The 72,089-nt window shown below is 38.1% G+C and overlaps 1 protein-coding gene across 1 annotated transcript; it reads right to left on the bottom strand.

Annotated features, from left to right (window-relative positions):
* Positions 1-23,186: 23,186 nt before the first annotated feature.
* On the bottom strand, positions 23,187-71,345 carry LOC122048253 (peptidyl-prolyl cis-trans isomerase PASTICCINO1-like). Its single transcript, XM_042609847.1, has 17 exons — positions 71,213-71,345; positions 44,697-44,757; positions 44,516-44,595; positions 44,336-44,396; positions 42,913-42,994; positions 42,469-42,627; positions 42,062-42,119; positions 40,894-41,042; positions 30,407-30,504; positions 30,264-30,333; positions 29,983-30,042; positions 29,286-29,342; positions 25,992-26,060; positions 25,807-25,884; positions 23,992-24,093; positions 23,837-23,908; positions 23,187-23,753 (listed from the first exon to the last, which is right to left on the bottom strand). The coding sequence occupies exons 1-17, from the start codon at positions 71,343-71,345 to the stop codon at positions 23,466-23,468; spliced, it is 1,677 nt and encodes a 558-aa protein (XP_042465781.1). The 3' UTR covers positions 23,187-23,465.
* Positions 71,346-72,089: the final 744 nt, after the last annotated feature.

Here is a 72,089-nt window from a genome sequence, read left to right as displayed (position 1 = left end):
ACGCCCGCCCCTCCACTACTACCTTAGGAAGGACGGGGTTACTTAAAACATACATACATGCATAAATATGAAATCATGGCAGCGGAAGCGGTTTATATTTTTCTTATCATATCATCATACTCATATAAACATGTTAACATGACATGGCATGGAGAACTACATGATCATACTATCATAGTAGCACTTTTAACTAAACATGTGAACAGGGTAGTCATGCAACCTATTAAACATGCTAACTTACTAATCCTTTCAACATATCGTGTGAACATACTAGCATTCATGCATGTAACTTGACTTAGAAAGTAGCATGTGAACAAGTGGAAACATAAATATCCAAACCGGTTAAACATGTTCTAATTATTATATTGTAGCAACCATCAAAGCCTAAGGTAGAAAACATAGAATAGTTCACATGCATATTCTAAAACATATATATAATTTTTTTGACACACAAGACAGGTCTTCATCCACCATGCCACTTCCATACACATCTTTGCCCTTCCTGCTGCTCCCTTTAGTTTAGCCATTCTTTTCCCTTCTCTGTAGTACAAGGAAAAATAAAACTATAAGCACATAGGCTTAGTAAGATCCTTTCCTACTCACAAAAACCATGAATCATGAATTAAACATATAGTAGTGACATATTCTTTTATTCAATCTATAACTTGAACATTTACATGCTAGCATAAAGTAGTGACATACTCACTTAATCCAATCATAACATAATATGTGAGCATAAGCATAAGGTAATAGCATATTCATCTAGGCATCATAACATATCTCAAAAGTGCATAAATCATAGCATATGGAAGCATAAGCATATATAGCATGAAACATCTCAAGAGAGCATCTACCTAAAGCATAAGAAATCATATAGCATGAGATATGTAGATGCAAGATGTTCTTTTGAAAACATGTATCATGTAGCATGAAATGAATATATGCAAGATGTCCTTTTGAAAACATATATCATATAAGTACTTAAACATAATCTCAACATGAGGGCCCGACTTTGTACCACATACATACATGAGTGCGCGCATCCTAAGTAGATCCAAGGTAACTAATCTTGAACCTACTAAGAACTAGGCCCGTTTCATTGACCATCGACCTAGGGGCAACTTAGGAGCCCATCCCTTTTACTAGGCCCGTTTCATAGACCATCGACCTAGGGGCAACTTAGGAGTCCATCCCTGGTACAAGCCATACAAAAGTAAAATAACATACATGTTTCTTGTCATAGCATAACATATCATGTTTCTTGTCATATCATAACATATCATGAAGAGTGCTCTTGATCCCAACTTAAGGAAAGCATCTCTTAGGCTTTTCATCTTACATAGGCCTTGTATAAACATAACATGATGTCATAAGGTGCACATAGCATATAGCATAGCATGTAGAGTCATAACATGATGACATGAAGTGCACATGACATACAACATATCATAGGAATCATAACATGATGGCATGAAGTGCACATAACATATAGCATATCATAGGAATCATAACATGATGACATGAAGTGCACATAACATATAACATATTATAGAAATCATAATCATGTATAGTTGGAATTTTTGAACTCTCTACAAGTCTCAATCATGATTTGGCCGAAACATATAGGCATGGTCATGGTTTTTTCAAGCAACATAAAACATGGAACTCAATATCCTAACATCCCATAATTCTTAGTATAACATGTGAGGACTTTAGGAAATCCTAGGTAGCTTCTTAACCTAATCTTTTTCTTCTTAGCCGAAACCCTAGGAGCATGGTTCCAAATTTCTAAGTAACATAAAGTATGAAAACTTTAACCTAACATCATGTAGTGGGTTACAACCCATAAGGAATCATAAACAAGCATAATTTAGGTATTAAACATTCTCTAAGCCTATTTAACTTTTCATGGCCGAAACCCTAAGGAGCCATATTTCAAGATCTAAGCAACATAAAGTATGAAAATCTTAACCTAATATCATGTAGTGGGTTACAAACCATAAGGAATCATAAGCAAGCATAATTTAGGTATTAAACATTCTCTAAGCCCATTTAATTTTTCATGGCCGAAACCCTAAGGAGCCATATTTCAAGATCTAAGCAACATAAAGTATGAAAATCTTAACCTAACATCATGTAGTGGGTTACAAACCATAAAGAATCATAAGCAAGCATAGTTTAGATTTTTAACTTTCTCCAAGCCTAATTATCTTTCCATGGCCGAAACCCTAAGGAACAACCTTTCAAGATCTAAGCAACATGAAGCATGAAAAACCTTAACCTAACATCACGTAGTGGGTTACAAACCATAAGGAATCATAAACAATTATAACTTAGATTTTTAACTTCCTCTAAGCCCTTTTATCTTGTCATGGCCGAAACCCTAAGAGCAAAATTTCATGATCTAAGCAACATGAAGCATGAAAACCTTAACCTAACATCATGTAGTGGGTTACAAACCATAAGGAATCATAAACAAATATAACTTAGATTTTTAACTTCCTCTAAGCCTTTTTATCTTGTCATGGCCGAAACCCTAAGGAGCAAAATTTCATGATCTAAGCAACATGAAGCATGAAAACCTTAACCTAACATCATGTAGTGGGTTACAAACCATAAGGAATCATAAACAAATATAACTTAGATTTTTAACTTCCTCTAATCCTTTTTATCTTGTCATGGCCGAAACCCTAACCATAGGGAGCATGAAAATAACTATTTGTACTGCAGGTGAGGGGATACTTACATCCTCTCGCTTGGTCCTAAGGAAAATTGCCCTTGCTTTTGTGAAGTTTGCCCAGGAAGGAGGCCTTAGCTTGACTTCGGCAATGAGGAAGGAGAGCACTTTGGTTTTCGGTGGAGAGAAGGATGGAGGAAGAGGAGAGAAAAAAAAATGGAGTTCTCTTTCCCTTTCTCTTACTTATGCTAAATGAAGGAAGAAAGCAAACTCAACTTGTCATTGAAAGAAGAAGAAGAAAACTCAAGCTTTTCTTTCTAAGTGGAGGAAGCCTTTTCCTTACCTTTAACTACCATGTCCCCTTCCCTTCTAACAACACACCCCTGCTGGGGCTACTGGTTATCACATACATGCATCTAACAAGAGGTCCAAGGTTCAAGCCTTGGTCATGCCTCTTTTTGATTCTATTTTCTCTTTTTTTTTTTTTTTGGGAAAATTCATATAAGGTCCATTCTAATCATGATAAAAATTCATATGAAATTATTAGAGATCCTATGGGTGTTACACAATCCACTAAAAACCTCTTCCAGAACAACCAGAAGAGAGAATCGGATACAATAATAAACTAAGAACAAGTGTAACAATCTACACTTTCCTTTATGTAGTAATTAAACATTTAATTAAAAGTTTAATTACCCAACACTTGAAGATTATCGGATCGAGCTCATTGTCGGACGACTTCTCAGTAGTAGTCGGACATAGCAGCATCTCAGCACAGTAGTAGGACGAAGTCGAAGCAACTAGAATGCCAAAGTATTTTGTAGAAGTGATGTCTCTCAATGGCTGGCCGAACTCTCCTTTTATTGATCATTGAGAGCGTCTCCAAGGCCAATGAGGGCGCCTCCAATATCAAATATGATCTCGAAGACTTCGGTCTTGATAAACTTTGCTTACTGCGGTTTCTATCTGCGCGAGGGCGCCTCCAAGCGCTCTGAGGCATCTCCAATGCACCTCCAAGATGACTCCAAGGCCTCTTGGGTGCTTCTGTACTGCAAAACCTTATTTTCCACTCTTATCTCCTTGAGAGTGCCTTTGGCTCATCCAAGGTACCTCCAAGCTCCGATCCAAGGCACCTCAGAGCACCTTTGAGGCGCCTTGGACATTATTCATCCAAAGCTGATTTTTGCTTCTTTAGTCCTATAAAATATGTTAGTCTAAGAACAAAGTGTAACCTATAAAAATAAAGTTAACACAATAATAAAATATAATCATATTAGATTCTGTTTTCCCGATACCAGGATCTAGTCATGCTCTCAGTTTAGGTATCCAAAATAGGCCTAAATTGTATTAGCGCCTAAAGTCCCTAATTGGAACTCGTCCTCACTAGGATACTCTCCTCCAGTTATTTACCTTTCTTATCATGCAAAATCGCTTGACTTGCCTTTGACCCACCAGGTATTCCTACTAGTTGTCAGGTTCGTAGGCCCAATTGGACTTCAGCCGCTGTCAGGTCCCACAGATTCAGCCAGACTTCTTGCCATATATCGTCGGACTTCTACATCAACTATCAGGTCTTCCAGACCTAGTTAGATTTTAGACTGGTGTTAGGTCTTCTAGACCTGTCAAGTCCTAAATACTTGGTAGAAATGTTAGATCACACCACACCTAACTTTAATTTATTTGTCATTCATCAAAATTTTGATTTGATCATTCGTGTCAACTGTACCAATAGAAACTTCTAAATTTTTTTTTTAAATAAATAACATAAAATATTAAAACTCAATTTAATCAAATTAAACATTAATTAAATAAATTACATAACTTACATTTTTTTTAATATTGGACATTTCACTTATATATGATATTAATCCTGATTGGACGGTTTGATTCCACAAATCAATCATCAGATAAATTCAAAAAAAGCATAGATGAATTCTAATTGGCGACCTAACATCACGAGTGTGGTTTGAATACCACGGGTGTTTAATATGTCCTACGTAGGATGATCCTGTCCGAACCAGAAGTCAACAGACGCTGGGCACGTGGCGCTCTCCGACTCGCTGATGTAGATCTCCAACTGGTGGCGCGATGCTCCGGCTAACCTGCACAGAAGTCGGGCCGGGAAGGGGGTTCCCGGCGGCGACTCTCCGACGCTCAAGTCAGGTAAATTACGTTGAACAAGGTGGCTCCCAAAGTCTCAGAATACCTCGAAAATCTTACCTCCGGTGAAGTCTGAGGCTCTTTATATAGAGCTGTGAAGGGTTTGGGCACGCGTACCGAGGTGCATACGTGTCCTCTGTCCTTTCCTAGGTATGCGGCTGTCAGAAAGCTTACCTGACCCATATCGCTACAGTCAAAGCATGCCCTCGATGGGACAGCAGAATCCCCTGTCACAAGATTTGGAGCATGACACACACACGTGAAACCTACCGGTTGTCAGAGAAAGAAGTCCCCTGTCCTTTTCCCTTGCTCCAAACTTGTCGTCCGGGCGGACAGCTCCCTCAACATCCGGCCGGACATCCGCAGTGGTTTACTTGTGCTTTGTGGAGACTAATAAACAGGGGTGCTTTATGACTTTGGTCGGTCAAGAGGTCAGCTCGGTCCATGACCTTTTCAACTGAGCGTCGGAACCCCGATTTGACAGGGTGCCTTCCAACCATAAGTGCGAGCCGGCCGGACCCATCCGGGTATTCGATTCCATCGACCGGCCGGCAGTCCGATCGGACCGGCCGTCTACGGCCGTCCGTCCGGTCGGACCACACTCTCCCCCGATGGGTGGCTGCTCCGGTGACTTCCACTTGGCGTTGACTTTGCAGGGGGAGCCCGCTCTTACTACCGGATCACTTGCCTCCTCTTCAAGTCTAGTCGAAGGAGGTGAATAGTCCGACTGACTGGACTGTGAGTCTAGCCGAACGGCTCCTCCATGCTAATACTCTCCGCCCGGTCAGCCGTAGAGATATCCTTGAATGAATCAATGATGGCCTTCACCGGATCTCCTCGCGTTCTGCGCCAATCTTCGACATCAAGGTTGATCATACCTTCATTAAATGCTCCGAATGATTGACTGCCACGTGGAGCAATGCCATCAGAGTACGGAGGCGGTGGCATGATATTTTGATGTGATTGAAGCAATTCGAAATAAACGGCTAGATGCATGCTTGGATTCCCGTGACCTGGATCCGACGGTGGAGGCCGCCCGGCCCTCACTCTATAAATTCTTCGTTTCCTTCTCACCTTCACTCGCCTCCGTTACCTCTACTGTTGCCCTCTGCAATTTGGAGCTCCGACGAGCTTGTTTCTGCCTTCCGACGCTCTCCGGCGCCTTTCCTCGATCCCTCTCCCCTCAGTAAGGTTTTAGATCTTTCCTCCTTCCTTTCCGGTATCTAATTCGCATTTCTTCCCCTAGCTCCAGTCTTTGAAACTCCTTTTCTTCGTCTTTGAAACTTCTTTTTTGATTCCTTCTGTCCGGATCATGGCCAGTTCTTCTCATCCCGAAGAACAACCCCTAGGCCCATGGTATACTACCACGAGGTCCCGTTTCGAACAACGGGATTTTTGATATTTTGGCTGACAATTTTGAAATCCCCGAGGATTTCGAAGTTCGCCTAGCTGGTCCCGCCGCTCGGCCACACAGACCGCCGCGCGGCGGTTTCTGTGTCTTTCGCGACCAATTTACCGCCGGTCTGCGGTTCCCCGTGCATCCTTTTATAGTAGACGTCTGTAATTATTTTGGCGTGCCGCTCGGAAGTTTAGTACCAAATACCTTCCGTCTCCTCTGCGGTGTTGTCGTTTTGTTTAAGATTCACAACATTCCCCTCCGACCGGAGGTCTTCTTTTATTTCTATTACCCTAAGCAAGCCGAGCCGGGCACCTTTATGTTCCAAGCTCGACCCGGTCTGGTCTTCTTCAATAAACTACCCACTTCCAATAAACATTGGAAGGACTATTATTTCTACCTCCGCATGCCCAGTCAGCCAAACTTTCCGACCCAGTGGCAGGTCAGTCTACCTCCTACTCCCGAGTTGAAGAAATTCAAGACCCGACCGGATTATCTTCACGCCGCAAATGTACTAGCCGGTCTGCGGCTTGACATCAACAAACTTCTTCACGAGGGAGTGATGTACATTTTTGGGCTGAGTCCTATACGGACCCCACTTCCGACCGGCTTCGGTAAGAATTTTGCTTGGGCATTTGCTTTAATTGCTAACTGATTTCTTCTTCTTTTCATGCAGCTGACATCGTCATGGACTCGGTGATGGCCGGCGTTCTGAAGAGAAAGGCAGCGGCGCTGGAGGCCGCGGCGGCCAAGGAAATGGAGGCGCGGGGTATTCAGCCGGTCGGTTCTCACGAAGGAGAGAGCGGCACCCAGGCTGAATCGGCCGCTCAGGCCTCTCAACAGCAGGTGGCCAGCGGAGCTACCCCCTCCAGGGAACCAACGGCCCCCGAGGAAGGGTCCGTTCGGGAGGAGGAACAACCACTGCAAAAGAGGCGCCGGGTGGAGACTCCGCTGCGCTCGGCTACCTCCGCGGTCCAACCCTCCGACCGGGCCGCCGTGACTGCTAAAGGCAAGGCGCCTGTGCCCGAGACCATTTCGTCCGACCGGACGCCTTCTGACTGGGACGAGCTGACTGCTCCGGTTGAGGCCACTCCGGTCGACACTCTCCCCCCTGCTCGCCGTTCAGTCCAACGCTCGACCATCCATTCGCGGTTTTCTGCGCCAGCTTCTGATCCCGGTCGGGCGATCCCTGGTCATGGCCGCACAATACGGGTTACTCTCCATCTTCCAACTGAAGAGTTGCTACCAGAAGCCGACCGGCCAACCGCGCCCGAGCACACCATTACTTTGAAAGGGCCCCTCGCCGAGATGTGGGCCGACGCTCGGGCGCGCGTAGCAATGATCCCCCTCCGGAACTTAGCCAACAGCCACATGCAAGCGGCTATGGGGGTAAGTTTGTTGTTTTTTTTTGTTTTTTGAAGTTTTGCCTGAATATCTCCGCTCGGCTTTTAACAACTGCGCCTTCTTGCTTCAGAGATGGGTGGAAGAGATAGCAGTTTCCAGCCGTCTGGCTATGGCGGACGAGGAGATAAGGCAACTGCAGGCGGCAAGCGGTCCGAGCGGCTCCCAAGGCCCTTCCTACTCCGAGCTGCAAAAAGAGCTGAAGAAAGCTCAAACTCTGCTGGCTGCTGAGCAGAAGAAAACAGCTGACCAGGCCCACGCCCTAGCCGAGTCCGAGCGACAAGTCAAGTCGCTTGACACAAAGATAACTCTGGCCACCACTCGGAAGAACACAGCCATCTCCGATCTGGAGAAGAAAAACGTGGAGGCCCGGGGCCTGGAGTTGAAGATAAAGGAGCTGACGGAGCAGCTCGACCGGGAGAAGGCAGGCCGCTCGGCCGATGCGGAGAAGATTGAACATCTGAATGAGGCCCTCACAAGCTCCCAGGCGACCTTCAAAGAATACCAGGATGTCGAGCCGAGCCGAGTTGCCGCTCTCCGACAAAGCCATATCCGATCGCCCGAGTTCTCGGAGAAAATTTGCGAGCGGATGTACTCAGCTTTCGACTTGGCCATTACGGCCACTATGACCTATCTGAAGTCGAAGGGCCTTCTCCCGGAGTCCACCAATATTCCAGCCGGCGATCAGGTGTAGCTCCTGAGCAACATTCCGAGGGACCTCTACGACTACATCGAGTAATTCTTGTAATTTCGCCGCTCGGCTGAACATGAATCTTTTTGTACTTAGGCCACTCGGCCTAAGGTTTTAATTTCAATGAAATGCTTTCCTTTCGTGTACTCTATCTTTTTGCACTGTCCCCTTGCTAATACTTGTGCTGCCCGCTCGTCTACTATCACACCTTTGGCATTCGAGGTGCATTCTTGTAAGTGTTTTCCCCAGCCCTTCCGTTCGGCCGAATATCATTCTGTGTTGCTAGCAAGAATCGCTCGTTATAAGCCGATCAGAACCTTTATACCTCGAGTCTGAGCGGAACTTAGCGTCGGTCTAACAATATCGGCAGAGAATACGGATAATTGCAGTGTCGACGATATTTCGCTCGGATTATTTATAGACGCCGACGCGTCTCTCGATGTTTAACGTCGGAGCTCGACGGCACGGATATTTATAGCCGGACGGCGCGACTCTCGATCTTTAACGACGGAGCTCGTCGATTCGTCCGCTTGGATCATTTATAGACGCCGGCTCGTCTCTCGATATTTAACGTCGGAGCTCGACGGCGCGAATATTTATAGCCGGACGACGCGGCTCTCGATCTTTAACGACGGAGCTCGTCTATTCGTCCGCTCGGATTATTTATAGACGCCGGCTCGTCTCTCGATTTTTAACGACGAAGCTCGTCGGCACGAATATTTATAGCCGGACGGCGCGGCTCTCGATCTTTAACGACGGAGCTCGTCGGTTCGTCCGCTCGGATCATTTATAGACGCCGGCTCGTCTTTCGATATTTAACGTCGGAGCTCGACGGCGCGGATATTTATAGCCGGACGGCGCGGCTATCGATCTTTAACGATGGAGCTCGTCGGCGCGGATATTTATAGCCGGTCGGCGCGGCTCTACGGTTTAACATCTGGGCTAAACGGTCTTCCGCTCGGAGGGTTTATAGACGCCGGCTCGTCTCTCGATCTTTAACGACGGAGCTCGTCGGCGCGGATATTTATAGCCTGTCGGCGCGACTCTACGGTTTAACGTCTGAGCTAGACGGCCTTCAAGGCTAACTCCTTACCAGGTCGAGCGACCTTGGCCTTCATAGCTTATCTCGTGCTTGAACAGTTTTTATGCCCGGCCGAGCAGCACGGGCATTTGCTTACGAATCTAAATGCATACTACTCCTGGCCGATTGGCTCGGGGTCTTCGCTATTCGGGCGCTTGGCTTGGATAATCAATATGCCCCTGCCGAACGGTAATCCGTTCAGCAGAGAATTCTCAATGTGTTTTCATCTTTTTGCTTCCTGCATCGCAAGTACATAGGCGACCAAAAAGTATATAAATTTATATTTAGTGCACCTTTCACCCAACTTAGAGAACGTACTCCTGGCCGAACGGCTCAGGGTCTACTTCGTCGGGCATTTTGGCTCGGATAATTTACCTCCGTCCGGACGGTACGGGGCCTTCGATCCTCGAGCGCTTGGCTCGACCCATTTACCTCCGGCCGAACGGCGCGGGGCCTTCGTTTCTTGTTGACAATGCCTTATATTTGTTCTCTTGATTCTCCATTTCTGCATTTCCAGTATTCAGTCGAAAAAAGTACACAGGATGATTTACAGTGGTACACCTTTCATCCCGCCCGGTAAGGCTGGAGGTGGTTCGCGCTCCACGGCCTATCTAACTGCCGACCGTCCTCATCCTCCAAATAATACGCACCCGAGCGGAGCTTTTCGATGATTTTGAAGGGACCTGCCCACGGAGCTTCAAGCTTGCCGACGTCGCCGACCGGTTTGACTTTCTTCCAGACAAGGTCGCCGACCTGGAATGATCGGGGAATGACGCGGCGGTTGTAGTTTTGCTTCATTCGTTGACGGTATGCCATCAGCCGAACGGATGCCTTGGCTCGCTCTTCGTTAATCAAATCCAGCTCCATGTTCCTCCGCTCGGCGTTGCCTTCATCGTACAATTGGACCCGGACGGACTCGACGCCGACCTCAACCGGAATGACTGCTTCGCCGCCGTACACCAGATGAAAAGGTGTGACGCCCGTTCCTTCCTTAGGAGTCGTTCGGATGGCCCATAAAACGCCTGGCACTTCATCCGGCCAACTTCCTCCCACGTGGTCGAGCCGAGCGCGCAGAATACGGAGAATTTCCCGGTTGGCTACTTCGGCTTGACCGTTGCTTTGGGGGTAAGCCACGGACGTGAAGTGTTGCTCGATGCCATAGCTTTTGCACCAATCTTCTAGCACCTTCCCTGTGAATTGCCGCCCATTGTCGGAAACCAATCGGCGAGGGATACCGAACCTACAGATGATGTGTTGCCAGATGAATTTTTTGACCATCTGCTCGGTGATCCTGGCTAGTGGCTCGGCCTCCACCCACTTGGAAAAATAATCGACCGCCACCAGCAAAAATTTCCTCTGCCCGGTCGCCATCGGAAATGGACCCACAATATCCATTCCCCATTGATTGAATGGACATGAAACGGTTGATGCCTTCATCTCCTCTGCCGGTCGGTGGGAGAAGTTGTGATACTTCTGGCACGAAAGGCACGTAGATACTGTCCGAGCGGCGTCTATTTGTAAGGTCGGCCAAAAGTATCCAGCTAGCAGGATCTTCTTAGCTAGTGATCGTCCGCCCGGATGTCCTCCGCACGATCCTTGATGTACCTCTTGGAGGATGTAATCCGAGTCTTCCAAGCTAACGCATTTCAACAGCGGGTGAGAGAAAGCCTTCTTGTAGAGCTGGTCGCCGATAAGTGTGAACTGACCGGCCCTCCTCCTGAGCAGCTGGGCTTCATCCCGATCGGCAGGTGTGGTGCCCGAGCGCAAAAACTCCATGATGGGTGTCCTCCAGTCGTCCGGAAACATGAGGCCTTCCATCCGGTCAACATGTGCCACCAAAGATACTTATTCAATTGGCTTCGGGATAATGACCGGCGTTATAGAACTTGCTAGTTTGGCCAACTCATCGGCTGCCTGGTTCTCCGTTCGGGGAATCTTCTAAATAAGAACCTCGCGGAAATTAGCTTTGAGTTTTTCAAAGGCCTCAGCGTAGAGTTTAAGCCGAGCGTTGTTGATTTCAAAGGTGCCAGATAGTTGCTGAGCGGCCAACTGTGAATCTGAATAAAGTGTCACCCGACCGGCTCCCACATGCCGTGCTGCCTGTAATCCGGCTATGAGGGCCTCATACTCTGCTTCATTGTTGGTAGCTTTGTAATCCAGCCGGACGGATAAGTGCATCTTTTCTTCTTGAGGCGAGAGCAGCAATATTCCAATCCCACTTCCGAGCCGAGTGGAAGACCCATCCACATATATTCTCCACAGAGCTTCCGACTCTGGCCTCTGCACTTCGGTCACAAAATCAGCCAAGGATTGCGCTTTGATCGTCGAGCGGGGCTGGTATTGGATGTCAAATTCACTTAGTTCTGTCGTCCATTTGATGAGCCGTCCGGACGCTTCTGGATTCAACAGCACTCTTCCTAGTGGACTGTTCGTCCGGACAATGATGGTGTGAGCCAAGAAATATGGTCGAAGGCGCCAAGCGGCTAGAACCAAAGCAAAGGCCAACTTCTCGAGCCCGGTGTAACGAGATTCAGCATCTTTTAAAATGTGGCTCAGAAAATACACCGGCTGCTCTTCGCCGCTCGCCCTCACAAGTGCTGAGCCTACAGCATGCTCAGTTGACGACAAATAAATATAAAGTGACTCACCCCCGATCGGCTTGGCAAGTACAGGCAGAGAATTAAGATATGTTTTCAATTCTCCGAACGCTCGGTCACATTCTTCATCCCACTGGAATTTAGTGGCCTTGTGCAGGATTTTGAAGAAAGGGAGGCTCCGGTCGGCAGTTTTGGAGATGAATCTGGACAAAGCAGTTATCCGACCGGTCAATCGCTGCACTTCCCTTGTATTTCTGGGAGGCGGCATGTCTTGTAGAGTTTTCACCTTGCTGGGATTTGCTTCTATGCCCCGCTCGGTCACTATGTACCCCAAGAAACGTCCTCCTTTTGCTTCGAACAGGCACTTCTGGGGATTTAGCTTGACTCCATATTTGCATAGCGTTCGGAAGGTTTCTTCCATGTCCTTGAAGAGATCGGCCGCTCGGACTGATTTGATAAGAATGTCGTCCACATAGACTTCCAGATTCCGCCCGATCTGCTCCCTGAACACTTTGTTCATCAAGCGTTGATAGGTGGCCCCGGCATTCTTCAATCCGAACGGCATCACATTGTAGCAATATGTGCCGTCGGCAGTCACGAAGCTGACTTTTTCTTGATCTTCATGGGCGAGCGGCACTTGATGATAGCCTTGGTAGGCGTCGAGCATACATATTAACTCGCAGCCGGCCGTAGAGTCCACCAGCTGATCTATCTGGGGCAGGGGATAAAAATCTTTGGGGCATGCTTTGTTTAAGTCCCGAAAGTCGATGCAGACTCTCCACTTGCCGCCCGGCTTGGAGACTAATACTACGTTAGCCAGCCAGCTCGGGAATTGCACCTCGCGTATGTGGCTGGCCTCCAGAAGTTTCTCTACTTCCGCCCGGATGATGGCATTCTGCTCGGCACTGAAATCCCTTTTTCTCTGCTTCACTGGCAGAGCATCCGGTCGGACATGCAACTCATGCTGCGCTAGGCTCAGCAAAATTCCGGGCAACTCATGTGTCGACCAGACGAAGACATTATGATTTCGTTGGAGGCATTGGATCAGCTCCTCCTTCCGCTCCTCCTCCAGATCAGAGGCGATAAAAGTTGTGGCCTCCGATCGGGTCGGATGGATCTGAACCTCCTCCTTTTCATCATAAATTAAAGCATGAGGTTTCTCGGTTATGGCGTGTACCTCGATTCGGGGCACCTTCCGAGCGGAACAGGCTTCTGCTCGGATCATCTCTATATAGCACCGCCGAGCTGCTAGCTGATCTCCACGTACTTCTTCTACTTTGTCCTCCACGGGGAACTTGATCTTCTGATGGAAAGTTGAGACGACTGCTCGGAATTCGCTGAGCGCCGGTCGTCCCAAAATGACGTTGTAGGACGAAGGAGAGTCGACCACCACGAAGTTTATTGTCCTGGTCCTCCTGAGCGGCTCTTCTCCCAGTGAGGTAGCCAACCGGATCTGTCCGACCGGCTGCACTTCGTTACCCGTAAACCCGTAGAGTGGCGTTGTCATGGGCAGCAGCTCGGCTCGATCAATTTGCAACTGATCGAACGCCTTCTTGAATATAATGTTGACCGAGCTCCCTGTGTCAACAAATATGCGGTGAATAGTGTAATTTGCTATTACCGCTTTAATGAGCAGAGCGTCATCGTGGGGCACTTCTACTCCTCCTAAGTCTCCGGGCCCGAAAGTGATTTCTGGTCCACTTGCCCGCTCTTGGCTACAACCGACTGCGTGGATCTGTAGCTACCGGACGCTCGCCTTTCTGGCTCGGTTGGAGTCTCCTCCGGTCGGCCCGCCAGCAATAACGTTGATCTCGCCTCGGGAAGTATTGCTTCTATTTTCCTCTTCCCGAGCGGACGGTCGGGATCGTTCTCTTGACGCTCGGCGATTCTCCTGCCTTGGAGATCGATGCCGATCGGGCGTCTGTTGATGTCGCCTCTCGGTGCGGGTCCGGTCGGCTTCATGGGTCCTTTGCCTCCTGTCGATGGAAGGAGACCGTCGTTCGGCCTTCCTGGGAACGGGATTAGCCACGAAGGGAAGACTTCGACAATCCCTTGTGTTGTGCGTATCCGTCCGGTGGAAGGAGCAGAACATAGGGGTCCATTTCTTCTTTGGCTTGCTCCGAGCGGCAGCTACTTCTTGTACTTGGGACCTTACACGAGGGAAGCGGATTGCTTCGGCCCTTGGTCCCCTCGGCGGTTGATGAGCGGAGAAGGGTTTCCGCTCGGCAGGAGGTGCCCGTTCGGTTGATGTTTCTTTTTTCCTGGCCGCTTGCGCTTCTTCCACGTTGATGTATTCATTGGCTCGGTGTAGCATGTGATCATAATCTCGGGGCGGTTTCCGAATGAGTGATCGGAAAAAATCGCCATCCACAAGGCCTTGCGTGAAGGCATTCATCATCGTCTCCGAGATAGCCGTTGGAATATCCATTGCTACCTTGTTGAACCGCTGCATGTAAGCTCGGAGCGATTCTCTCGGCTCTTGCTTGATGGCGAACAAGCTGACGCTTGTCTTCTGATAACGCCGACTGCTGGCGAAGTGGTGGAGGAAGACCGTTCGGAAGTCCTTGAAGTTTGTGATGGATCCGTCCGGCAGCCTCCGAAATCACCGTTGAGCCGATCCCGAGAGAGTGGTAAGAAAGACTCGGCACTTTACTCCATCGGTGTATTGATGGAGCGTTGCTGTGTTATCAAACTTACCCAGATGATCATCCGGGTCCGTTGTTCCATTGTACTCGCCGATCGTCGGAGGCACGTAATGCTTGGGCAGAGGGTCTCGTAGAATAGCCTCCGAAAATTGGCGATTGATCCGCTCGGGAGATGAGTCCGCTCGGGGAGCTTTCCCCTTTCTGTCATCTCGTCTGGGCATTTCATCTGAAAAAAATCCTCTATCTCTTCGAGCTGGTATGGCTTCAGGGGTGCGAAATAAGGCCCGATGAAATGCGACGGTGGCTTGAGGTGCTTCCGCTCGGCCACCCGACGCAGATGTTGCTTGTTGCTCCGGCCGCTCGGCTGCTGCTTTCTATTTTTGCTCCACAAGTTTGGCGGCCCTCATCTCGACCAGAGCGTCGAGTTCTTCCATCGAAAGCGTCACCGTGTGTTGTCGTCCAGCCTCGTCCATTGTTCCCGTTCGGATGCAGGTGCGTTCCCACAGGCGGCGCCAAATTGATCCTGTCCGAACCAGAAGTCAACATACGCTGGGCACGTGGCGCTCTCCGACTCGCTGATGTAGATCTCCAACTGGTGGCGCGATGCTCCGGCTAACCTGCACAGAAGTCGGGCCGGGAAAGGGGTTCCCGGCGGCGACTCTCCGACGCTCAAGTCAGGTAAATTACGATGAACAAGGTGGCTCCCAAAGTCTCAGAATACCTTGAAAATCTTACCTCCGGTGAAGTCTGAGGCTCTTTATATAGAGCTGTGAAGGGTTTGGGCACGCGTACCGAGGTGCATACGTGTCCTCTGTCCTTTCCTAGGTATGCGGCTGTCAGAAAGCTTACCTGACCCATATCGCTACAGTCAAAGCATGCCCTCGATGGGACAGCAGAATCCCCTGTCACAAGATTTGGAGCATGGCACACACACGTGAAACCTACCGGTTGTCAGAGAAAGAAGTCCCCTGTCCTTTTCCCTTGCTCCAAACTTGTCGTCCGGGCGGACAGCTCCCTCAACATCCGGCCGGACATCCGCAGTGGTTTACTTGTGCTTTGTGGAGACTAATAAACAGGGGTGCTTTATGACTTTGGTCGGTCAAGAGGTCAGATCGGTCCATGACCTTTTCAACTGAGCGTCGGAACCCCGATTTGACAGGGTGCCTTCCAACTATAAGTGCGAGCCGGCCGGACCCATCTGGGTATTCGATTCCATCGACCGGCCGGCAGTCCGGTCGGACCGGCCGTCTACGGCCGTCCGTCCGGTCGGACCACACTCTCCCCCGATGGGCGGCTGCTCCGGTGACTTCTACTTGGCGTTGACTTTGCAGGGGGGGCCCCGCTCTTACTACCGGATCATAGGAATTAAACCCTCATTGCATAGAGATATATTGTCCCATAACTTACCATTGCACCGAGCCCAAGGGTATTTATTTATTTATTTTTACTTTAATAATAGGATGATATTGATGTCGGGACACTAAGACTCATACCACCATTTAAAGTTGTCAAACGGACCGGTCCACCCCTATCGCAATCGATCCACCTTGCCACAGGCTAGCCCGTTAAAAATTCATCATCCGACGAGGCGGACTGGAAAAATTCTCAACCTAACCCAACCCAAGGTAGGTTTATATGTTAGGTGGGTCAGCCTGCCATGGGTCGGGCCATTTGGACTCGCAATTTGCACAAGCCGACCTGTTTAGACCCGCCCTTAAATGAGTTGATAAAATTTTAACTCAACCTGTTTAAATTATTTGACGAGGCGGATCAACCCAATAGACCCAATCCAAATTGACAGCTCTACCATCATTCGATTGTAGCAAAAGATAGTTACGCTTATCTAAGACGCCTCTCACAGTTTGCCCCCAGATTATACGAGAGACGTAAATCATAGAGTCATCTTATTACTGATCACCAAATTAGCTAGTTGGCTCTACCATCATTCAAGTTAGTACTAGGCATACAATCAATCTTCTATCTCTCATTAAACATCAATTTTTTTATCTTATGAGTCATACACTATGTCGTTTGCCTCTTTAAGTTGTATTTGACTGCGCTCATCATTGTGGTTGATCCTATTCTAAAGTCGATGAGATGGAAAGTTGGGGATATGATGCTCCCACTGACCGCCTGTAGACTCCGCTCGGACCTGCAATACAAATTACGTCAGTGCCGAGCCAGGGAAGGGGTCCCCGGCGTTGGCCGTCCAACGCTCAAGTCAGTCACCGGTGATGAAGTAGAAGGTGGAGCAACAAGAATGAACAGTAGCGAGAACAGTGTCTATCACATATCGTGTATCTCCGCTGATGCTTGGATCTCTCTTTATATAGAGCTCTTGTAGTGCGCATGCATGCTTCCCAAGGTGAGCACGCTTCCCAAATTTTTCCCTTAAAAGACTTGTCAGTAAAGTACCTCTGACACAGTATCTTAACAAACCGAGCATATCTCTGAAGTGGCAGTGGAAACTTCCACCATACGATCTTCTGGTTGTCTATGCCCGGTGTCGACAGCACTAACTCCCAAAGGGATGTCGATGGATACTAGAGAGAGTATGCCGCTAGGCCGAGCGGGTTGGCAGCTCGGCCGGAACTTCGCTATTCCTATGTCTCGTCCGCTCGGTCGAAGTTCCACTCTGCCTATCGAGTCCTGCTGCTTGGCCGAGCGAGGTAGCTGCTATGCTCAGCTTCTGCACACCATTTCTTCCCTCCGTCCGACGTCCGATACTCTATTAAGCGTTGATCATTTGACATCTCCCCGTGTCAAAGGCGAGGTCAGACCAGAACCTTCTCCTCCCGATTGGAGCATGATAGCCCGACCGACCGATGATATTTGAGCGTTGACCGCCTTGACTTTGACCTCCATCGTGGTAGCTATCCTTCGCGAGGTGGGGCTCGTCCTTATCACTGCATCAATGGTCTTCTAGAAGGTAGTTGTATAGCTCGTATGCAAGTTCTTAGAGCCAGTTCGAAATATTTGATTCATCTTTAAAATCATCAAATTCAAGTTGAATATATTCGATAATTTTTTTAGCCGATTTCAAATATAATATTTTATTAGATTATTTATGAGCCACTTATGTACCAAATTCAAATCCAACTGATTAATTTTATATAATTTTAATTTTAATTTATTTAAATTAAGATTCAAATAATTTGAAGTAAATTTGAATTTAAATTATTTTGAATTATAATTGGATTCTACTTAAATCAAGGTTTGAACAACTTAAATTTTATTTCGATATGAGCTAGCTTCGAATCAAATTCAAATATCACATATCTTTTGTGAACTCGATTTCAAATATCAGTATTTTTATATTATTTAATTTGATTCAATTGGTTTGCACTCCTAGTTGTACCTAATAACAAGTCGCTATAGCAAACACAAGCACATATGGTTAAGCACCTGGTATCCCTAGCATTTTAATTTTTTACTTTCACCCCTCGCATTTAAAGGGAAGACCAAAGGATCACTTGTGACAAAAGATAACACACTCATCCCATATATCCTACAGTCAAATAAAGATAATAAATCACAAATGAGCTCTCTAAATGGGAGGGATTGTTTCTTTAAAAATTTAATCCTTATTCTTACGTGATAATCTACCATTCCACTACTAACTCAATTATGCACATGGGACGAAGACCAAAAGATCACGATCACGATCACGATCACGATCACGGTAAAAGGCGACAGAAGTAGGACATGCAATCTATGTGAAAGATCCGATGGCCCCAACTTTACACCAGCATAGACGGTACGCATGGTTATGCTCCACCCCAACTCTGTTTTGGGTCCTTATGCCCTTAGTCTGGTTAGCATCGAAAATTCTCAACCTTCGTCACAATTTATTCACATATGATCAAATTCATCATAAAAATATTGTAGCAACCAATAATGTTCAAATAATTTTGATTAAATTTAAATAATATATCAAATTAATATAAAAAATACTTTATGTATATATATTGTTTTATCAAATTAACTTATTATTTTTACATATTATAACAACTATTTTACATGATTATAGTACAGAAGATGCATGATATTTTTAATGTAATAGTGATGATCAATTTTCAAAAAATGATGATCTATTTTCACTCTGTCATTGTCTAATATTTATCTGTATTTATCTCCTTCTATATATCTGTAGATCAAGAGGATTTTATTCATCTTATAATATTAATATATATATATATATATATATATATTGATACTGTCCGAACCAGGAGTCAACGGACGCTGGGGATTGGCGCTCCCTGCTAGATCCTCGAGTGCTCCGGCGAACCTGCAATAAAACCGAGCCGGTGGGGGTGTCCCGGCGACGACCCTCCGACGCTCAAGTTAGGCAAGGGAATAGATGAAGAAGGTGGCTACAGAATGAAGACTCGCGTACCTCCGGTTGAAGAAGTGGAGGCCTTATATAGACCTCTCGAAGGAGCCTGGGCACACCAATCGAAGCAATCACCTGCTTTCGACCATGCCTAGGTGTGGGCCTGTCAGAAGGGCATCCATAAGACCATACTGTTGATACAATCACCTGCTCTTGACCATGCCTAGGTGTGGGTCTGTCAGACGGGCGTCCATAAGACCATACTGCTACTGTATCAACCTTTCCATGACGTGATGGTGGGGCTTTTAATAGTGTCATCCTGCGTACAGTCTAATCATCATGCCTTTGCTGACATACCATATCCCGAGCCGAGCGAACAGGCCGCTCGGCTAACCACTGTTCCCTCGCCACGATTCCGGCCGAGCGGACACCTCCGCTCGGCCATTCTGTCCTCGGCCGAGCGGACACCTCCGCTGGCCACTCGGCTCCGGTTCTCCTGCTTTGGCGTCAGAAACCCAAATCTTTGGCTGGGTAATCTCTGGTTCCGCTCGGACGGAATCCCATCTGTGGGTCCCCCATTCTTACCGTCGGATCATATATATATATATAGAGAGAGAGAAAGAGAGGATTGATATCGTGCGCGCTCGCACAGTACGCGACTGTGCGCGCGCGTACGATATCAATCGAATTTTTTTTTTTTGATTTTTTTTAATATTTTAAATTTAAAAATTAATTAAAAAATAAATATTTTTTTATATAAATCTCTAATACATTAATATATCCCTTCAACCTATTACAATACTCAATAAATACTTAAATTTATTTTATTTTAATTTCTTTTTAAAACTAAACACTATAATCTAATTGAGAAACCTAAACTCCAGAGGTAAAATCTAAAAAAAAAATAACTTTGATACTATAACTCAAAGCCTGAACCCTAGAGGTAAAAATCTAAAAAAAAATAGCTTTAATACTATAACCCAAAGCCTGAACCCTAGAGGTAAAATCTAAAAAAAAATAACTTTGATACTATAACCCAAACCTTGAACCCTAAATAGCTTTGATACTATAACCCAAAGCCTGAACCCTAGGGGTAAAATCTTAAAAAAAAAAATAGCTTTGATACTATAACTTAAAATCTGAACCCTAGAAATAAAATTTTTAAAAAATATTTTAATTATTTTTTTTAATTCAAAAATTAATTATAAAAAAAATAACAAAAGACAGACATTTTGAATTAAAAAAATAATATTTCTTTATATACATTAAGATATCCCCTTAACATATTACAATACTCCATAAATATTTAAATTTATTTCATTTTTAATTTTTTTTAACTAAATATTATAATTCAATTGGAAAATTTAAACCCTAGAGATAAAATCTTAAAAAAAATTAACTGAAAAATTATATCCCAATTAGGATGCCTGAATCCAATTAATAAAATCTTAAAAAATATATTTTATTTATTTATTAATCAAAATTAATATATTTTAGTTATTTTTTTTAATCAAAATAAAAAAAACAAAAAAATCATGATATACTGTGCGACGCGCACAGTCACGCACAGTCACGCACTGTGCGTGTCGCACAGTATATCAAAATCGTATATATATATATAATAGAAAACTCTTTTAACTTTTAAAAAAAGACATTTTCTTGACGGTTGCTCTTTTGGTTTTTATCTAAAAATATAAAGTAAAAACAAAATAAAAGGCCTAAAAACAAAGGATGATCACTTATTAGTCGTGGATGCTTGGAATTCACCTTCTTATTAGTCGTTGATGCTTGGACTTCACTAACGCTTCTCGTGCAGTGTTTTTAGTCTTTTTCGTCGCCAGTTCTAAATCGCCACTGACAAGTTGCTTCCACTTTTGTTGGAACTCACTCACACTTCGCTGTGGGAAAAGTATAGTTTTCTTTTCTTCTTCTATTTGTGAATTATTCGAGTCCCTTTGTAATTTAGTCATAATACTCTCAGTATTTTTAGATCAATTCTTTTGTGAAATATAAGACGATGAATTACTTGTAATTGTGATCGGATTGTAGCTGTGATCCTATCACAATTGATTGCGATTCTATCATAATTAATTGTAATCCCTCTTTGGGTTCATCGTCTCCCTCAAATTATTATTTAGATAGGAGCGGGTGACTGGAGGCCGCTCAGAGGTGGCCCCTCGCTTAGCGCCCTATAGTCTGGCCACTTGCCCACCTACGATGACCTTCGGGCAACCTCCAGGCGATCTCCAGTCGCTCACCCAACCTAAATTATAGCATATAAAGGACGGTGAACTCAAAGAGGGATCATAACCTATCATGACCGAATTACAGTCACAATTGATCACAATTACAAGTAATCCATCTCCTAATCTATTTTTTTATAGATCAACAGATCTGGTCTCAGAAGAAAGATACATATTGCAAGAAGAAAATCTCTCCTACATTATAGGTATTGGGAAACCTAAAACTTTTGTTATGATTTCCCTTCATTGACTTACTCATAGTCATAAGACCCATCAAAATCCATCAATAGAAAAAACCATTCAAACAAACCTACAACAAGTGCACTTGTTGAATTGTGAAGCTGTCGCGTTAAGGACTCCTTCGACACGATCCCACATACTATAAAAGAATGTAAATCATAGTGAAATTTCTCTAATATAGTAATCCTTTGGATAGAAAAGATCAAACATCCGATAAAATATTTTCACATCAGTTATGAATTAACCCTAATATTTATTGTAGTGAAACACTCATATAAGTACCAATTGAACTAACCCGTGGGAGCATTGAATTGTATATTATTTCTACAAAAGGACATATGTTGACCCCGGGCGTCCCACAAGGCCGACCTCACAGCTATCTGTAGAGAGATAAATCAAGAAATCGAATATACCACTTTTTTTTAAAGATAATAATGCTTACCTCAGACGACTCAGTATTATCAACCCCTCTATTAGAGGCGAGTAAATCACGAGGGGAGGGGAGGGGAGGGGCATTTTCTCCTAGTAATAGAGCATTTTACATCTGCTAGGAATTGACCCTAAGACCTATTGAAACAACCACCTATGTAATTATCAACTATATCAATCCGTGGGACACTGATAAATAAGTGTAAAATATGTGACAAAAGGTGATTCACTTATCCCAGCACTCCGCCAACACGTCCCTACACCAACACGGAGAAGGTAATCACGGGTGACTACTAACCATTAGTGCAGGTGGCCAAGGCATGAGAAAAAATATACTCGGATGCGCCGAATTTCAATTGAAGACTTCATATAATAACACTCCATGCCTTAACTACACAGGTATCCCGAGAGGAAATAAATACATGCAAAATATGATCCAACCCCAGGAATCAATAAACAGAATAATTCTCGTTAAATTGATTCATGGCAATAGTTGACTGTTGATAAGTTATCAGTAGATAAATGAGTCACTAAAGCACAATAAAAATTGAAAAGTGAAGACCAATTTACTAGAGACCAAACGACTATTAGGTGGCAAACAAATTTATATCAAGGTTTCAAAAACTATAAAAGAGAAGTGATAGAGACTTCTAAAGTTGGTGACATAGAATTGATTAAACTCTATTAGAAGCTTTGTATTCTCTAAGTTTTTCCTTCTTGTAATTCATTTATAATCTTAGGCTTGTAAGATATTTTACCACCTCCTATAGTTGACTAAGAAAGAAAAAATCAGTGGTGCTTTTCAAATGTGATCCAAACATATCGTAGGCCTTAAGACTGCTACAACGCGTTAAAGTTAATGTGCTTGTGATTGGAAAGTCGTGATCGAATATTTGTTTTATTTCTACTACTAATATCTATAGCCTTGCTAATCTGTAGCAAGAGTAGATAAAATCAAAGTTGAAGATTGCACGATCGTTATTCACCCATTTTGAGTCGAGCATCCAGTTCTAGCATACATCAAATATACTATGGTTGTTTTGCAACAGATTATAGAACTATGTCAATTATTTATTAAAATGTATTGAACCTCAATTTAAGACACGTAGCCAAATGAATACCTTACAGTGTCTGACGTTAAGTGCACTTCAATCAAGCTAGACCACAGGTTAGCTAAGTTACCTGAGGTGGATGGAATCCAATAGAGATGGATCGGGGATGACTGAGTCGTGTACAAGGCAGGCATAGCTTGGCCAATGTGTTTTTGGCTTGACTGTATTAGCCTTGACTCCGACGAGGCAAATAGCTGCATTTTATTAACATCTTGCCTACATGAATTGTCCAATACAAGGCCAGTATGTGAATAGAATACAGGATACATTAGACTTACAAAAGGTCAAGGATCATTAACTGGTATACAATAAAATTGTGAGATTAGAGAAACAACAGAACAACAACAGAAGCTGCAATAAAATTAAATTACTAGCTCCAAATAAGGTCAACTTTGGAGAGGAAACAAGGTGATTAAGTAGCTATCTGCAAGTTTGAAATATTCACTAACAGAACATCACTTCACAGTATTGAGCATTTGTTCAATCCAAGAGCAGCAAAGATCCGACTCCCAGAAGGCCATAACCGGCCAAGAAGCCCTATCCTATCTGGTTCATATATACTCTCAGCGGCATCTCCATCAATGTGATCCTTATCACCAGTTTCTTTTTCCAACATGGTGTTCTGAGTTTCAGGCTTTGAGTCATCAGGAGTGCTGCCATCTTTTACATCATTCCCAACTTCAGAAATTTCTCCGGGCTTCTTGTCAAATAGCCCTTTGAATTGTCTCCTTGCCTTCTTTTCAGTCTCCTAGTTGAAGGGGGGAAAAAGTGGCAATCATGATCCAGTCAAAGAGAGGCTAAGAATAGATATTGTAGAACAGAGTACTGTACCTGCTCCTTTTGTTTTAGCTTAAGAAGGGCAGCTATAGCATCAGGTTCTGCAGTTTTATCAACTTTCATCATCTAGATAATTAGAAACATTAGCACATGAATTCTGATAAAATAAAAAAAATGAAGCATGTAAATCCAGAAGGGAGATGACATACCATTTCAAAATCTTTCTTTGCTTCTACAAAATCTCCAAGCAACATGTATGCCATGCCACGTCGATACAAGGCCTTGACATGTGCAGGGCCAGCATCTAACACCTGCCCTTGGAATGAAACAATATCAGCAAATTGCATCACCAATTACCTCATGTTAACACTCCCAAAAATGTGCAAATGCACAAGCAATTTATCCCAATTATCCACACCAAATCATCATTCAAGACGAGACACATAAATCAGTCTGTTGAACTCTATGTAAGGTTATATTAGTACTAATATGTAAACCGTTTAAGTCACTTTTATTACCATAAGTAAGATTTTCTTCAATCTCCATAGTTCCGCACATCTACATATTCTAATCAATGTGTAACTTATGTAACTATAGCATCTGTTAGTCCTTTGAACATGTATGTACAATCTTAACCTATATTCTCATTTTATTCTGTATTTGATTTGCACCTAATCACTCTCAAATAAAAAATAATTTTTTTTTATATTTTTAAACAATTTATACATAGCATTATCATATTTGCCACACTAAATACTTTTATTCACCTCTTCCCCACAACACTCTCATGCATAAACTATGGTGGATCATATTAGTCTTACAATCTTTTTTTTTATTCTAGAGAGCACATGGCAACTACACAAGCTACAAAAGCTCTTTTTCATTTCAATCGTTCACTTTTTTATCTAATTGATGATATTATATTTTTGTTGAATAAAAAAAATTTGTAAATAGAAATTTCACATTCATCTATCTTAAATATTATTTTTATTTCTTTTATTAGTTATGAAATTGCAATTCATATATTCAATTTTAGTACTAGCTAGCCCATCTGGTCACATATCTTGACTAGTGTGACTGGTATGATCAGCACTTCTGAGCCGACAGTCACATATCTGACTCGAGTTGCTTGACTAACCTATCTGGTCTGCTTGTCTCAATTGAACGTTGAGTCTCAACTGCACATCTAACCCAAGCGGGTGGGTCAATCTATTTGAAGGATGTAATAAATGCAACATACTATTTCATGCAATGGAATAAAGAACAACTATTTTGAATTGGGAATAACAATTCCACAGCAATTAAAATCCTAAGGTTATTTTTGCAACCAAACAAATGCTTGTTCCATGAGATTCATAGGAACACAAGAGTCATTCCCATAACCAAATGCACCTTTAGTTTTTAAATTTCTCTCATTTCAAGCTTCACGTTTATTCCATTTACACTCTCATCAGTTATCTGATGCAAAGTATCCAACCAATAAATATGCTCAAACTAGGAAATGCATCAGGGAAAAAAAATTCAACAGAATAAGGAATTTGTTGCATGGCCTCCCTGATCTCCCAATTAGGGTGTTTCTAAGCAAACCCCTCATTCAATAGCTCGGGATACAAGGTAGGATCAAGAGGGTGGACTACTAATCCCTCATCATGTAAAACCCAAATCGGTGAATCTATCTTCTTCAATTTCCTGCTTAACTTGTGATGTTGGTCAATCCAGTAGATGCATCTTAGGAATAAACTGGCGGAAACAAGCCATATTTCTAATGTCTGGTTGGCTCAATCAGTCTTCAAAGTAATTTAACACACTCCATTGTTCCTAACCACTCTAACTCAAAAAAAGGGCAATCAGAATGGTAAAGATGAGTCAGTATATAATTCCTTTGGCTTTTGATATTTCATCACAAATGATCAAAAATCTATTTGAAATGCTACAACAGTGGTGCTGAATAACAGACTGCTTTCTTTGTTTGTATTTGTTTGTCATTACATTCATGGAACTCTGAAAATATGTAAAGTTCTTACCTTATTGCAAGTCTCAATAGATTTTCTGTGTTCATCCATTTTCTGATAACAGGCTGCAACATTCAATTGTAATGTGTTCTGCAAGCATCACCCAATTAGTAATAAGATTATAAAGTGGCTTCTTGATGAAGTGAATTTCAATTAAAGTACAACTTTTCAGAAGTTAACAAGAAATATAATCTTACTCTTGAATTCAAAAAGATTTTCCCTTCCTCATCATCTTGAGGATTTACATGATTATACTCCCGAAGCACCTATGTGAAAGATAATGACCCGAAGTAAGAATACTACAACAGCTTTAACTTTTTTTATAGAAATATTGCAGGCACTGCCAAGAAGCATGTGTAATTCTAATTTTCATGAATAGAAACGAAAATATTGCTGAAGTAAGATGGTGGAAGACTGATCTAATTTTTCTAAAGTTACCAATAAAAACCTCACTGTAAAAATTATTATAAAAAAAAAAACTGAATGTGAAAGGCAAGGAAAGTAAGAATATGGAATGACAATACAAAGTGTATGCAACATAAAATTTTCCAACACTTTATGGATTGATGAAATGTTTATGCAACATGGTGTTTGAGAACAACACTTTATGAGCAAATGAAAATCATTGCGCCCATCTCTAACCAAGATGTCATAATCTAATAGTGCACTTGGTTCATAGAATGGAAGAGGTAAGAAATAGAATAGCTATTGCTAAGCAATAGGGTTGTTGGAATTTTTCTCAGTTAATGAAATTGGTCTAATAGGTTAGGTCTGGTCAATCAACTCAATGGCAAGTCAATAGCTCAAATAAATGTAGCATCAGTATGACAATGTGGATCATGTCCCCTTTTGATTCTCGATACACCCCTTCGACTATTGAGGCACAACTTCAGATGGGGGAGGTATTCTTTTGGTACCATCATCACCAGCATAGTCTTGTTGACCATGGACTTGATTCTCGACACATCCTTTTAAGTCAGTTTGTCCAGTCAAATAAGAAAATTTAAGGCCAAAGTGAGAGGGTATAAAACCCTTTGCTTTCTTAAAGGCAATATTATCCCACCTATGGGCTTATGATTTATTGGTAATTGTCTCCCAAGATGCAATGAGCTACAATTCTAAATAAGACTCCAAATTTGAGTGTTTGGTGAACTTTTAAAGTCTCAGAACTCTTTAAAGAGTAGAGAAAGATACAAGAACTCTAGAGGAGAAATCATAACTTGAGAATTGAGTGAGTTGAGAGATGAGTCCTAGGGTATATAGTGATGGAGAAATAGTGTAAGCAAGTGTGAATGAGCAGTATGAAATATTTCTATTAATGGAAGAGAAAAGCCAAATGATGGAGACAAGTGGTAATCTCCATTAAAAATTTATAATAGCGGAAATAAAGACTCCAAAGCCCAATTTTTAATTGGACATACTTTAGAAAATGATGAGCCTATTTGAGAAATGATATAAAGTTCATTAATTCCAAAGGGTTAAAGTTTGAAAGTCAAAAGTCATCTATAAATTTCCAACAATTCTAATGTGTTTTAACTTCCAACACTTGAAAAATTAGAGTCAATTAAGATTATTTAAAAAGTCCTTTATATTTCCTTTGTGAGTCTTTACAAGTCCTTTATGTCTCCTATGTGAATCCTTAGGAGTCCTTTTATGATTTCTATGAATTCATCTACTAGTATAGATATGTATGTTATTGTAATGATGGAATATGAAACATATATTGAGTTTTTGAGAATTCTTTAGGTTGTGTGATGTCATATTCTAATAATGTGATGCCTCAAAACCCTTAGGTGTGATACCTAAGTTTCTATAGTCTTTCTACAATTCTTTATTGCCCAATTTCTACTCCACAAACCTTCCAACATTCAGTCTCTCTTCTTGTGCTGCATCAACAAATATTTCTTCTCTTTTCTTAATCAAGGGGTACTCGTTTGGACAATGTCAAACAACATGATTTCCCATAGGGATGGTAATGGGTCGGGTTCGGATCAAATTCCATATCCTTCGTGCCCATATCCATCGAATATTAGACCCATTAAAGAATTGAATATCTTTTATACTAAATTTTTCTTCCTTCCATCCAGCTATTATCATTCTACAAAAACATATTAGAATTAATATCATATTTTAAAAAAGGAGATATAAATAAAAAACTAAATTAAACATCTATATAATCTACTCCTAATATCGATAAAAATAGTTAATGAGTTTTAAAAAAAGAAACTTTTATATATATATATATATAATCGGGTATTCGGGTCAGATATTAGATATCGGTAGTCCCTCCATTCAGATTGGATGTCACATCCTCGATTGAGTTCGGAGGAAATTGTCATCCCTAATTTCCATTGTGTCATTTCGCACCATGCTAGTAAGTGTGGATGGCACTACTATTCTTTCACGTGCAATTAATGTCCTCTTAAAAAATTCCTTGATTTTAATCACACATGAACTAACATTTGTGCATACTTTAGCATTCAAGCATTTGAGTCCATGAGCCACGCTCATGTATGAGCTCATGCCCTCTTTTGATCAAGTCAAAGCAAATGGATGAATATCATGGTCTCCTCCATCTCTCAAATAATATTTTGACAAATCAATTTCCAACAAATAGCATAGACAATTGGATATCAAACAAGTATTCTTTAGTTTGGTTCATGCATTTAACTATTGTTTGTAGGAATGTTATAAAGAATAAACAAAAGAATAATTCTCACAAGGAAAAAAAACAACCATGCATGAATATTTTTTTTTAGCTCGTCTAACTAGTACAAGTGCCTAGTCCAATAGAACTAATCTACCTTGTTTGCCTAGCTTAATAAGGAACATTGACTTGTTGGTTCTCTCTCCTTATCTGATTGGTCTATCCAACTCGATGGAATCTCGAATCTCAACCGACCTATTTGACTTGTTCATGCTGCCTAATCTAAATAACTTTGCTGGCTCTATCATGATGTATCAAGTCAAACTGAAAAAAAAACCCTCTTAAAAGAGTTATTTTTTTCCCCTCCTATCCACAAAGTAAACAAAGAAAAAACAACTTCCATAACATGGAGGAAATAGATTGTTAAAAAAATATAATATATTTTTTAATCTTATAAAATATACTATTATAGATTAAATTATTTTGTATATAAATTTAATCTAAATTTAAACTGATCAAAGAAATCCAAATTAAATCCAGTTTAAACTTACTTATCATGTCATGTCTACTTGGTGACTTCAGCTAATCCGAAATTAACTTTTACTTAACAAGCATCAAACATAATATCAAAACTTGAACTCAACATTCAACATTCAACATTTCAAATATAACTCAATAATATCTAAAGTCCTTGTAAAAACCAAACGTGTGAAAGTTTTTGTTTAGTGAAAACTCATAAGGGAACAGATTAGTCATCTTCATGAACTAAATACACCATCAGAGTACAACAATATTTCAATGAAACCTGTTAAGAACATAAACATGAAACAAAATCAAGTTGTACCTTCTCATACTTTGCTTTAGCAAGTTCATACTTCCCTTCTTTGAATAACCTATTTCCCTAAAAGGAAAAAAAACAAGTAGTACTTATGGTTTTTCTCCAGCAAACTCGAAATGAATTCATATGTTAAGATGGAAGAACAAAAAAGCATGTGAATCCCTAGAAAAACACAATATTGAGCAGCAAACATAAAAAAGTAAAAACCTAGTCAACATTTTCAGCCCATCACAATAAAATGAGGAAAGTGCAACAGGTAGCTGCCAAAACACTTTATCCCTAAGCCCTATGCCACTTAGATGACACAGTACATTTACTTGAAACTGGTGTGGATCCTAGCGTTCAACACAATTATTTCTAAATTTATTTACACATGATCATTAAGAAATGTGTAGACAAGGAGTATCATTGTCTGAGTTTCGATGTCCGACATAGATACAGAAGTGGTAGACAGGTACAAAAAGGTAGATACAGAGTTGACGAATATGCAAATGGTCTCTCATCATCTTATCATACTGATGTGCCACAAAGCAGATGCAACATATGCTTAAAATTTATCAAAACTACTTATCCTTCAATGCTAACAAGGAAAGCTCTCACAGATGGATAGATTAACAAAAAAATTAAATGCCAAATATATGATTAAACAGAATTATGAAAATATCAATTCACAAGAGGGAATGTATAGGTCAAAAATGAATACCGTGTTTTTGATGTTCTCTGCCTCATCCATAATTTCTTGAAATGTCAATCCAGTCCAATCCTGTATTCAGCAATCAAATGTGGGTTAATGTAACAAGTGTAAAATTTAAACAGCAGAATAGAATTTGAAGTTAATCTCACAAAAACACCCAACAATTCCATAATTCCTAAAATGATACACTTAGTAAGTGCACGAAGAATGATAACGAGATGAACATGCGCATAAGGATCATGGCATATTGTCACTTGAGCTAGAGAACTGTGGATCAGAATTGAGATTACCTTGGGCATCTCAAAGCCAAGCAACTCGATTTCCCACTGGACATGAGCTCCTTCAGGAACATTAGCAGGCCTGTAAATGAAATGATACAATGAAATTCAGAAACTCACTTTCTGAAAATAAATGACTTAATTTAGAAAGTTACCTTGAAAATTTATCATATGCATAATCAGGAGGACTAGTGACCAGTGCTATCTCTCCAGGAAGCATAAGTCGAACACACATTTCAAGTCCCTCAGGCACCTGAAGAGAGTATAAGATTTTAGTAAAAGATATCAGTTCAAAAACTGAAGTAAACACTGAATCAGCATTGTTAGTTTAAGCTCAGGAAGATTGGATATCAAGGAGAATAACAGTACCAATGTAATAAAATGCTTGTGCTCTAGTTATCTAAAAGTAGAAGTATTTAGCAAGAAACATTGGAGTTGAGTTTTATAGATGGTACACAAGTATATGGATATATATAAGACTTGAACCAATAGATAAATGTCTTGAGTCCCAATTATGTGATGTGATATTTCTCTCTGAATATAATAGAATATTTTATCTTTCTCAACTTAGTTGTAGCAAAAGATGATTATACTCACCCTGGACGCATCTTTCTCAACTAAGTATTTAAACAGATGGTCCTAGAGTTAGGATTGTCTCAAATAATCTCATTAGGAGAAGGCCACAACTTTGATATGATGGTATAACCTCCCCTCTCTATATTATGATAACAAAAAAAAAAGTGTTAATTTTTCTCTTTTCAATAACATATTCTTCATACTCTCATACATCATCATTACCACTTCTTTTTTTATAGCTTTCCCTAAAGTCACCAAAATACACATCTGCCTTTATTACTTCCCCACCTTCATCAAGCCAATTCAACACTTTAAGTCAAAAGTTGAAACTTGTTTTATGTAGGAGTTTTAATCATTGATTGAAAAAATAAATAAAATTTTGGTATTGTACCATGCCAAAAATCAACATGTTTGAATTCAAATCAGTTCTAATTCGGCAATCCTCTTCTACTTGCCTTTGATACCACTAAATATAAGTTTATATACATAAACAATTAAGTTTCAATTTAAAATAATAAATTTAAAAATATAATAAGATTTTGACTAATGGTGATACTATATTAATACCAATAATAGCACCGTGCATGCCCTCCCGTGCACGGGGCAATGGTAAAGTGTCAAGGTGGATTCCTAGAGCACCATAGGTCAATCCTCGGACATGGGTGGACACTTAATTTGGAGGAAAAAACTATGTTGAGAAATCCATGGTTCAAGTACCCGGTTCAAGACTGAGCAACCCTACAGTGGAGGGACTATGGAAATCGGACTACCGATGCACTACCGTGAGCCCTTTCGTATTTATTTGGTGGACAAATAAAGAGAAGGGTCGTCCATCTCCACGATTAGTTGGGTATGTAAGGGTCTGGACACCTGGATTATCAAAAAATAAATAAAAAAATAATAGTATCGTGCATAGGATGAAAAAATTAATTCTTCTAACCATGATTTAAAATCTCAACCGCATTAGAGTTTTAGTTTATGATCGGAACAATACAGTTTCGATACTATATCGTGTCATGCCGATATAATTATGATACTTTTTAAATATAAAATATATTAATTAAAATAAAAAAGTTAACCTAAATATTAAAAATATAAAAACAATAAAATATTTTTTAAAAATGAAAAAAAATGAGATCATGGCACCTCCATATGATAAATAAATAAATAAAAATTTTATTATATATTTTAAAATTAAAATAAATAAAAATATATATTAAATTGATGAGATAATTTTATTAGAATTGAAATTATTAACTCTAAATTTAATTATAAACCTAAGTTTTCTTCTACATCCCACCTACGTCATCGTGGCCTCGTGGCAATGGCCTCCGCGATTGCAGTCGTAGGACCGTGACCCCACGTAGTTCACCGTAGGACTACGACCCCACGTAGTTCACCGCAGGATCACGACACCTCCATGATCCCGCGACAACCCACGGTGCCAATGTTGGATGATGAGTAGAGCAACAAATTTCGCCCATTTCGCCCAGCACAAAACGAAAATTTAAGCCATGTTTCTAACATCCAAGAGATAAATCCCTAACCTTTCCAAGATTAAGAATTGAACTTAGACTGACACAATTACAAGGGAATAAATACATGCACATAAGGAAGTTATGCACTATGTTATGAATCTAATGATCAAAGGCTTCTTGATTCCTAGGTGCACCTTAGCAAAGAAACAATAATAGGTAGACTATTAATAATATGAACCTTGAACGAAGCTTTAAAATTTCCAATCATCCCAAAGTTTCAAATATTAATCGATACCATTTTGGCAAAGTATCAAATTGGGTCAATATGATTCTGATACTTATTTAATTAAATTATTAATAATATCAATTAATTTTTATTATAATTAAATTTTTACTTAATAATTAATTAGATTGCTAAGATATGTTTGCTCTTCTCTTTATATTTGTTAATTAATTTAATCATCGTACTCTACAAAGTTAAATATACATGCAACTAATTAAATTTTAATTTTTCTCATCTATAATATGTATATAACTCCGCCCATGTCGAATAAACTCCGCCATAACAAGTTCCAAGCTCAAATAAAAGAGGGCTGCATTAGATTGCAAGTAAAACATAGACAAATGCTATGTATGAATCCATCAAACTATTGCATTAATACTAGGTTGTACCTGAAATTGCATGGTATGACTGCAACGTCTCGAAAAGGTCTAATACATCTCCATAAGAATTTGAGTATAGTCTTACGGATGCAAAAGTTCTTACACCTTAGATTAGATAACAATAGGCATTATAGGAAATTCAATTATCTTAGATTTAGAAGGTGAAACGAAAGAAAACTCATTAGCAAAACACTTGAGGTAGTAGATACAATAATTAGGATAAGACAAAATAGGTAGGGGAGAATGCAAAGATGATAGAGAACTTGAGTGTTAAGTTATGGTACACAAGAAAAAGTAAAATGAGAAATGTTATACGTATATTTGTAAATAATTTGTTAAGGAACAAAATAGTAGTAGTTTGAAAAGGAAATTGGATTATAGCACTCAAGATAAAGATAACAAAAGAAACTATTAATATAGTTAATATATATGCACCTTAAACAAGATTTGATGAAGACACCAAACATAGGTTTTGAGAACACCAGGATGAGGTAGTATAAAAAAATAAGATGATTTTAATAGAAAGAGATATAAATGGCGAGTAAGAAATGAGGAACATGATACGGAGGTAATGGTTTTAGAATAAGAAATGAAAAATAAAAAACTATATTGAATTTTGCAATAATATAAAACTTATAATAGCTAATAGAAAACATGTGTGGCTCCTGGGATCAAGTGGGGGAGGTTAAAGGATAGGAAATAAAATATCTTTAAGGAGAGGGTATGAGCACAAGTATTAGGATGAATACATAGCGACTCGCATAGGACATGAGATAAGATGACATCAAATTTGAAATCAGTAGCCAAGAGCATAATCAATGAGTTAAGGCACCATCAAATATAGAACCTTGGCGGTGAAATGAGGAAGCGTGAGAGAAAGTGATGGAAAAAGAACATCTATAAGTTATTAAACACTTATAAGAACTAAGAAAGTTGTAAAGAAAGCGATGAATGAAGCCGAGAACGAAGCTTTCAAAAGTTTTGCCAGCTTAATACAAAATAAGGGGAAATGGGCATCTATAGAATAGTTGTTACATCAGTCATTTTTATGAATCAAATTATAATTTTTATTAAAATTAATGGACAAAATTGCAAAATGTCAATTAAAACCTAATCACCTCCTCCCCACTAGGTGCAGTTGTTTTTTGGTTTTTTAATTTTTTTTCTTTCCTTTTTCATTGCAAATGTCGCAACTCTCTCCACTCCTGTCTTCTCTTGTCATCTCACTCATCCCCTTTTTCACCTTTAGTGATTTTCATTGTTCTCAATGGCCTCATCATCCCTGTGCCACCCTGACTGTTCGGAGACCAACCCACTAAGCTCTCACTGCACTCCATCATACGTAAGAGATGTGATGTGCTGCAACGAGTTAATGTTAATGGATGCAAAGGCCATTTCCTCAAGAGTACAAATACCTGACTAATGTCCAAATCTAGCAAGTTTAGAATGGTTCCTTCCATTGCAATTGGCACACATTGATGACCTGATGTGTCCATTACCATGACTTCAAAAACTTATGAAATTAGATGTTACAATTATATAGTTGTAAAAAGTAGAAATATTTATGATCTCATTTTTACTCTTATTGCTTGACAACTTTCATTCATGCTGCCTGTCCTTTTGTATTCATAATTGTATACCTATATTGTTTGTTCTCTTTTTAAGAACAATGACAAATTAAATTATATAATTAATTATGCTAACTAATAAAGTAATAGGTAGTTGATGCCAAGGTTCAAAATCTCGAGTTGTGCTAAAGTTTCGATCTTTGTTTCGATATCGTATCAATGTTTCAATGCATGGTGTTGATAATGGATTGGAGTTTTAAAAGGAAGGAGATGAAGCATAGAAAGGAAATATTGTCTATGTTGAGCATGGTTTTAAATTTTGTACCATGTTGGGTGAAAATGTTTGAAACATATCATTCCGGTAAATTATGAAAACTTGATACCACTCAACGCAGATAATACCTCCTCCTTTTACTTCATCGTCTTCCTCCTTCAACCTCCAATCTGTTATCGATACATGTATTGGAGTGTTGGCACGATACTAGAATAATATCTTTTGAGTCAAAGACTGAAACTACGACATGACTCGAGATTTTGAACTCTAGTGTCAAGTAGTATCCAATTTCAACGATTTACTAGAATGATATATTTCGACCGTTTTGCTTGATTTCAAAGCATGATAGATGCCATAAAGCTTCATCACGACACTCTGAAAGATCTACATAATTATTTTAACTAAATTGATGAGACAATAAATGCAACAGTTATAGTATAGAGCTTTGGGTTCACGCTTAGAAAGGAATTGTGTTATTACTTATATTAAATTAACGGTTCACACTTAGAAAGGAATTGCATTATTATTGATATTAAATTAACGAGATACTAAACATAACACCGATACTTAAAGCATTAGCCCCAAGCTCAAAAAGGGCCTTTAGATCTTTTCGCGAGTGTGTAGGCATCAAACATTTTATATGAGAAGATATTCTTATTTTAGATGATGGCAAGTTATTCATCCTACGTATATACTAAGGATGGCAATGGGGCAGGGCGAGGGCAGGTTTGCCATCCCCATCCCCGCCCCTCCTCATTTTTTCGGGTTCGGGGATTCCCCGAACCCACAGGGATCAAATTCCCATCCCCACCCCCATCCCCAAATTTAATTTATATTATTATTATTATTATTATTAATGATAATATTAATATTAATATCAATATTAATAATAATATTATTATGAATATTTTCAAAAATTTTAATATTAATATTAACACTATTATTAATACTTTTAAAAAAATCTTATTATTATTTATTAATATTAATAATAATAATAATCGGGGTGGGTTCGCCCCAAACCCGCCCCATCCCCGAAAAAATCGAGGATCCCCATCCCCGTTTCGAATTTTCCCCGCGAGGCCCCAAACCCGCGGGAAAAATTGTCATCCCTAGTATATACGATATATCTTTATTAGGTGGATTGTGAATTGTTCACCCTATATATATATATATATATATATATATATATATATATGATACGTCTTTATCGGATGCATTGCAAGTTGTTCACCTTATATATATTTATATGATATATTTCATATTGGATGTATTACAAGTTGTTCATCCCATGTATATACGATACATCTTAGATGGATTGTGAACTGTTCACCCTATATATATATTCTTATATGTTTATGATGCATTCTTTATGTTTGATGGATTGCGAGTCATTCATTCTTATATATAATGCATCTTTTACTTGGTAGATTTTCAAGTTGACTGTCCTTATAAAATATGTTTATATATGGATTCCTTGATAAACTAAATATGAATACTTGTAAAAGAACAAAAGAGAAAATAAAAACAATGATGAATTGTTTAAAAGCTGATTTAAGAAATATTTATGATAGAGATTGTTGAAACCTTGACAATTTACTTTTTCATTGGATTTTCTTATACAACATGTTATTTACATCATAGATTTCTCTCTTATACCGTATTTTATGCTCATTATGGAGTTTTTGACCTCCAACTTTATCTATTGAGATTTGTGTACAACATTGGTGGAGTCTCTTCATAGGTATGAATTTAGTTAGTTTAGTTAATTTTTGTCTTTATGTTGCTAATACACTACTGCAATTCATACATGGTGAGAGAAGCTAACTTTACGACAATCTAGCTTTTGTAGAGCGTGACAATAGATAAACCGCGAGAGGAAAACAACAAATCTTACCTAAATAAAATAAAATGATTGAAATGGAGACGGATATCAAGTGTTCTTTGTGATCGTAAAGTACATACTATGTTATATGACGCTGAATATTAGGCTATGAATCGAGCACATGAGTAAAAGTTGGGAGTTGCCGAGCATGTTAAGGTAGGATAAATATGAGAACAATAGAGAGAGTTGGAATTGCTCCTATTAAAGAAAAACTTCAGGAGATGTGTTTAAGATGATATAAGCATGTATTTAGACGACTAATAAATGCCCTAGTTAAACAATGTGAGACCTTGATAAATACGCACATTAATTGAGGAAGAGAGAGATCAAAGAAGATTTGATTAGCAACGATAAAATAAGATAAAATTCATTTAATATAGATGAGAATATAGTAGGGGATTAACTCCACCCATGATGACCGGTCATGGCCGGTCCCAAGCCCGGATAAAGGAGGGTTGCGTTAGGTTGCCAGCCAACGTCAAACTATGGCAAATATTCAATGAATGAATCCATAGTAGGGGATTGAGCCTAATGGTATATGAGGATGCATATTGCTCACCCGACTTAATAAAATTAAGACTTGGTTGTTATTGTTATTGATTGTAACTTGTATATATATTTTTTCATAATAATTTTATTGCAAGTGGATCATTTTAATGAGCAAGGAAGAAATGAGATTTTCCGTGGTCCTAAAAGTTAAAGAGATTTACACATGGTGTGTTCATTAATATCGGATGAGTTTATGATAAGAGTCTAAAGAAAATGTATAAGGATGTAATGATAAGATATAATGACAAGAAAGGTGTCAACGTAGCATATATTAAAACAATGGAGGAGATGTATGAGTATGTAATAAGAAGAGAAAAGACTCCAAGCGGATTAATTGAATTATTTTCCATAAAAATAGGCTTATATCAAAAATCAACTCTAAGTCCATATCTTTTTACATTAGTTATAGATGAACTTACTCGACACATATAAAGCATGTTATCATGGTGAATGTTGTTTGCAGGAACCTTTTCTTCGACAAGACACGTGAAGAATTAAATGTTAAGTTCAAATCTTAGCGGAAAACACTTTTATTGAATTTTTTTTAAACTTAGTACAGTCAAGACAAATATATGGAATTTAAATATAGTAATAGTAGACGTAGCAAGACAATTGTTAAAATAGAGGATGATGAGCTACTTGTAACTTAAAATTTTAAGTATTAATCGTTATTGCAAAAGGATAGAGAGGTTGATAGAGATATTTTATATAGGATACAAGCAAAATGGTTAAAATGGAAAGGTGCATCGTATATTCTTTGCAATCGTAAGGTACATCAAAAGTTTAAAGGGAAGCTTTACAAAATGACAGTAAGACCTGCTATGATATATAGAACTAAATGTTGGGTTATGAATCAAGAGCAAAAGATGAGAGTCGTATAGATGATGATGCTAAAGTAGATGTGCAAATATGCAAGAATGGATAAAATAAGAAATGATAACACTATAGAGAAAATCAAAATTGCACCAATTGAATGAAGACTCCGATAGATTCATTTAACATGATATAGAGTTAGGTGATGTACGACCCTGACAAATATGTACATTAATTAATAAAAAGAGAGAATAAAGAAGATTTGATTGGTAATGATAAAACATAATAAAATTCATTTAAATATAAATTAAGATATAGTAGGGGATCGAGTCCTGATTGGCGTAAGAAAATCTATATTGTTGACCTTATTTAATGGGATAAAAGGCTTGATCATTATTTTTGTATTTGTAGACATGTATTTTAGTAGAACATATTGATTTGCTGATGCTTAGACTTTTTGGCTATACACAGAAGTGGGTAAAATCTATCTTTGCACTCGTAAACATTTCCTTGTGCATATATAAATAAATAAAATGATTATATTTTTAAAAATAATAATATAATATAATAATTAAAATAGTGAAATGAGTTTTAAATATTAAACCATTAGAGGGCTAAATAGATTGATATTCTTTCATATTAACATGTGGGGGGTTTCATATGAGAATTAACATGTAAAGAGTTGTTCTAAAAATTGGATATTCTAAAGCATGACCTATTATGCTACTTGATGATCTATTTTTATATTATAGATCTCTTATCTATAAATCCTAAGATGATATATAATTAAATTAGCATAATTTATACAAGAAAGTCAAGTCAGTTGTACAAGTAATAGATAAGATGTGAATGCAAAATAGAATAATTGTGGTCAAAAAAATTAAAATAATAAAAATGTCCAACGCAGAAAAGAAATACTAAAAAGTGAAAACTCTAATATAATCTTATACTAGAGTATCTAAAGTTAAATAGAGAAAAATCATTACGTTGTAAGAATAATGACTTCAGTGGTTCACCTCTTAGTGGATTTATTGGTAGTTGATTTATAGACCTTCATAGATATTGATTAAATGATGATAATTGAAGATTATCTTAATTAGTAATAACAGATGCTAATAATTTAGAATAATAGTAGTAACTCAAAATATTGATATTTTTAAAGATATTCAAGATAAGAATCATTGTAATTTAGTTAACTTCACAATTAGGGACAACTATATGTTTAATACACACTTATGTATCTCTCAAGACATTAATTAAATTTTTTTTAGTTTAGGAATTACACACAAATGGCCTCACAAGACGCTCTAAAAAAGAGAGGACCATAATCCTTATCATAGATGGATCATTTTGGTCATCCCTTAGACAAGACGTTATTCGGTTATATCTCTGTGTTGTATATGCTTAAAGGCCAAAACGAATAAGTAAAATGCATGCTTGTAAACACAACTATTACATTCTTGTGAAAATTAAAAGGATATGAACTTTAGTTTAGGATTGCCCTAAACTAATAGACGTAACAATTACATCTTAGTTGCCAAAGACAAACTGATAGAATGGCCATTCCGTCGCCAATAGAAAACAAATAAGGAACCTCACATAAACAAGTTGATCTCCAAGAAGGTTATTACATTGCATGAGTTATTCATATCAATAGTGTCTCATAGGGATGTTAAATTTTTGCTTTTGAAAAAAAAATATAAAAACTAGTTGGAACTTAGCTAAAATTTTCAATAGTATTTCATCCCCAAATCAACAATGAAACTGAGATAGTCAACCTAAGCTTAGAAAACTTAGATGTCTCCTATAGCGAGAAAAAAAAATGGAATTCCATCTTATCCATTGCCAAGTTTTCCTAATAATTTTGTAAATCAAATAATGGGTAATTGTCCTTCTAAAGTCATCTATGGGTTAAAAATCATCAACCAATAAATTGATTCCTCTGCCTACCCCTTCCCACCCTTCAAAGTCTATTGAGAGAGGTTGTTGAGTGCATTTAAGAGATTTATATCGGTGCTAGGTATCCATGAAATACATGCTTATGCACTTGCATCTGCCATGAGCATTTTTCTTTTAAAAAAAGAAATTTCATACCTACTCATACAGCCTCTTTCTCGTTGTGATAAATATGTATTAAGACTTATGCTATCGAGTTGTCACAGATATTGAACATTTGTCAAAATTTTAATTATGATTTTAAGTTCTAAAGTTGTCAAGCAATTATTAAATTTTACTATGCATTACAAACTATGAAAAAATTAAATTAGTCTTTATTCCATTTTACAAAGGGGCTTGAATCTCTCATGTAATTGCATTCTATAGTTCAATAAAAAAATTTCTTTCTATGTGTTCTCTATGTGAAATTTACATATATTAGTATTTCTCTTACAGATCTTCATGAACTAAAGTCCAACTATCAACTCTTTAAAAACAACTCAAAGTCTTGCATCTTCAAGCTGCTACACAAATATTGTAGTTTCGTCTTCATTGTCATCCATTGTCTTAGTCAATTTCTTTCTTTGAATACAACAATACAATATTTTACCCCTCTCAACTACAAACCCCCTATTTACCTGCACTTGTTAAGTGGATATTCAGTCAATCTAAACCTATCTGAACATGTACTTTAGAAATAACAGCAAAACTCATTCAGGCTAATCTGAAAGCATAGAAGATTCTACTAATGATACTTGATCAAAGGAGCATTTTGTATAATAAATAGAATATGATGAAACAAACATGAAAGAAAATGTTAATAATCTAGTTAGCATCCAGCATCAATGTCATGAAGATGAAACCTAAGAACTTTGTACACATTGTGTGGAAATAAAGTGCTTACAAGCCCTTCTCCAGATTTGAACTCCAAAGGCTGGCCATAGTTATCAACTTTAGTATCATAAAACACTGTCTTTTCTTCATCAAGAAGCATTCCTTTGTAATGCACTCTCAACAAGCTATCATGAAGAGGGCAGTCCATGGGAAATTCACCTAATGGATTTGAAAAGATCAAAGAAAACTTGTTACACAACATCTATCATTAGTGACATTTTATGGAAAGCAGAAAGACAAATAATTTTAGGACAATTATTTGAAAAATAATCCTTTTCGAACAATAACTGACATTACAAAAAGTTATTCAAGAAACATCAAATGATGTCTATAGTAAACAGCATGCAAAAATATTTTTTCGAGGAAAGTCACTTGAGGACGGAAACAGTTGGATTGTAGTAAACAAGCTTTAACATTAAGCAGTCTCTTTATCTATAAAAATGATTACGTAATCAATCAGCTGGCAGGAGATTCAAAGTGAACCTTCAACTAGATTGTCTTGCATACTTTAAATTATAAAATCAGTTGAAGTCAGTTCAGGGCTACTGCACTATAAGAGTTTCATGGTTCACCTCAACAATTTAGTGCATAACTGAATCTATATGAATTCAATCTAGAAATCATGGTCTAACAAATTAGTAGTTAATATAAAAGGCATACATAGTATGTTAGTTTGATGAGTCACAAGAATGAAGGATGACATTGGCAGTCATTTCAGTACCAAGAAAAGAGTTGCTATTAACATGAACATTCATCTTTTAGAAGAACAAATATTGTTTCTATCTACCTCATACCAAGCATGATATTGGTAATGTTGCTACAATTGTGAACTAAATAGAAAAGGATCTGTAGAGTGAAACAGACTGGTTGTTAATGGCCAATGACCACTATAAGAAATTTTTTTTCTCCTGTACAAGGTTCATATTAATATCATTAAATTTTGAATTAAAAAAATAAAAAATTATGGCCATTTAAACCTTTAAAACCATGTTCCAACAGACGGGGTACTGCCAAAAAATATTTACTCAAAGCAATACTACCCAATAAGAGAATCCTCATAGCGTGACTATCCAAACCGACACATTTTAGCAGCCAGATTGACAAGTCTTTTATTTCAAAATAATAAAAAAAAAGTTTCATAATATAATAAATTAATTTCAATAAGATGGATGTAGAACCTTGCCCATCAACAACACGGCGTTTTATAAGACGGCCATCACCAAGCATGTCCCTTACCTGTTAAATAAAGCAGAAATTTTAAGACCCAAAAGTAAATGGCTAACAACCAAACAACAATAAGGTGCTAGAGATAAAATTTTGCGAAGTTAAAAGGACTATGCACAAGAAACCCCGTGATAAGTAAATTGTAAATTGTGCCTCCTAAATTTCAACATCAGCATGTAATAAATTATTTGGGTGCCTCCTAAATATATCTTATCTCAATAAATTATGAGATAACTGATTGCAGAAAGGCAACCAAGTCTGTCCAGTGATATCAATTTCATTAATAACTATTATAACATCACAGACCACAATATTGTCTAGGATTAGATAATCTTATTAAGTTAAAAGGTATATAAGAAACCTGAATAAAGTGGACCAGTTCAACTTCAAACTGAATCTCATCGTAACCTTCAATCATCGACCAAAGAGAAGATTTTGTCATGTAGCTTTTACTCAGGAAAATTGCTGCTTTTTCTCCACGTGTCATTGTCCCAATGCCCACCTCAAGCGCTTTTGGTAACTGCAATTAAAGAAATTGAACAAAGTGATGTTAAAATGAAAGGTAAATCAAGAAGATGGTGTTCCAATAATGCACTACTTTAGCATCGATCAAAAGCAAAGAACCCAACAGTTCAATTCTTCAGAATCAGCAAATCATTCAACGAAACAAAACCAGAAGCCAAACTTAGGAATATTTCTTCAAATGGAACAGTTGCAAATTCCCTTTAGCATCTTTTAGCCATCTTTAATATAATTCCAGAACTCATAGCTGAACCTCAACATCCTGGAAGAAGCTTTCACTAACCTCAGATTTACCAATAGTAAAGGAATATGGTTCATCAATATGTGACACAATGATTTTCCCATCAACTGTCTTGACATCTATCCTGCAATTGCATGCGGATGGTTCAAAGAAGCATCCATGTCAGAGATATTCTTCACTACAATATCTGAATCTGATAGATCAAAGAGTATAAAATAATAGAGGTAACATACTATTATGCATGCGCAGGACACACGAAATGTATATGCACTTGTAAATAAATAACCATTTTAATTAATTATCAGTGGATATTGTAATATACACATGGTTAAAAGTATCTGCATTGCCTCACCTATATCTAGTAAATGTCTCAATTGGATCCCACACTGAGACGTACTGCAGGGAATGCTGTCGCATGATAAGCTTTCTGTTCATTTCATCAGCAACCCTTCAGCAAGCTACTATAGCAATCCCTAGCTACCAACACAGTGGTAACAAAAGATATTATATCCTTTGCTCTCCTTTTACTTCGTCTTCTTCCACCATTGTTCTGGTCAGCACAGTCCTCTTTGTCCTCCTACTACTCCTCAGTCCTCACTCCCCTTTCACCATTGTGCCATACGACACATTTCCAACTCCTAGTCCTCCGTGGAGGTAACAGCTATAGGTTATAGAGCATTCTACTTCTTAGGGAACAAAATTTGCTCCTGTGGAATCGTGCTGAGAGCTGGATTCCCCAAAAATGAAAGTTTCAGCTAACTCCACCTTCGACTAGGGAGGAAGAACTATCAAATCTTCTTGATACTTGCAAGATCACTTGGACCTACTATCTCCATAGCCATTTACTCTCGCATTAATCCTAAACTAGGCAAAGTGAACTAGTCAAAGTAATATTATGCCTATTATCTACAGAAAGACTGATTAGTATGACAGAAGATATTCAAGAAGCTCTTTTTTCTTATTTATTAACTTGTTTCCAATTAGTAATGGATTCTAGAAGTACGAGAGTCAATAAATTCCGCAATCAATCATTTAAACATTAAATTTACATTAGAGAAATGATACAAATAAAAGTAAACCAGCTCAAGGTCTAAATTTCACAATTATTTTATTTCTAATTGGTTTGATTTTATTATTTTTACTTTTACTCTTTTAGTAAGTCATATCTATTGTTTGCCTGTGTTATGAGACTTATTTTTAGCACAAGGCAAGTGAACATATATTGATGAACAAAAAACCGCTTACATGAAAGTTCAATCTCAAAAAAGAAAACACTAAAAACATAAAACCTCTCCATCTATCAAGAAGAAAAATACAAGGCTTTTGTCCCAAGCAAAAAAAACTAAAGAAAAATAATAGAAAAAAACAAAAGTGATGAGCATCACAGATTTTCAGAACTATTTGAATCCAGCAAGTTATCATGTATCAGGTAGGTATCAACTCGGACAGATAGCAGCTCCAGTACCAGCAACTTCCAACTTCACTGCAACTAGGCAGTCTCAATACAGCCCAGTAGTAAGGCAGAACTGGTTAATCAATTTTCAGGACAGATCAATCAGAACACCACATTACTTTTTCTGCCTTTGTAACATGGACAAAATAATTCAGTATGATCCATTTCTGCAACTAATTTTAGAAACCTCACAGCTAGCAGATCTTTGGATACAAAGCCTCCTGATAAGCTCCAATTTGAGATAATTTACACAAGCACGTATCAAAAACAAACTGAAAAACAGATCACAAAATAGCTTCACGTCAACTAGTTTCTGCTAACTGCAGACTGGCAGCAGAACAGCCTATAGATCAACCTTCAAACCTATTACTACCACAAACCAGCTCTGAAGTTAGGAATTACAGCACCCACCATAGCACAATCCAGTTTTGAAGCTGAAACAAAACCAGCCAAAAACACAGCATAAAGAGTACCAAACTTCCAGTCAGTGGTATCTAAACATAGTATCAATTGTTGAACACATGAAATCTACAGATCAGTATAGTTTTAGAATCTCCTTTAAAGTATCAACAATTTGTAACATCACAATCAGTGTAGAAGCTTACAAGCTGATATTAAGAGACATGGTAAAACAGAAACACATATCAACAATTTCAGTGGTCAGGAATTGGTTCAAATCTGCAGTTCCCAAGGCTGAAACCCTTCCTAACAGAAATAGCAAAAGCTCAAACAGATGTCTTAGCTTCATCCTCACATCAAGATGAATCAGTCCAACCACACTAAAAGAGAATCCTTTTACCTTCAAAACACTTACAAATGTGTTCCCTCCAAATGGGGTAAATAGTAGTCGCCCATGGTATAATTTTATCCTTTTCCCACCACATTATCACATAACCATTCCTTCTCCAAAGTCAAAATACCAAGAGACTTACCAACAAAACCTCCACTAACCACAATGGTCTCTCACACGTAGAAAAAGAGCATTCAAAGACCAAATAATTCGTAGATTCACAAGAACAATTGCCTAGGCAGAATGAGTTATGAGCTAATATCCCCAATCTACATATTCTAACCATTGCAGGCAACTTCACATCAAATAGGATCTAAGTTATGAAAGAAACTTTAGGAACAAGTCCTTCAAACCATACAAGATTACACAATCTAACCTTGGCAACAATAGTGCTTTTAAGAGCAACATATGCATTATTGAGAGACAATCCCTACTTATCAACGATCCTTTCTTATCGATGATTCACTCCCAACCACTAGAAGGGGTATGACTATGCCAGAATAGTTAGTCCATTCATTACAACCATCACCAATCAAGTATCGCACAACATGTGAAGAGAAGCCTTCTCAAATTTAGGATATTTTTCACCACCAAGAACAAGAATAACGGATTCTAACACGCCAAACAGACTCGATATAAAGATATTTCAAGAAAATTCATTTAATTCATGATGTGTTCCACTTGAGGTTGATAGCCAATTATGCTTAGGACAAGTGAAATTGATGGCAGATAGTTGTATGATTCCCAAACTACCAAAGTTCTTAAGAGAGCATATAATAGCCCAACAGATTTTATGAATGCCTCTCTTATCGCCGCCCTACCAAAGAATGGTAAATACTCATATGTGGCTAGTCCCAAGCAGATAAAGGAGAGTTGTGATGGGTTGTCAGTCAATATTAAAACATAGGTAAATGTTATATATGAATCCATCAAACTATTACACTAATGCTAGGTTATTCTCTAGAAGTTTTATAGAATAACGATTAGATACATGAGTAGAAAATGAGAGTTGCAAAGATGAAGATATTAGGATGAATGTACGAACATACAAGGATGAATAGGATAAAAAATGAGAACATTTGAGAAAAAGTCCGGATTGTACCCATTGAGAGAATACTTTGAGACATATTTAAAGTGATATAGATATGTACTTAGGCTAAAAATCAACCTAGGCAGTTATCTAGGTAAATATGCTAGTCGGCCGGCCTTGGCGGGATTAGGCATCCTTAGGCACCGACTAATCGGTCGAATCATCTAGGCGCCGTGGAAATAGTACAATGTTTTCATGAATTTTTTTAGTTTGGGATTTTAAATATAAAGCCCAATTAAAAAAACTGAAATGTAACCCTTTTTTTTTTTGTGTTGGGCTTAAGTTTTATAAGCCCTAAACTTTGGTCCAACAAGAAAATCAATTTGTTGGCTTGTCCTAGCGGATAACACCAAACTTCATCTTCATCGTATGTTGGAGAAATTAGAATAAATGAAGAAGCCCACATTTTAAAGAAATCAAAGAGTTAAGAAGTCCAAGATTGAATTGAAGGTTGACCAAAGCCTCATCATTTGGAAACGTCATTTCATCATACACTCGCAATATTCATTGAAGTTGAAAGGTAATTTGTTTTAATTTTGATACTTGCAAATTGAAAGATAATTTGTTTTAATTTTGATTTCTCTTCACTTGATTTCTACGTGAGTGTCATTTCTGTATTTTTTTTTTTGCTTAGTTAAAAGAAAAATATGTTTATTTTTTTAGATGATAATATTGGAGCTTACGAAAAAAAAATTCAAAGTGATTTATGAATTTAATTGAAGTTGAAGTGGTGGTCTTTTACTTGTTAAATATCAAAGGTTTAATAAAATCGTGAAAAAAAATGGTGGATAAGATGAATCAGATGATTAAATCACATAATTTCAAAAGTTACTAATTTTATTCTTAAATATCTTTTTTGGGTTATTACAAGTAACTGATGAAGTGATTAAGAATAGGTAATAATGTCAAGAAATCCATCTTCGACAGCATCTGTCACTCCGTCCGAATCTGAGATTTTTTTTTTTTTGAAGGAAGTCGACAACGGATGGGAGTTCAGGATTTTGAATGATCCTAAGAACTTCAACAAAATTAAAAGCAAGTTATGTGGGAAAATAATGTGATGGAGTTTATAGTGTTGGGAATACAATCAAAGTCCCACTTTAATTTAATTGGATCTTATTGGATTAATGGACTAATATAATTGGATCTGAAACTTCTTGAAGTAATAGTTAGTCTAATATTTAATTGGATTTTTCAAATAAACCCAAACCAATGAAGCCTGCATTATTAGATAATGTTTTGGTAGATAAAATTTAGCCACATTATTAGATAAAGTCTTATCAAATAAGACTTGGCTACATTTTATTAAATTTTACTAGATAAGACTTGGTCGCGTTTTAAAAAGTCTTATTAGATAAAATTTAGTGGCGGCGAACATATCTTATATGAGAAAATAACCTAAAAGTAGGGTTTTATCATATATATATATATATATATATATATATATATATATGGAAGCTAGCACTACGTGAAGTGATTTTGAGAGACTCCAATTGTGCTCGTGAGATAGGTAGTGGTTGTGCTCGTGTGGATACCGCTAGATGCGCGAATGTACTGATCCTTCTGATATCAACCAGACTCTCCATATACGCAAAAGGATTTTACGATTCAAGAGGTAACGTTTTTACAAAATTTATGATGTAATTAGAATTCGCTTGGATCTATGGTGGGTTCCTTTTCCACTAAGTTTATTTTAATGCTTTAATTTTGAACAGAACCCAATAGTGGTATCAGAGCCACTTGCGAATTTGATTACATTGTTTTACTATTTTTTTATATCTAATATAAAATGACATGTTTATTATGATTACATGAATGATTTATAGGTGTTTTGGGTGTTTCGATTTTGTAAGATTTTTTATTACTCTAGTATGAAACAGAGTGATTGTAGCTTCATGTTAATTCGATAACATGAATGCTATAATCTGGAACAATGACGATTTTATGATTATTGATATCTCTGTGATAATATGTTGTGACCAGATTGTGAGATATTAATCGTTCTGTTAATAATGGATATTGTGATTTGATTACAATAATGGATCAAACTGTTTCGATTGTTAATATCAAAGGGAAAAAATGCAGCAACTTATTCTATGAGTCAAGTAAATCGTCTACCTTTCGGGGCCTCCGCCCCCGATCCCCGTAAGGAGCGTTACCCAATTGACCCCCGCCCGCTAGGGGCGCTGCAACTCCATATGTTTTCGTCACATAAATCCTTAATTGGAATTATAATAAATTGATGTTATAAGATTGATACATGTGACATATGACATGATGCATAGTTATGGCCCTTTACCCGATATGATTGGATTGTGTGTATTTGTTGTAAAAATTAATACAGCCTACGTGTTGTGTCTTTTATCTCCATATCTCAACTTGTAAAAATTTCTCATATAACTCCCATCGAATGTAACTTGTGGTATCCTTTAATTGTAATGTACAAATTAGAATAGTGCTGTATAGTACTAGACTACAAAGTTGTAATTGAGGAAGAGACCAACAACACATGCAAATCGAGGAAGCACTCGGAGAAGATGCAGTTTTCTTGGGTTGTCAACCAAGGAAGCACTTGGAGAAGATGCAATTCCCTTAGGTCGACCTTTCGAACTTCTTATTGGCTTGAGAAATTCATATTAGATGGGTTATAACCATGTCACGTTTATTTTCTACTTGTACAATGTATGTTAACATATGTCATGGTTATGTAATATATGTGATGCATGTTAAATTGTTAAATTACTAGAATTAAGTCAATTTAAGTTGTCTATCAAAGTTTGATGCTCATTACTATCTTGATTAATAGGAGACAGGTTTACCAAAGTAAAGTGTCTTCTATTTATCTTGATAGAATGCAATAGAATAATTGCAATATCCAGTTTATCAAACATTAGGTATGACTTAATTAATTTATCTCAATAAGATTAAGAACTTAGAGGCATAAAATTAAGATATGCACCATTAGATAAGTAAAGAATAAATTATGTTGTTCACCTAATTATCCAAGAGTTACATTATATGCAATTAGTAGAAGTTACCTACCAAAATAGCCAAGTCTGGGGCGATTAGTCAAAGCTAATTCAAGATAAGATAAAATATAGATCTTGGTCCACTAAAATGTAATCTACATTGAGTTTAGGGCTAGTAGTGTGGATAAACTATGTTTATCCACATCCATGACTAGATGGAAGCCCAAGTCTGTCAAGGTTCTCAACATAACCAATCATCTTAAGAACATGAGTTCCTACACGGCTCCATTTTGTCATCTTGCATGAAAATAAGGCTTTTGATACTTTAAACCTCTCATGTCTTGCCTGCTCTTGATATAGTCATTTTAAATATTTAATCATATCATTAGCATCCATGTTATCGTGTTGTTTTTGAAGCTTAGAGCTCATGGTTGCAAACATAAGACATGATACATCCAATACATCAACTTGATGTTTTTTATAAGCATCCTTAGCAGCGAGTAAAGACTTCATGCAGAGAACTGAAGCATTTCCAATAAAGATAGGGTTACATCAAGAATCAGCTCTAAGTCCCTATCTTTTTACACTAATTATGGATGAACCCACTGCACATATTCAAGACATAGTACCGTGGTGCATGTTGTTTGCAAATGATATTATTTTGATAGATGAAACATGTGAAGGAATAAATGCTAAACTAAAAACTTGACGGGAAACACAAGAAGGGAAAGGTTTTAGGCTTAGTAGACTAAAGTGTAGGGATCTAGCGCGCTAAACACGCTTAAGCGCAGCGGAAAATTAACTAGATCCTCTCCAGAAGATCCATACAAAGGAGAAAATAATCATATACTAAGTTTTACATGAGAGGTATACCTTTGTTGCGTGCCCTTCGCAATCCCGACAATAACTTTTCTTTGGATCTAGATCTCAGTGCGATCAAGCGTCCACGCCTCTACGGTATTCACATAAACACATCCTTTGTTCGTCACACGAATGAAGCCTTCAGAGAAGAACCATCTTCTTGTGCTAGCAAGAAGATGGCTCGGCCAAAACTTGAAGAATCGACAAAGGAGGAATGAGGAGGAAGGAGAGGGGAGATCAAGAGTCACCTTTTCTCATCAACAACAACAACAACCAAGCATTTCCCCACTAGGTGGGTCGGCTGTATGGATCCTTTTACGCCATTGAGCTCTATCTCCTATTATATCATCATCTATATTTAAATAAATTTTATCTTATTTTATTATTGCTAACCAAGTCTTTTTTGGTCTTCCTCTTCGTCATTTGATATGCATGTTTATCATAGTTTCACATCGCCTAACCGGAGCATTTATTGGTCATCTAAGTACATGTCCGTACCATCTTAAACGTGCCTCTCGGAGTTTGTCCTCAATAGATGCAACTCCGACTTTCTCTCTAATGCTCATTTCTTATTTTGTCCATCTTCGTATGTCCACACATCCACCTTAACATCCTCATCTCTGTAACTCTCATCTTCTACTCAAGTGCTCAAGTCATAGCCCAACATTCAGCTCCATATAACATAGCAGGTCTAACTACGACTTTATAGAACTTACCTTTAGGTTTAAGAGGTACTTTACGGTCACATAAAACACCTGATTCTCCCCTCCATTTCACCCATCCTGCTTGTATTCTATGTAAGACATCTCTCTCAATCCCTCCATTATTTTGTAAAAATGATCCTAAATATTTAAATCTCTCAGTTCCGGGCAACTCGTCCTCTCCTATCTTAACAATTGTTTCATTACTTCTAATATTGCTAAACTTAAATTTCATATATTTTTTCTTTAATCTACTATGCTTAAAACTTTTCCCTTCTAGTGTTTCCCTCCAAGATTCTAGCTTAGCATTTACTCCTTCACGTGTCTCATCTACCAAAATAATATCATCTGCAAACAACATGCACCACGGTACTGTGTATTGAATATGCACAGTGAGTTCGTCCATAATTAGTGTAAAAAGATAGGAACTTAGGGCTAATCCTTGATGTAACCCTATCTTTATTGGAAATGTTTCAGTTACTCCACCTGAAGTCTTTACTCTGGTCATTACATCCTCATACATATCCTTAATTAGTTCAATATATGTTACGCTAATACCTCTCTTTTCTAAAATTCTCCATATAAGTTCTCTTGGGACTCTATCATAAGCTTTTTCTAAGTCAATGAATACCATGTGTAGATCTTGTTTTTGCTCTCAATATTTTTCAATTAATTGTCTAAGGAGATCTATAGCTTCTATTGTCGACCTTCCAGGCATGAACCCAAATTGATTTCTGTCACTGTGGTCTCCTTCCTTAATCTTTTTTCTATTACTTTTTCCCAAAGTTTCATAGTATGACTCATTAGTTTAATACCCCTATAGTTTTCACAATTTTGTATGTTACCCTTGTTCTTATATAAGGGAACTAGAGTACTTATCCTCCATTGATTAGGCATTCTTTTTGTTTTCAATATAATGTTAAATAATTTTGTAAGTCATTCAATACCTTGTTTCCCTAAGCACTTCCATACCTCTATCGGAATATCATCTGGTCCAACGGTTTTTCCATTATGCATCTCATTAAAGTTTGTTTTACTTCTGAAGTTTGAATTTTACGATAAAAATTAAAATTTCTATGCTCATTTGACCTAATTAAATTACCTAAGTTAAGTTGGTCATCTAAACTTTCATTAAAAAGTTGATGAAAATACCTCTTCCACCGCTCTTTTATTTCTCCATCATTTACTAATACCCTATTACATTCATCTTTAATACATTTTATTTGGCTAAGATCACTTGTTTTCCTTTCTCTCACTTTAGCTATTCTATAAATGTCTCTTTCCCTTTCTTTTGTATCCAATTTTTTATATAACCGTTCAAAAGTTTCATTTTTTGCTTCACTCACTACTTTCTTAGCTTCTTTCTTGGCTATTGTATTTTTTTTTAAGTTTTCCTCGTTCTTACAAATATATAATTCCTTATAATCTATTCGTTTTTCCTTCACTTTCTCTTGTACTTTGTCATTCCACCACCAATATTCTTTACTTAGTGGTGCATGCCCCTTTGACTCACCGAGTACACTCTTAGCTACTATTTTCAACTTTGATACCATCTTATCCCATGTTGTATTAGAGTCATTGTATATTTAACCTAATGCTTGTATTTCTACCTTTTCCTTAAATATATTTTGTTTCCCATCCTTTAATTTCCACCACTTAATTCTAGGAATTGTATATATTTTCTTTCTATTGATACTATGTTTGAGGCGTATATCCAACACTACTACCCTATGTTGGGTAGTTAAGCTTTCTCTAGGGATGACTTTGCAATCTTTACAAATCTTTCTATCCTTCTTCCTAACCATAAGAAAGTCAATTTGCGATTTATTATTCCCACTTTTGAATGTAACTAAGTGTTCTTCTCTTTTCTTAAAAAACGTATTAGCTAATATAAGGTTATATGTTATCACAAAATCTAATATAGTTTTCCCTTCCTCATTCCTTGTTCCAAACCCATAACTCCCATGTACTCTCTCATATCCCTCATTTTTTACTCCGACAAGCCCATTTAGATCACCTCCTATTAAAATCATTTCATTTGGTGGAATATTTTGTAATATTTCATCTAAGTCCTCCCAAGACCTTGATTTGGTAGCTTCATCTAATCATACTTGTGGTGCATATACGCTAATTATGTTCATAGTTTCTTTTGTTGGTTAATCCTAAGAAAACGTACCGGTTCCACTGTACAAAATTTTTTGTACAAGTGTCGAACCTTTTCCTTAAATAACCTATTGTGTTCTTTAGAAGTTAAATAAGGAATCGCAGACGGAACATAACATCATTGATTCTAAATTTAACTTATCTGTTCTTAATGGTTTAGATTTGATCGCAAGCGGAACTTAACACTATTGATTCAAATCTACCTAGATTATTAATTCCATAAATATTAATTTCCAAAATTGGCTTCTAGGACTGCATGGCGAGGCACATGACCTTCTTGGATATGGGAGCAACCACCACCGCCTAGGCAAAGCCTTTTAAGGAAAGCTAATATTTATTTCCTTAAATAACTCTAGGTCAACCAAAAAGAACAATCGAAACACAAGTTCAAAAAAGAAGAAAAACACAAACTCGAAAAACTATTTCGAAAAACTAGATCTAATTGCCTCATGTATTTAAAATTCTTACAAAAAGAAAACTAGCATGATGCGAAAAACAATTGCTAATTATACCTTCTTTTTGTATGCCAATGACCTCAAGATCTTCTGCCATATTCCTCGCCTTGCCTTGGACGTCGTGTGGGCGACGATCTTCCAAGATGAACACCACCCTAGAGAGTCCTTCTCCTCCTTGCAATATTCGGCCACCACCACCTTTAATAGAAAAGAGAGCAAAGGGAGAAGAGAAGGGAGAGGGTCGGCCACTAAGAGATCACCCAAGCAAAAGAATAAGAGTTATGTCTCATGAAGCCCCCTCACCCCTTCTTTTATATTACTTGCCCAAGGCAAATAAGGAAAGATTTTAATAATTTTCCTTTTCCCTTTTATTTTTCCTTTTCTTTTCTCTTGATTGAATCAATCACCAAATTTGATTTAATGATAATTTTATTTTATTTAATAATGGCCGGCCACCTTGCGTGGGCACCAAGCAAGGTTGGCCGGTCCCCACAAGAGAAAGAAAATAAAAATAATTTTTATAAAATTTTACAAGAAAAATTCTTATAAAATTTTACAAACTCTCTTTCCTAAAGTAAGAGTTAAAAAAGGAAAGTTTCTAAAAATTAAAACTATGTTTTAAATTTAAAAACTCTCTTATAAAATTTCCTTTTTTAACATGATGATAGAAAATTTTAATTTTAAAACTTATCTCCCTTTTTTCTTAGACCATGAGGATGGTTAAAAAAGGAAAGTTTTAAAACTTTTAAAACTCTCTATTAAAACATGTGGCCAAATTCAAATTAGGAAAGTTTTAAAAATTAAAATCTCTCTTTTAAAACTTATAGTTTTCTACAAAGAGAATATTTTAAAAATTCAAAACAACCCCCCCTTTTGAATTATTGTGGTCGGCCCCTTCATGCTTGGTCACCAAGCAAAGGGTCGGCCCCTTTAAAGAGGATGTGGCCGGCCATTGATTGGTCACCAAGCAATGGTCCGGCCCCCTTCTTGGACACCAAGAAGAGTCTTTCATTTAGATGGACTTGAGGCTATAATGAGGCTACGATAGAGATCTAGAGGAGAAATTGATTTTGGCCTTCCGATGAGCTTAAGTATCCCGTGTTTGCCCCGAACACACAACTTAAGTTCATCGATAACAACTCATTCCACTAAAGAGTTATTACCGCACTACCGCACCAATCCCAAATTACATTATGGGCTCCTTCTTATCATGAGTGTGTTAGTCTCCCTGTGTTTAAGATTATGAATATCCACTAATTAAGTAAATTACTGACAACTTACTTAATTAATATCTAGCTTCAAGAGTAGTACCACTCAACTTTATTGTCATGTCGGACTAAGTCCACCTGCAGGGTTTAACATGGTAATCCTTATGAGCTCCTCTTGGGGACATTCTCAACCTAGATAACTAGGACACAGATTCCTTCTAGAATCAACAACACACATTATAAATAATATCATTTCCCAACTTATCGGGCATATTAATTTATCGAGCTAAACCTCACCCTTTGATAAATCAAAGAAATAAATATTAAATATATGTGCTTGTTATTATATTAGGATTAAGAGCACACGCTTCCATAATAACCAAGGTTTAGTTCTTTTACTAAGTCAGTATAAAAAGAACTTACCTAAATGATCCTACTCAATACACTTAAAGTGTATCAATGTAATTTATTAGTTAAGATAAACTAATACGTAATTACACTACGACTATACTGATAGTTCGTTCCTTTCTATCTTAGTCGCGAGCAACTGTTTATAATTTATAGAGAACCGACAACATGATCTTCTGAGTATGACACCACACTCCATGTTGTCTACTTTATAAATTAATTGAACAATTACATTTAATAAATAAATGCAGATATTGACCAATATGATTCTTTTATTTCAGCAAATAAATGTTACAAAAGCTAGGCTTTTAGTATACACTCTAACAATCTCCCACTTATACTAAAAGACTAAGCTGTCATATCTGTTGCCTTACATCTAATTCCCATCCCCTCCACATGCCGATCAAAAGCTTTCGCCGGAAGGGCCTTTGTGAAAGGATCTGCTAGGTTATCTTCTGATGCAATCTTGGCGACGACAACTTCTCCTCGCTTAACGATGTCTCGTATCAGGTGGTACTTGCGCTCTATATGTTTACTTGCCTTATGAGCTCGTGGTTCCTTTGAGTTTGCAACTGCACCGCTATTATCACAATAAATTGTGATGATCTTGGGCAAACTAGGAATCACATCTAAATCCATTAGAAAGTTCCTAAGCCATACAACTTCTTTGGCTGCCTCAGAGGCTGCCACATACTCAGCTTCCATGGTTGAGTCCGAGACGCATTTCTGCTTAACACTCCTCCATGCAATAGCTCCACCTCCTAGAGTAAACACATAGCCTGACGTAGACTTACTATTATCCCTATCTGATTGGAAATCCGAATCCGTGTAACCCACAGGGAGCAAATCGTCTGCTTGGTAAACTAGCATATAATCTCTAGTCCTTCTCAGGTACTTTAATATATGCTTTACAGCAGTCCAATGTCCTTGTCCAGGATTACTCTGATATCTGCTAACCATGCCCACAGCAAAACAGATATCAGGTCTCGTACACAACATTGCATACATAAGGCTTCCTACGGCTGATGCATATGGAACTGCCTTCATGTCCTCAATCTCCTTAGACGTCTTTGGAGACATCTCTTTAGATAAGGCTACTCCATGCCTGAAAGGTAAGAATCCTTTCTTGGAGTTCTGCATGCTAAAACGAGCAAGGATCGTATCTATATATGAAGCTTGGGATAGACACAACATTCTTTTCTTGTGATCCCTTATTACTTTGATCCCAAGAATGTGTGCACATTCTCCTAAGTCTTTCATATCAAATTGTTTGGACAACCATACCCTTACATTTGATAATACCTTGACATTGTTGCCAATTAACAAAATATCATCTACGTATAGTACAAGAAATACCACTACATTTCTGTTACACTTCTTGTATACACAAGACTCATCCGGACACTGTATAAATCCATATGACTGGATTACTTCATTAAACCGGATGTTCCAAGATCTTGAAGCTTGCTTCAATCCGTAAATAGACCGATTAAGCTTGCACACTAGATACTCTTTGCCTTTTTCAATGAACCCTTCTGGTTGCTTCATATGGATGTTTTCTTCAAGACTTCCGTTAAGGAAAGCTGTCTTGATATCCATTTACCAAATCTCATAATCCATATGAGCAGCAATGGACAAGAGTATCCGAATAGACTTAAGCATGGCTACCAGCGAAAAAGTTTCCTCATAGTCGATTCCCTCTTTCTGAGTATACCCTTTCGCAACAAGCCTTGCTTTGAAGGTTTCTACCTTCCCATCTGCCCCTCTTTTCCTTTTGTAGATCCACTTGCATCCAATGACTTTTACACCATCAGGTGGTTCTACTAGCTCCCAGACCTTATTAGAATACATAGATTCTATTTCGGAATTCATTGCCTTTTGCCAAGATACTGCATCTATATCTTGGAGTGCTTCATCATATGTCCGGGGATCAGGTTCATGTTTATCCGGGATCAAGTCCGAAGACTCTCCCAAAAACATGAATCTCTCAGGTTGCCTTACAACCCTCTCACTACGACGATGCACCTTCTGTGGTTGTGTATCATATGTGGCACGTGTTGTAGTCTCTTGTGGTACTTCATCTTGTACTGTTGGTACTGAAGTAGACGTGTCCTCTCTAAGTTCTTCTAGAACTATTTCACTCATGGGCTTATGGTTTATTACATAATCTTCTTCTAAAAATCGAGCATTGGTGCTAACAATGATTTTCTGATTTTTAGGATTATAAAATAAACCACCTTTCGTTCCCTTAGGATATCCCACAAACAGACAAACTTCTATACGTGATTCCAACTTGTCAGTATCTCCCTTCAGCACATGTGCTGGACTACCCCATATCCAGATATGATTCAGACTAGGCTTACGTCCATTCCATAATTTCATGGGAGTAGAAGGAACTGTTTTAGAAGGTACCATATTCAAAATATACACTGCTGTTTCCAGAGCATATCCCCAAAACGAATTTGATAATTCTGAATAACTCATCATCGATCTAACCATTTCCATAAGAGTCCTATTCCTTCGTTCTGCCACACTATTCTGTTGGGGTGTACCAGGTGCAGACAATTGTGATTGAATTTCGACTTCTGATAAGTAACTCCTAAACTCTCCAAAGAGGTATTCGCCACCACGGTCAAACCGTAGTGTCTTGATACTTTTACCAAGACGTTTCTCCACATCAGCCCTATATTATTTGAACTTGTCAAAGTATTCAGACTTGCGACGCATCGTGTAAATGTATCCAGATCTCGAATAATCATCTATGAAAGAGACAAAATATTCCAAACCATCTCTTGCCTGGATAAACATTGGACCACATAAATCAGAATGAACTAGTTCTAACACATCTTTGGCTCTATACCCTTGGCCTTAAAAGGTCTCTTGGTCATTTTACCTTCTAAGCAGGATTCGCATGTTGGAAAGTTTTCCAACTCTAATGAACCCAAGAGTCCATCGGCTATAAGCCTTTGGATCCTACTTAAGTTAATATGTCCAAGCCTTAGATGCTAAAGATATGTTTGGTTCATTTCCGAAGGTTCTTTCCTCTTACTAGAGTTAGAAGATGTGTTATTAATTTCCATATTTTGCTTTGTGGGAGAAATTGGATTTAAAGTGTATAAATTGCCAACCAATACACCAGAATAGATAATCACCTTATTTCTCTTTATAACGACATTGTTACTAAAAGAGACTAAATATCCATCCAAATACAGTTTAGAAACTGAAATTAAATTCTTTCTGAAACTGGGTACATAAAGACAATTTCATAAAATCAAATTTCTATTCCTATCAAAAGATAAGTAGACGTCTCCCACTGCAACAACCGCCACCTTAGTAGCATTGCCCATGTAGACGGTAATTTCTCCTTCAGTTAGTCGTCGGGTTTCCTGGAACCCCTGCAAAGAATTGCAGACATGATCAGTGGCACCCGTATCTACACACCAGGTGCTGGTAGATAACACCGCTAAACATGTTTCAACTACTAGAGTATGAGATATACCTTTATTGTTCTGGTTCCTTCGAGGACAGTCTGCTTTCCAATGTCCAGACTGCTTGCAGATGAAACACTTGCCCTTCGGCTTCTTCATTCCAGCTTTCTGTCCTATACTCTGAGGTTTATTCACCTTCTTTACTGAAAAGACCTGTTTCTTCTTCTTCTTGCCTTTCGGCTTAGAAGTCGAACCATTTTCAGCATAGTGAATTTGAGAACTTTGACGAAATATTCCCTCTACTGCCTGTAGTTCTGTCAGAAGTTCCGCCAACGTATATTCTCTTTTGTTCATGTTATAGTTCAGGCGGAACTACTCAAAACTTCTGGGTAGCGTTTGGAGAATTATATCGACCTGGGTTTCCCCATCGATTTCTCCTCCAAGGACTTGTATTTCATTCAGATAAGCCATCATTTTGAGGATATGATCCCTTACGGGCGTCCCCTCAGACATGGTGGCTGTCATTAACTTCCTCATTGCCTCTTGCCTAGCAGCCCGACTCTGGTGCCCAAAGAATTCTTTGAGATTATTCATTATATCATAAGCTGTTGGTAAACCTTGATGCTGATGTTGCAATACATTTGACATAGATGCCAAAATGTAAAACCGCGCCATCTCATCAGCTTTTACCCATTTCTTATGATACTCAATCTCCTCTGGGGTAGAGTCACCGTCAGGTGCTTCAGGGCAAGCCTCAGTCAGTACAAACTTATAGCTTTCAGCAGTAAGAACAATGTCCAGATTTCTTTTCCAATCAATATAATTGGGACCAGTAAGTTTGTTCTCTTTCAGTATAATGGCTAGTGGGTTGAAAGTCATCCTAAGAATAAAAAAAAAACTTTGGTCAAGAATCTAAATTTAGAATAATATTGATTCCTCAAACAATACTATTTTAAATTAACCAACACCTCAAATCACCGTGAATATTGCATGCCACGTTAGTGTGGACGTATACAAATTCAACATTTGTAAGAGGAGGGTGTGACCCATTAATTTTATTATCTTGTCATCCTAACTTTATGACAAATAAAATTAATAGTTGGTTTTACTTTGGTCACACTATTCAATAGCAGTGACTCCGTTGGGGAGGATACTATTGAATGTGTCTAAGTGTATACCATTACTTGATACTAAGTCCATTAAATAGGATTGTGCCCCTTCAGTTGGAGAAGATCACACGCTCCTAAATAATTTCCTATAACCATCCATAAAAGGAAGTTTGATCTAGTGATCCGCAACAAACCCATCCGTTGTGGAGGGAGGCACTCAGAGCCAACACGCAAGTTTGTTGCATCACTTACAAACTAGTAATGGAGACCATGGGATTTATTAAAATCCCTCTCCCACTTAGTTATTTAAAATTTGGGATTTTAACCTATGCTAGCATACATCACATGCATATAAATATCACAGTAAATAAAAGTAATAAATTTGAAAATTAATTTTCCAACTATTATGGCCTTTTTCCTTCACTGTCTTCGGTATGCTCCAACCCTAGCTGCTGCCATCTTTAGCCACTGCCATCGGGTCGAGTTGTCGCATCCATCCTGCTTCTTATTCCGCTGCACCTCTGGTGCTCCAAATGTACCACGCCTCACAAGAATCCGATTCGCGACAAGAAAAGAATTTTACATATATCGATCCTATATTCCTCGAGGGAATGTACATGTAATCTAGATCGAAAAATAAAATTCTAAAAATAATACAGCTTTTGCTGTATTTTATACATACAATCATGCACACAAATAATGCCCTTGACATGTCCAAAGGTCCAATCACACATAATAACAATAAGTCATAATAGTTAGAGCCTGCAACCAAAGAGTTAGCACATCCTACTATTTTCCTGCCTAAATTATGCATGACATGTGCATAACCTATTTGAATTCTAAAAATATACAGAGGCAAATCCTAGCTCTGATACCAATTGTTGGTTAATCCTAAGAAAACGTATCGGTTCCACTATACAAAAATTTTTGTACAAGTGTCGAACCTTTCCTTAAATAACCTATTGTGTTCTTTAGAAGTTAAATAAGGAATCGCAGACGGAACTTAACATCATTGATTCTAAATTTAACTTATCTATTCTTAATGGTTTAGATTTGAATCGTAAGCGGAACTTAACACTATTGATTCAAACCTACCTAGATTATTAATTTCATAAATATTAATTTCCAAAATTGGCTTCCAGGACTGCATGGCGAGGCACATGACTTTCTTGGATATGGGAGCAACCACCACCGCCTAGGCAAAGCCTTTTAAGGAAAGCTAATATTTATTTCCTTAAATAACTCTAGGTCAACCAAAAAGAACAATCGAAACACAAGTTCGAAAAAGAAGAAAAACACAAACTCGAAAAACTATTTCGAAAAACTAGATCTAATTGCCTCTTGTATTTAGAATTCTTACAAAAAGAAAACTAGCATGATGCGGAAAACAATTGCTAATTATACCTTCTTTTTGTATGCTAATGACCTCAAGATCTTCTGCCGTATTCCTCGCCTTGCCTTGGACGTCGTGTGGGCGACGATCTTCCAAGATGAACACCACCCTAGAGAGTCCTTCTCCTCCTTGCAATATTCGGCCACCACCACCTTTAATAGAAAAGAGAGCAAAGGGAGAAGAGAAGGGAGAGGGCCGGCCACCAAGAGATCACCCAAGCAAAAGAATAAGAGTTATGTCTCATGAAGCCCCCTCACCCCTTCTTTTATATTACTTGCCCAAGGCAAATAAGGAAAGATTTTAATAATTTTCCTTTTCCCTTTTATTTTTCCTTTTCTTTTCTCTTGATTGAATCAATCACCAAATTTGATTTAGTGATAATTTTATTTTATTTAATAATGGCCGGCCACCTTGCTTGGGCACCAAGCAAGGTTGGCCGGCCCCCAAAAGAGAAAGAAAATAAAAATAATTTTTATAAAACTTTACAAGAAAAATTCTTATAAAATTTTACAAACTCTATTTCCTAAAGTAAGAGTTAAAAAAGGAAAGTTTCTAAAAATTAAAACTATGTTTTAAATTTAAAAACTCTCTTATAAAATTTCCTTTTTTAACATGATGATAGAAAATTTTAATTTTAAAACATATCTCCCTTTTTTCTTAGACCATGAGGATGGTTAAAAAAGGAAAGTTTTAAAACTTTTAAAACTCTCTATTAAAACATGTGGCCAAATTTAAATTAGGAAAGTTTTAAAAATTAAAATCTCTCTTTTAAAACTTATAGTTTTCTATAAAGAGAAGATTTTAAAAATTCAAAACAACCCTCCCTTTTGAATTATTGTGGCCGACCCCTTCATGCTTGGTCACCAAGCAAAGGGCCGACCCCTTTAAAGAGGATGTGGCCGGCCATTGATTGGTCACCAAGCAATGGTCCGCCCCCCTTCTTGGACACCAAGAAGAGCCTTTCATTTGGATGGACTTGAGGCTATAATGAGGCTACGACAGGGATCTAGAGGAGAAATTGATTTTGGTCTTCCGATGAGCTTAAGTATCCCGTGTTCGCCCCGAACACATAACTTAAGTTCATCGATAACAACTCATTCCACTAAAGAGTTATCACTGCACTACCGCACTAATCCCAAATTACATTATGGGCTCCTTCTTATCATGAGTGTGTTAGTCTCCCTGTGTTTAAGATTATGAATATCCACTAATTAAGTAAATTACTGACAACTTACTTAATTAATATCTAGCTCCAAGAGTAGTACCACTCAACTTTATTGTCATGTCGGACTAAGTCCACCTGCAGGGTTTAACATGACAATCTTTATGAGCTCCTCTTGGGGACATTCTCAACCTAGATAACTAGGACACAGATTCCTTCTATAATCAACAACACACATTATAAATAATATCATTTCCCAACTTATCGGGCATATTGATTTATCGAGCTAAACCTCACCCTTAGATAAATCAAAGAAATAAATATTAAATATATGTGCTTGTTATTATATTAGGATTAAGAGCACACACTTCCATAATAACTAAGGTTTAGTTCTTTTACTAAGTCAGTACAAAAAGAACTTACCTAAATGATCCTACTCAATACACTTAAAGTGTATCAGTGTAATTTATTAGTTAAGATAAACTAATACTTAATTACACTACGACTATACCGATAGTTCGTTCCTTTCTATCTTAGTCGCGAGCAACTGTTTATAATTTATAGAGAACCGACAACATGATCTTCTGAGTGTGACGCCACACTCCATGTTATCTACTATATAAATTAATTGAACAATTACATTTAATAAATAAATACAGATATTGACCAATATGATTCTTTTATTTCAGCAAATAAATGTTACAAAAGCTAGGCTTTTAGTATACACTCTAACATCTTTCGCCACTATTATCTTAAGGGCTATAATTCTATCCCCTTTTCTAACTACTCCTACAACTTCATCCTTTAACAAACTATCTACAATGATACCCACTCCATTTCTTGCTTTACTCTTTCCAGTGTACCATAACTTAAAACCCGAGTTCTCTATCATCTTTGCCTTCTCGCCTGTCCATTTTGTCTCTTGTACACACAAAATACTAATTTTTCTCCTAATCATCATATCTACTACCTCAATTGATTTACCAGTGAGAGTTCCTATATTTCATGTTCCAAATCTTAGATTATTAGTTTTCCTATCATATTTGTTCTTATCTAACATATGGTGTGAGAACTCATACCTATTTAACACTACACCCAAGTTCTCATGGAGATATAGTGGTCCTTGCTAAGACATTACAGTCGGACCCTGTAACGCGAACTCTTGCATATTTATCACTACACCCGAGTTCTGGAGATGTAGCGGTACTTGTCGAGACGTTACAATCGGACCCTGCAATGCGTTCCTTCCGGGGAATAACCTAGCATTAGCGCAATAGTTTAATGGATTCATTCATTGAATATTTGTCATAGTTTGACGCTGGCTGGCAACCTAACGTAACCCTCCTCCTTTATCCAGGCTTGGGACAAGCCATGACTGGTCATCATGGGCGGAGTTCACCTTTTATCATCTAATGAAAAAATAAATCCAAAAACCTATTTATATTCATCCAATGAATACCAAGGGTTTTTATCTCTTTGTATTACTCCTAATGGGTTGGATTATTATATTTGATTAACCATTAATCCAATAACCCAATAAGTCTAACCCATTGAGTCTAACTCATTAATCCAATATGTCTAATTCGGATTGGACTCAATCCAATGAGTGGGTTCATTTGAGTCTAACTCAATGACTAACCCAAAAGGCCTAATCATCTCATGATTGGCTCTTAGGGCTAATTACTAATAATCTCCCACTAGCTCTAGTACCAATCACCACTAAGATGACACCAACACTTTGGATTTACCCATTATTCTTAATATCCTTAGTATTTTAGTCAAACTAAAATACCCATCTCCAAACCAACATATTTCTTTGTGTGTGACCCAATAGGCTCTCGCAACGTTGGCAATGTATTCAAATCAACATTTGCGATACATAAGCAATGAGTGGCATCTAGCAATACATCATTGCTACCCAAGTGATGAGAAAGTTGAGATCCGACCTAACCTGTCCATGGCTATTATCTCGTATGACTCAATCCCTCTATCCTTGATATCTAGATTGATCAATGAGGCATAGACTGTGGCATCCTCGTATCAATCTTTGTGTTTCTTGATCTCTAAGTAGACACACTAAGCCAATAAGCTCAATATCTCATATTGACTCATTTGAGTATGACCATACATTCTTGTATCCTACTAATCAAGGGGCACATAGATATTGCTTCCCTCATATAGAAGGGATAGATCTCATCTACATCACTCACATCTCTCTGCATAATTTATTGCATACCCAGTGATCGACTTTATAGTCCACCTTGTTACGAGTGATGTTTGATGACACCAAAGTACACAACTCCTTATGTAGGAAACTGTAGTGACTTCAGGTCAAAGGACTATTCATACCAATAGTCACATGAGAATATTTATGACACTCATATAATGATCCATGAAACATCTTATGGCGGGTCAATTCAGCACATATTCTCTAATATATACTCATGTGTCAACCTGATATCTCATATCCATGACTTGTGAGATTAAGTCATCTGTTGACCTACATACTAGTCTTAATGCATTAATATTGTCTTTGTATATCTAAATCATACCATGCATTAATATTATCTTTGTATATCCATTGACCTACACTTAATGCTTGACTAGGAATAGTTTAGAGTAACATTCTCTACAATATCTCACTATCAATTCAACCAATTGATATATTGTAGATTAGAACCTTCTACTCTAGAACATTATTATACTTATTCTTTTGGCACCGAACTGAATAAATATAATAACCATAACCTTTGACTTCGAATGAAATAACGAAATATGATATAAAATGTCCTAAGTCAATCAACTCTTGATTGCCTCTTAGGGCTTATACTAACAATCTCCTTATGTCACTAGTGCCAACACTGAAATATCTAATATCCATTGACCTAGTGTGACCATCATGCTTCCTTGGTGCCAAAGCCTTGGTTAAAGGATTCGTAATGTTAGCATTGTTTGGTTCTCTACATATCCTCATATCTCATATATCGATGATCCCTCGAATGAGATGGAATCGTTGTAGTATCCAATACCTAAGACCACCATTTAAGAAAAATACATGCCCTAACTGTGATCTAGAATCATCCTTATCAATTTGGAAGCTTACACCGCTGTAACCATTTACAATAACAACTGCAACCCTTACAGCAACAACTGCAACCCTTTACAGCAAGCTCTTCATCGCCTCCAAAGATCAAGAAATAATCTTGAGTTCTTCTTAAGTACTTAAGAATATTCTTGACTGTTGCCCAGTGACCTTCATCTAGATATTACTGGTATCTTCTCGTCATGCTTAACGCATATGAGGCATCTGGATGAGTACAAAAACATGGTGTACATGATAGACCCTATAACAGATACATAAGGAATATGATCCATGCGGTCCCTTTATTCCTTAGAAGAAGGGTATTGAATCTTCAAAAGACTCACACCATGTGACATCGGCAGAAATCCCTTCTTGGAATTCTGCATGACAAGCACCTTGTCAATATATGTACTCTAGCTTAGACCAAGCCAGCTCCCGGATCTATCTCTATAGATCTTGATGTCTAAAATATATCTTGCTTCCCCTAAGTCCTTCATTGAGAAATAATTTCCAAGCCAACTCTTCACTGACTAAAGAGTAGGGATATCGTTTCAAATAAGAAGTATGTCATCTACATATAATATGAGAAAGATGACTGTACTCCCACCAACCTTCTTGTAGATACAAGGTTCATCTTCATTTTTTAATGAAACTAAATATTTTGATTGCATCATCAAATCGAAGATTCCAGCTTCTAAAAGCTTGCTTTAATCCATATATGGATCTTTGTAGCTTACAAACCTTTCCAACATTCTTTGGATCTACAAAACCCTCAGATTGTGTCATGTATACATCCTCGAGTAGATTTCCGTTAAGAAATGTGGTTTTGACATTCATCTGCCAGATCTCATAATCATAATAAGCTACAATTGCAAGCATGATCCGAATAGACTTGAGCATCATAACTGGTGAAAAGGTTTCATCACAGTCTATACTATAAATTTACTTGAATCCTTTAGCTACCAATCTACCTTTATAGGTTGCATGTGCCCATCCATGTCATTCTTCACCTTGAAGACCCACTTACACCCAATGGGTTTGATCCTTCAGGTGGATCAACCAAAGTCCATACTTGGTTAGTGTACATGGATTTCATTTCGGATTTCATGGCCTTTAGCCATTTCTCAGAATCTGAGCCCTGTACAACTTCCTGATAAGATGTAGGCTCGTTGAGACCAACTAGCACTATATCACTATTGTCGGACAAGAGAAAAGAATATCTCTCAGGTTGACGACGGGTCCTATCAGATCTGCGTAGAGATTATGCTACTTGAACAGGTTGTTGTTCCACAACTTCTTGTGGTGTAACAAAATCCTGATCCACAACATCTTGTGGTACCTGTTCAATTTCCATCAAGGCGTCGGTGATAGTTTGTGTATCTTGAATTTCTTCAAGATCGACTTCACTCCCACTATTTTTTCTAGAAATAAACTCCCTTTCTAGAAAGACATAATTTCTGGCAATAAATACTTTGCCTTGTGTGGGATTATAGAAGTAATATCCCTTTATTTCCTTGATATATCCAACAAAATAGCACTTGTCTAATTTGGGTCCTAATTTATTTGAGACTTGTCGTCGAACGTAAGCCTCACAACCCCAAATCTTCATAGAAGACATCTTGGGACTCTTTGCTATCCATATGGTATAAGGTGTCTTTATGACGACTTTGGATGGAACTCGGTTAATTATGAAAGTAGCTGTCTCTAGAGCATGTTCCCAAAAGGAAGTAGGAAGATCTGTATGACTCATCATCGATCGTACTACATATAATAAAGTACGGTTCCTCCTTTCTGATACATCATTCCATTGTGGTGTTCCAGGTCTAGTAAGTTGAGATATGATCCCACACTCAACAAGATGATCATGAAACTCTTGGCTAAGGTATTCTCCACTTCGATCTGATCGAAGCATCTTAAGACTCTTACCAAGTTAGTTTTATACTTCATTCTTGGATTCTTTGAACTTTTCAAATGATTCTGACGTGTGTCTCATCAAATACACATAACCGTATCTACTAAAATCATCAGTGAAGGTAATAAAGTAATAATAGCCTCCTCTAGCAGCTATTCTAAATGGGTCACATACATTAGTATGTATGAGTCCTAATAGATCATTAGCCCTTTCGTCGTTGTTACAATTCTGCAAGTGCACAAATTCGTCATCAGTAATAAAGATTATCGATCCCACAAGGACTGGTTATAAGCACTAGCAATGCTTCACTTAGGATTAGCTAAACTACCGATGGTTGTAAGTTATCTAAAGAAATGAGATTGGGAAGCGGAAATGAGAACTAGTGAAGAGAGAATAATTAACTTGGTTTATGAAGAGTTCTAGGAGTTTGGTTTCATTGTGGTGGTATTGATGTATCACGTTCTGTCCTTTACTCATTGTCCGTCAACATGCATTCGCCGGAAGCTAAAGCAACTATCCTTAAGCACTAAATAGAGAAGATCCTTGTGAAATCCTATTATGGTTAACCCCTGTCACTAGGGTGCCTCGGTAAATCACAATAACGCAACTCTAATTGGTGTCATTAAGGATAGAAATAAGGGCTTGGTTTGGTCTCTTACTTTCTTGTGGAAAAGTTGCCTCTCCTTTCAAGGAAATACCCTAGATGTCCGTCACTAGGGCCCCTCAGGTATACGATCTAAGATACTCTTTTTATGAGATTAGCAATTCCTACACAATCAATCAATACGATATGGAAAACTAGCAACAAGTCTCATGCATAGTAGTTGAAACAAAGCAAGCGTAATCATCCAATGAATAAAGGCATAAATGTGGGTCTTATATCAAAACTAATCCACAACTACTCTCTAATTCTAAAACAAGGAATCTACTCCATAGTCGCTGGAAAAAAACCCGGAGACATAATGTAATCAAGCATGCAATTTTCAAACAAGAAGAGAGAAAGAGAAAGCATGCTTATCCAACGATGACGAATGATCTTCGGATCCAATCCTTTACTTATGGAGTTGATGTGGTGATGAAGGATCATTGGATGGAGGTCCGGGACCACGTGGAACCACACCAAGGTAATTCTCCCTTTGACGGCTCACCTCCTTCTCTCGAGAAGGGTTAGAACCCTTTTTATAGGCTAGGGTACGGCCCCACGGCACAACCGTGCAGATGTGGAACGACTGTGCCTTCTTTTGCCTCTGGCCACGCTGCACGGCCATGCCAATTGGCACAATCATGTGGATCTGGGGCACTGCTCCTGGGACACTGTCGTGTAGGATCGCACGACCATTGATGGCTTGGCTGCTGGTCGTGGGGGGCACGACCGTGCAGGTTTGCACGACCATGCATGGATCCATCTCTTTTTGGCCACAAGACCGTGCAACAGTTGCACGGTCGTGCACTGTTCTTCCTCTATTTGGTCGCACGCTTGTGCGAGGTTGCACGACCGTGTTCTCTGCCTCGTTCCAGTATGTTGATAATCGCTATTTTTTACTTCAAAAGTTGTCCCTGTCAACACAACCAAACAAAGAGCAGATCTCCGAACAAAAGAGTATTTATGATGAGTATATGATAAAAGAGATGATCATGCAAAGAATATATACGCATAAAGAAAGTGAATGTGAGTTAAAATATGCATAAACAATCATAATATTTATGCACATCATACCCCTAGACTTGAACCTTTGCTTGTCCTCAAGCAAAACGCTGTAAACTATGTTCATGAGTTCCTACAGTGTTTCATAATCCCTAGTGCATTCGCCTAACTCTATAAACTAGTTTCATTGATAAGCATGATTGTGGAGTAACCTAAGTATGGCCTAAGAATAAGTTCTTTGTGCTCGGTGCAATAAGTAACTCAAACTCTTCAAGTTTCAATTCTCTGTCTTAGTTAAGTCATCATACAATTGAGTTCCTAATGTTCCGGTGATAGGCACTTACCTGCCACACACTTGGTTCATTTTCCTTAAATTACACAAGGTCTCAAAGGATACTACTCGGAATTAAAAGAAATATAACATTTATTTCCCCAGTAACCTAACTATGTCTCAAAGGGATAAATTGTTAGTTTCCACTCATGATAACTGTTTTTTATTCCTTATTCATTTTTTTGGTGCTATAGAGGTGTAGCATTAATCACAAATGCGAGATGCATATGTTGGGATTTAGATTTTTCCAAATGAGCTTCCATGATCCGAGGTCATCCAGTAACCAAAATGTAAATAAGAAATCACCATGGGAACAAAAGTACTAAATAATTTGGATGAATCATAACTATTTCAAAAATATTTCTACTATTCAAGCTTAAGTACTTAAGTGTAGTGAAAATAAGATCCTTAAGGTTAGGCCTAGACTTATACCAAACTCTGTAAAATACTAAGCTTATTTCATGTTACTAAAGATAAATAAAGGAGAAACACCAAACATACTAACACTATCTTGACAATACGTGAACTAAGAAAATGTTGGACATTTTGCTATCGGACAAGTTAGCAGAAAAAGTAGAAGGTTTGATGTTCTCAAATATACCTCAAAACCATTTTTTAAAATATTTTTTAAAAAAATGATGAAGAATTACAAGTAGGAAAGTGCAAATGAGATGCAAGTAGAAATATGAAACTAATAAAATGCGAATAAACAAAGCAGACTAATAAAATATGCAGAAAGAAAAGAAAAACTCAACTCAATTCAGGTTGTGCAGACACAACACCCCCAGACTTAAACTTTTCATCGTCCCGATGAAATCAATACGGTGGCGGGGGTGGGGGATAAAGGGGTCCCCGATGTGTGCCGAAGGGAAATCTAGGCATACCAGGAAGATGACTAATGTGTTGATGATATTGATAAAGGGACTCTACTTGTTGTCTAGTAATATCCATATCATCCATAAAATTTTTCATTCTTTCCTGTTCAACCTCATAGTCCTGAACAAATCCTAACACTTGACTATGGAAATCCCTAATAAACTAAAAATGATCTTGTACCTCCCTAAACTAGTCGTCAGATAACTTAAAATGAATCTCCAACAATTATTGTTGGGTATTTTGCTTCTCATGAAGGGATTCTAAGGAGGCACAAAAGTCAGAAAAATCAAATCTAGAAGGTCTCGTACCATAGGCAAAAGAGTGCCTAGGAGGTTCCGGATATCCGGAAGGTTACGTGAGTCCTGATGACGAGGGCTCTTGGTGGTACTCGGTATCTTCTATAAGGGAGGGAACAGTTTCAGGGTTTAAGTCAGTAATCACCCAGTTCGCGGGGTTACGAACTGAAGTGCACTCGGGGCAAGGAAGGGGTAATGAAAAACCATTGTTCCTAGGGAAGGCGAACCCATTCTCATCCCGACAAATCATCTTCATTGCAAGATAAAAATCGGTGTCGATCTTGTCATTACCATGAATGACCTCTAACCCATCAAGCTCACAACCCAAGTTGAATGCTATTTGGGTGATCAATCCACCAAACACTATCATCCCAGAAGATGCTTTAGCTGCCCCAACAAATTTTGTAAGAAATGAAATCCGGAATCAAAATCCACTTTGTTCAACATCGCCCAAAGAGAATAAAGCTCTACCTTTTTAACCACCCCATCACTCTCCCCTCGACCAAAGATCATTTTGCTCATCACTCGGTGAAGGTATCTAAAGGTCGGGTTTTGCATGCGGGATGCCTTAGCTCTAAAGGATTCGTAAGGGTTCTTTGATCCAATTTTTGACATCCAAAATTCATTCCATTTAATCTCATCATCAAATCTACGGGCACCACCAGTAGGTAAACCAAATCAATTATTAAAATCACTAAACACCCACCGAACTTCTTTATTCATCAACCTAAAAGATATGACCCCTACATAATCATCCTCAGATGAAAATTTAACATCAATTGAGCTCATAAATTCAAGGACTAGGCGGGGGTAAGTCGGTGAATGAGTGTACATAATATCCTTCTAGTCTATGGAACTAATCATCCAATCCACATCATCCCTAATTCCTTGCATATCCAAAGTAGTGGGATCCATATATCTAGTGCATATAATTCTTCTAGTGACAAGGATATCATATCTATCTTTATGTTCATGATTTCTAAAAATAATATTAAATTTATTTTCATTACCTTCGTTGCACGCCATCATTTTTCCTTTGCCTTTTGAAGAAGAAGCCTTCCCTTTGCCTTTATCGCCTCCTGACGCATCTCCTTCTCTAGATCCACCGCCTCCACGATGAAGTCTCTTCAAGATTTGCGACATGATGGGCAAGGTGAAGTTTGAGGAATTTCTTGTAGGGGGAGATGGATCTTGAGGATGGAAAAGGAGGAGAAAGAAGAAAAATAGGGGAGTCGCTTATGCTTCGGCTATAGGAAGCCTAATGTATGAAATGTTATGTACGAGACCGAATATCAGTTTTACCATGGGCATGATTAGCAGATATCAAATTAATCCAGGACAGGGACATTGAATTGTTGTAAAGTATATATTAAAGTACCTGAGAAGGACTAGAGATTATATGCTGGTTTACCAGGCAGATGATTTGCTCCCTGTGGGTTACACGGATTCTGACTTCCAATCAAATAGAGACAATAGTAAGCCGACCTTGAGGTATGTGTTTACTTTGGGAGGTGGAGCCATAGCGTGGAGGAGTGTTAAGCAGAAATGCATTTTAGACTCTACAATGAAAGCTAAGTATGTGGCAGCCTCTGAGGCAGCCAAAGAAGCTATATGACTCAGAAACTTCTTGATGGACTTAGATGTGATTCCTGGTTTACCCAAAATTATCATAATTTATTGTGATAATAGTGGAGCAGTAGCAAACTCAAAGGAACCATGAGCCCATAAGGCAAGTAAACACATTGAGCACAAGTACCACCTAATACAAGTCATCATAAAAATGAGAAGTTATTATTGCCTAGATTGCATCAGTAGATAACCTGGATCCTTTCACTTAGGCCCTTCAGGTGAGATCTTTTAATGGGCATGTTGAAGGGAAGAGAATCA

The sequence above is a fragment of the Zingiber officinale genome, chromosome 2B (genome assembly GCF_018446385.1).
Source record: "Zingiber officinale cultivar Zhangliang chromosome 2B, Zo_v1.1, whole genome shotgun sequence".
NCBI classification, from domain to species: Eukaryota; Viridiplantae; Streptophyta; class Magnoliopsida; order Zingiberales; family Zingiberaceae; genus Zingiber; species Zingiber officinale.
Note: the sequence above shows the minus strand (reverse complement) of the source record. Positions and strands in the feature narration are given on the sequence as shown.

What these genes read in the sequence shown, in the direction of transcription:
- LOC122048253 (XM_042609847.1), bottom strand. Translation starts at nt 71,345, where the DNA reads ATGTCGCAAATCTTGAAGAGACTTCATCGTGGAGGCGGTGGATCTAGA. An exon ending in AATGATGGCGTGCAACGAAG is followed by an intron (nt 44,758 to 71,212) that starts GTAATGAAAATA and finishes GTTTTGTTTCAG; the next exon opens with CTTCAAAACTGGATTGTGCT. An exon ending in CCGTGTTGTTGATGGGCAAG is followed by an intron (nt 41,043 to 42,061) that starts GTTCTACATCCA and finishes CAAATCCATTAG; the next exon opens with GTGAATTTCCCATGGACTGC.